Genomic DNA, 72,089 nt, shown 5'->3' with positions numbered 1-72,089 from the left:
AATTCTAACATCTCTGTCATCTCAGTGTTAGTATCTTGATTGTCTTATTTCATTTGTTTTGAGATTTTCCTGGTTCTTTTTATGTATGACATGTAACTTTAAATTGTACCTGGATATTTTGAGTGTTATGTTATGACACTTTGAATCTTATTTAAACCTTCTGTTTTAGCTGGTATCCTCTGACAACACTTTGGCGGAGGAATGGGGTTATTTTCTCTTTATTGTCAGATGGAGGTAGAAGTCCAAGTGCTCCACTTGGCTATTGTTAGCACACACGGGTAAGGGCCCCTCATTACTGCTGGGTTCAAGTCGTAGTTCTGACTCTCTGCTAGTCCTTCACTATACCTCCATGGTTGGGAAGGCTATGAATGCCTCCTTATTGCTTGCCATGTGGCCTCCTACACCATCATGTAGAGACAGAGGCCTCATTAATGCTGGGTCATGATAAAAGTTCTGATTCTTCACTAGGATCACTCTGACATCACTCCAGTGAAAAGTGGAAGGGGTACCTCACTACTGCTGAATGGGTATGGAAGTCCAGGTAGCCTCATGGTCTCCAGTAACTTCACAAGAAAGATTGCTTATTACTACCTATGGGGATTAAAGTCCTGGCTCACTGCTTAGCCTTCTCTGATGCCACCCTAGTGAGGGGTGAGGAGGGTATTGGCTGCCTTCTTATAGCTTCATCAGGATGTAAATCATATTATACATATCATATGATGATAATATCTATTTACCATGTCAAACTAAGTTTGTATTTTTAAGTATTGTAAAGCTTTAATTGATAGAAGAGTGAATACTGTGTATAATGAGCCATGTCAATGGGCATAGATAAGAATGGCCCCACCAAAAACCAGCCCTCTAAAGCTAAAGAACTAGGAACAGAGCAGCCTAATTAGACAAAAACTTACAGACAATAATCACTCTGTTCCAGTCAAACACCACAGGCAAAACAAAAATGCAGCCCCAATCCATGAATAAACAAAAGTAAAAAGGCCAAGTAGAGAGGCTTAACTTTTTGGATGGGAAAGGAGGAAGGGGTCAGATGGAGTGAAAGAGAGGTGAGACAGCCTCACAATGCAGCTATCAAGCCCTTCAAGCCCTTCTCATTGAAGTGTATCTACCACACATCAATGACACTTTCCTAAATTTTCAACTTTGATGAAGGTTTTTTAAATCTATTTTTTTCTGATCATTTACTCCAATGGGTAATGAGACGTGAGAAATATGACTGCTATGTTTATTCTTATATCCCACCTAAAATGTCTGCAGATGTTTATCCAGAGGATTATTTGTCAATTACATAAATATAAATAAAATAGAACATCATTTCTTCATCAAATTTACCTTAATTCAAACTTTTATTTCTTTACAGCTCTCTTTTGAAATTTTTATATATTATAATTAACATCTAACAATGTACTGTCAAATTTTGAGATAGAATCTAGAGAAGAATATACATTTTGTGATTTCATTCTGTCATTATGTATAGGGTTGTACTGAGTGGGACAATTTTCTCCACTTCTTTTTACATTATTCAACTTATATTTTACTACTTCTTAAAAGATGAGTTGTACCTATTGTCCATATTGCATGCCCTGCTCTGCTTCTCTTTCATTCATTGTAAAATCCTGCTAGTATAAAAAGTAATTTAGTATCTTTAAGGTGTCTTGTCCCTGAAACAGGTTAAAAATGAATTAATTTTTGCATATGAATGACCTTATTAAAGAACCCCCTAGTCAACTGCTATCTATTAGTATCTTCTCTGAAGTTAAGAAAAACAGTTAAGAGGAAACATTACACTTAATCAAACCTAATTCTGCTTTAATCACTTGCTTTTCTGATAGTTATTCTAGTGACCTGGAGAATAAAATGGTGAAGGTCATTCTAAATAGACCTTATGCAGTTACTTACTTTCCCTGACTATTAAAACCTTTTATAATCTATGAAAAGTCTAATGTGATAGTTACCAGTGGCAACAACACCTTCATAAAGTGTCTGAAGACCTTTGTTCCTTTTTGAAAATGCAATTTTTATTCATCATAAATAAACTTAGATGAATTGAATAACTAGACCTGGATTTCTATATAGTTTGGTAGTAACCTCCAAAATAGACGTTATGTTTCTACAAAACTGTAGAATCTTCTGGTACTGGAAATAAGCTCTGAGTTTTAGAAATAATGACAGCAAAGTATTTCACAAGGATGTTTTTAGTTGATACAGTTAGGTTTATAGAAACTCTTACAGTATTTTTGTCTCAGTGTTAATATCATATGGGATAGACTTACTTAAGACCAAAGATACGCTCTTATTTTTATTCCTAACATAAAACTGAGAAGAAATTACACATGAAAAAGAGAATTTTAGTGACACTTTAAGTAATATTTATTTGTAAAAAAATTACAATGCAATTTAACTTATCTTTGATTTCTTTGTGATTCACAGTTTTGATGACCATATCTCATTCTTGATGCTGGGAAGATAATCATTGATCAAGGAAAAACAGATGAATATAGAATATAATGGAGAAAAATAACCTTTCCACCCATTTTTATCCTATAATTCACATATCTTAACTTTTACAGAGGTGTTCTGATTTTATTGTTTATAATAATCCGTGTGTATATATAAAGTAGAACAACACGTCTAAAACATTGTCCTATGCTATGATAATTCTAGAGGACAGATGATCAGTGTAAAACAGTCTTTATAGGAAATTCAAATTTGAGAAATACAGGATTTAATCAAATGCAGTAGTTTTTTCAGTGCACCAAATTTCACAGACTAACTTACTAATATGTGTTTTTACTTGATAAGAAATAGAAATGGTTGGAGCATTTTCTAAAATTATTTTACTGTGAAATATGACATCTTATTGGCCCAGTTTTGAGAAATAATTCAGGCTTTCTGAATGTGTTTTTCCTTTTGAAGAGTGGTTATATGCTGAATGGTCTTTCTGAGAATCTTTTGTACTTAATTCTATGCTTGAAGCAAACCATTTTTATTTTTTGTCTAAAGTTTTATATCTCAACTCTTTTTGGTGGTTCTTCAAAACAATGTGTCTGAATATACTGGAGTATGACTAGCAGGACAAAATGCAAATTTGTTTTGTTCAGGTATGTATTTGCCCCCAACAATGCCTGTCATAAATATTAATTTTAGTGAAGGAAATAGTAAGTTTTATTTATTAGTTTTTGAAGAGGGCTTTTATTTTCTTTGTTAACTCCTGGAAAACATTACTTTCTTGGTCTGCTGATGTTATAACTCTGCTGCACTCACCTGAAAGCATGGCATCTTCAACTTCAATACAGTGGAAATTTGTCTCAATGAGATAAATATTCTGCTACTGTATATAATAGACAGCTAGTAAGTATAACTTGTTTTTTCTTTGAGATGGAGTCTTGCTCTGTCACCCAGGCTGGAATGCAGTGGCATAATAATCTCAGCTTACTGCAACCTCTGCCCTCTTGGTTCAACCTATTCTCCTGCCTCAGCCTCCCGAGTAGCTGGGACTACAGTTGGGTACCACCTGGCCAGGCTGATTTTTGTATTTTTAGTAGAGATAGGGTTTCATCATGTTGTCCAGTCTAGTCTTGAACTCCTGACCTCAAGCAATCCGCCCACCTTAGCCTCCCAAAGTGCTGGAAATACAGAAGTGAGCCACCGCGCCTGGCCTAATAAGTATAGACAGTATTTCACTTTTATATTCCTAGAGCCCAGCACAATGCTTGGTAATTTGTAGGAGAAGAAAAATGTTTAACTTAATAGAAATCTAAAATTTTCCTTGGTATCCACCAAGATTGGTTACAAACACACTCACACACACACACACACACACACACACACACGTTTTATCATATTTATATCACTGAGGTACATTTCCACTGTTTTTTAAGTTGGAGATTTTTAACTGAATGCTGTTTTGGCTGCTTTAATAAACACTGTTAGAAATACGCATCTATAAATATTCATAGAAATAAGTAATGTGAATATGTATACGGAATTGGAAATTTTTCAGTGTGGAGGACATTTATTTCTTGGAACGCAGTATTAACAATAGCAACTACTGTGTTGTCTTTACCACTTGTTATCTTGTTAATGGCTTTTTATAAACATTTTATGAACTTCTAGGCAAAATACATCCAAAGAAGCCAAACTTTGTTTGCATTTGATTTTAGTAAAAAAAAAAAAAAAAAATGAAATGCCTTTTTTTAGTGGATATCATACTACAATAAAATAAAGTTAGTGTATGTACATGAATCAATTTTGTTCCCAAATATACATATGTTGAGAATTAGAAATTGAACCAAAACTTAGTGTTACTATTGAAGCAAACAGGGAATTTTTTAAATGAATTAATTGATGAATGCTTGCAGATATTAATTTTATTTGAATTCTTAGAGGATACATAGTCGAACCTTTGTATTTGAAGTCATTCTGTGAGGTCCAAAACTAAATAATGGATAGTACAATAAAAGAGAAACATATTAAGAATTCTACTGTTCAGAGTATCATGAGACACATACTGCTTTTAAAAACCATCTGGTGTCATGAAGTAGAATTCAGGTATTGGAATTTGTACCAGTGGTAGAAAGACATGGCTTTTGTTTAGGGTTGAGTATGGTTGATTTAATCTTTATTTTCAAAATCAATGGCCTAAGAAATTGGTAGTTAAGAAACATCATCTTTTGATGTTTCTTCAATTGATCTTATTTATACTTCATTAACTTTTCATTTCATAACAGCAATAAGGACAATGAAAAGGAACATCTGTGGAATACTTACTATGTGACAGGCACTTGTCTAAACACCTTTAGAAAGTAGAATTCTTATTTTTCATATTTTATAGATAAGGCAATGAAGATTTGAAATATTTGAACAGCTTGTTTCAGCAAATTGAAGTTTGAGTAGAGATCTGAGCCCTAGTCATCCTGACGCCAAAGGTCTTTTTTCTTCAGTTTTGCCCGTTAGTTTGTGCATGTCACACTTGTGAAAAAATATGTCTGATCAATGCACACTGGAAACAGAACATAAGGATGGTTTTCTAAGGGAAAATTAGATGCAATGAATGAAAATATTTGCACTTATTGTAAATGCTCATTCAAAGTCTTTTTTTTTTTTTTTATCGTTCTAACAAGATTTTCAATCTTATTTGCCAGGGCACAGTATACAAATAATATGAAAACTGTGTCTTACAAGTGTGCCAAATACAGGGAAATTGCAAATGGTGTCACAAAATAAAAGTTAAATATTTTTAGGCAAATCAAGGAAAATAATAACATTGTTGGCTGATGTTACTTTAATTAACATTTGATATGCCTGATTATCACTGCATTTCTGCACACAATTTATATTTTCTATTGCAGTAGGAGGTAATGAACTCACAAAAGGAGAAACTTAATTACAAAACAAAATTGTAAAAACAACAAAAAACTTGTTTAAAATGTTTGAAAGCCCAAAATTCTCGTCCATAATTCATCAAAATAACCAATATATAAGACACAGAAAAATGGAAAATGTTAATTTTCAAATAAGTATTTGTATTAAAAAAAAAAGCTATCATGAAGACCACCTTGTTTTCCACCAAATTGCTTTTACCCAAAATTCGTTAGCAAAATTTTGTGTAGCAAATGTATGGGTTACCACTACATGCTGATGATTTACTTATTTCTATATCTCATGTATATTGAGCATTAATTAGTTTCTATCTATTATTATTATTAACTTATTTTAACAATTTAGTAGCTTTATCATTATATTTTACATATGTCATCATAATCAATATAATATAAAAACATAATAATAATATTATCCACCTCACAGGGTGGTGAGTTGACTTTCTATATGAGAAATACTTAGTTCAGTGCATGGTACATGGTGATTTCTCAGGGAATAATACTTCCATTACTGATGAATTCGTTGATAAATATATTTCTTGAAGAATTAGTCAGTATTACATATTGACTCTAATATATCTGGGCAGTTCTGAATAACTTTTCCAGATTACTGGATGGAACAAATGATTGATTATATTCCATGAGTGTTATGAGTGTTCCATGAACCAAATGGACTTATTGGAGTTCTTAACTTAGGTATAAAAATCATTTATATTTACGTTGGTAATATAATGCTGAAAATAAATTTGGACCTCTTTTTAGAAGAAGTGTTTGTTTTGAAAAGTTAAATGTGTACATATATGTATATATATAGTTATATATTGTTATACACAATTATACATATACACATGTATGTATATGTATATGTGTATGTGTGTGTATATATTTATGTACATATAAAATAAAGAGATACCTCTGCAAATATAATAACTCCGTTTTAAAACCTGCTAATTACTCTTCATGAGAAATCTGAAGTGATCAAGTGGCTGACCAGGTTTAGTGGGAATTTTAACGTGTCTCCTGGTGAAAGATTTCCTCCTCCGGGAAGCAAGATTTGACCCGGAAGGTACAATATTGTGGGAACAGAAGTACAAATTATTCAAGTGAGTCACTGGAAATAATGGGGAACAGAGATACTATCATTTTCAATTTAGATCCATGTAGTCTAATTATTGGTGACATAGCACCATGTAATACCAGACGGTTAAGCTGTATACCAAATCCTGACAGCTTCTTAACTTCATAAAATGTCATCTCCACTGGCTTATTTCCTGCACTCCCAAGAGGCTATTTCAATGTTTTATAAGGCTGTCATCTTCAGAGAGATGTAGTGTCTCAGTTTTGGCTGCTGTAGCAGAATACCATAGACTGGGTGACATAGCAGAAATTTATTTCTCAGAGTTCTGGAGGATGGGACAAGTAAACCAGCTGATTCAGTTCCTAGGTGAGGGCTTTCTTCCTGGCTTGCAGTCTTCTCATTGTATCTTCACATTGGGAAAATAGAAAGGTTGTCCTTCTTGTGTCTCTTCTTTTGAGGGCACTAATCTCAACATGAGGGCTCTACCCTCATTACCTAATTACTTCCCAATGGTCCATTTGGAAATATCATCTCACTGAGGATTAGAGCTTCTATGTATGTATTTTTTGGGGGGTGGGCATAAATATTTAGTACATATCATGTGGTATATGGTAAGAAGAGTGGATCCATGATCTTATTGTCAGTTGTCATACTTTCTTAGCCTTGAAATTGGTCCCTTAATCCAAGGTGATTATTTGGAAGCCCATGCTAATAAATCACACATTTTATGATCCCTTGAATAACGATATTAGCTAATGTGCTGTAAGCAGGAAAAGGAAACTATACCCAGAATACCTGATAGTCGTATTCAGAAATAATTTCTGTTCTTTCCAGAGTGGAAGAAGTATAATATAAACTATTTTTCACAAGTGGCTAGTAATTCTGCACAGTAGCAAGAATTTTCAGATAGCTCCTCAAGATGTCTTACCCTAGACCCTAGTCCCCATTATTGCAAATATGACGAGATATCACGCCTGTGATTTTGTTACATTACATGAAGAAAATAATTTTGAAAAGGTAATTAAGTTACTACATCTTAACCACCTTTATGTAGTTAATGTGCATGGGTATCAGTAAACTTTAAGTCAATCATAAGGAAGAGTATCCAGTTAGGCCTAACTAAATCATATAATCCCTTTAAAAGCAGACAGCTTTCTCCTACATATTACAGAATGAGAGTCAGAGACACGTGAAGGACAAGAAGGATTCAACACACCACTTGGCTTTGGAGATGGAAGGGGCAGTGTGCAAGGCTAGAACACCCCTGATCATCAGCCAGTCAAGAAGAGCCTAGAGTCCTACAATCATGTGAAACAGAGTTCTGCAAAAACTTTTGTAAATCTAGATGTGGATTCTTCTCCCACATGTCTAGATAAGACCTAAGCCTGGCTGATACTTTAATTTTCACCTTGTGAGACTCTACAAAGAGAACCTAGCTCAGCCCACCCAGAATTCTCACCTATGTAATTGTGAGTTAATAAATGTGTTTTTTTAAAAAAAAACCACCAAATTTGTGATTTGTTATGCAGCAATAGAATGGTATGTTATTCTTGAGGCATTGTACCACATTGTGAGCTCAGTGTTTTCCTAATCTCCTGACTATTCAGACATTCACAAGGGTCAGTAACTAGATCAGTCTTGGCAAGAGAGAACATGTGCCATTGAGCCCATACGAAGCTTCAATGACCCCTCCTTTCATGAGCTTGTGCAATTACATGAGAGTCAAGACCAGACACCAGTTCATATCTTCTGACTCAGTCAACATTTCCATTTGGTTGTTTGTTGCTTCTTTTGCAGTTATTTTATTGTGGGCATTAGCTGAAGGTTAAGGACAAAATTATTCAGTTCAAGATGTCAAAGGGTAGACAATACTCAAAGGAATTACTGATAAGACATACACTTGGTTAGTGAAACACGTACATTCATTTTCTTCCACAAACTAAGCAGCCAGTGAGCTAATTAGAGTAGAAAGGGCAATATGGGCACTTATTCATTAAAAATGGTTAGTCTGTCATTGCATAAGGCACTCTGACTCCTCCTGCTAGCATGTAATGACCTTTACTAGCAAAATTATTTTCTTATCATCTGAATAAGGAAGTTAGAGTTCATTTACAGTGTTCTAGTCCACAGAAAACCTAATTCAGCACAATCCATGGCGATCACAGAGAGATTTATGCCTAGGTGCTCAATGTTTATTCATGGTATGGCTGATTGAGCTTTTCTGTCAGTTTCTTTTAAAGGGAGATTTAAATTTCCAGCACCTTGATGTATTAGCAGAGATCTCTATCAGTACTTCTTCAGGCCCTCTCTGAAGCACAAACAACAGATTACATTACTTTTTTTCAGGTAAAAGGTTTAAGAAGATGTGTTCTCAACAATAGCAGTTTCAAAACAAGTTTTAAATGAATAAGTTTATGAAATTCGTTAATGACAAGATTTTTACAATTTGACAAGTTGGGGGTAAAATTCTATCAAATCAAATTTAATCTGGGGGCAAGTTAAACATCATTCTTTATAAATTCTTATACACATCATACACATGACAGCAGCCATTGCTCCCTGGTGAACATTAATGTATCAGTGCTTACATGTGTAAGTGTTAAGAATGATGCTTAATTTGCCCGCAGATTAATTCCCACAGTTCTGTCAACATTCCTTTGGCCTAAACCCATTTTTTTCAATTGTATAATCTTGTTTCTTCCAAACTTAGACAAAACTCAACCCATTCACTGATGCCCAGGGGTCCAGTCTTATCCTTACATCAGGCTGCTTTTCTCTATTCACAAAATGGTCAGACCCACTGCTTGAAGTTCTGCCTACTAGTCAATTTCCCCATATTTTTGTCTGTCAGAGTTACCCTTGAGTCGGTCTTCACTGTACCATAACTCTATCTTTGATTTACCCCAACTTTCTGAGCCAACTCCTCTGTGAAAAAGGCCCAGTACTGTTTTCTGCTCTGTTTTTTGTTTGCTTGTTTGTTTGTTTTAGATGGAGTTTTGATCTGTTGCCCAGGCTGGAGTATTGTGACATGATCTTGGCTCACCGCAACCTCTGCCTCCTGGGTTCAAGCCATTCTCCTGCCTCAGCCTCCCCAGTAGCTGGGATTACAAGCATGCACCACCACGCCCAGTTAATTTTTGTATTTTTAATAGAGACAAGGTTTCACCATGTTGGCCAGGTTTGTCTCAAACTCCCGACCTCAGGTGATCCGCCTGCCTTGGCTTCCCAAAGTGCCAGGATTATAGGTGTGAGCCACCGTGCCTGGACTGTTTCCTCCTCTTATAGTTGTTTATAGGGAACTATCCATGAGGTCATGGTTATGAGTTGAGTGAGAGGCATGGGTGACATAGTAATAGGTAAAATGGGAGTTGAGACCACATATTTATGCAGTTTACTCATGTCCTCTGGTCTTCCTGGGGAATATTTCTGAATATATCATTTCCTGTGTTATAATCCATGGGGTCTGCCTAACTCATTGACTTAGTGGCTCTGCCAAAACTGAATTTATGATGGAAGATTTGAATGATCAGTCACTTGGTAATTGTTGCTTAGCATCTCAAAGACCACAGGATTCTCATTTCCCCAGCATATAATTCATTTTTTGGGGGACCATATGTCTCTTTGGGAGGGACTAGAAGAAGATACATATATATATCTAAATTTTTATATAAAATTTTAAAAGTTTGTGTCTGTTAAATATATTTTGTGTTGCATTAAAGGTTCTTCCTCAAAAATAATAAACACTCTCACATAAAGAAAAGGTATGAATACCTCCACAGGGGAGAAAACATATTTTTTCCTCAACCTTCATGAGTTTTTAGTTAGGATGAACCCCTGTAACAAAACACAGATTAGCAAGAGAAAAATAAACAAATTTATTAATGCATATAACTCACATCATCTGGGAGAAGACTTAATAAAAAGCAACTCAAAGTAGTGGCTTAGAACTCTGGCGTTTTCAATAGAAAACAATAAACTTGTGAGGAAATGATAGAACAAAGGGTTTTAGGCTTCCACAGAACAGAACACTGTGGGATGTAACTATATGGAAGGAAACTGATGGAGTAAGGTTTGTCTGTAGATTACTCTGGTACCTTCTCTGGGCTGTTAAGAGTCTAGAGTTGTCTCTAGTCAAGGAAAATGTATATCCTGACTATAGGCAGAAAGGGAGGAGAATATACAGAGCTTTTTCTCCATTTGCTGCTTCTTAATTGCCTTCAGTTAAAACATTATTTTTATGTCAAAGAGGCATATTTTGTGCTGAAATATTCTGGCTTCCTTTATTCCCATCTTATTTAGAAGGCTAGAATAAGACCACATGGTTTATTCTACATTAACAGTTGGCATTGATTACGGGAATGTATGGTTAGCTTAACATATGAAAACTAATTCATCACATTATCTGCACAAATCATATGATTATTTCCATAGATACAGAAAAACTTTGAATAAAATTCAGGACCAACCAGAGATTAAAGAAAATTTCCTTGATCTGATAAACATATCTATATTAAACCAACCATTAACATCACATATAATGGTGACATATTAAACACTTTCTCCACAATATCAGGTAATAAGCAAGGAAGTTATTTCCGAGCAATTCTCTTCGACATTCCACTAGAGATCATAACCATCTCAATAATAAAGAAAAATAAAATGTATAAATGTAAAGACGTGAAACTGTTTTTATCCATAAATAATACAATGTATACCATAGAAAATCCTAAGCAGCCTGTTAAAATAAAAAAGAAATAATAATTAAACTTAGTATACTTACAAGATACAGCAACAATATACAAATCAGTTCTCTTTTTACTTTTTAATAATGGCCTTTCTCACTGGTGTGAAATGGTGTCTCACTGGTTTTGATTTGCATTTCCCTGAAGATTAGTGATGCTGAGCATTTTTTCATACATTTGTTGACTGCGTATGTGTCTACTTTCAAGAAGGGTATGTTCATATCCTTTGCTCACTTTTTAATGAAGCCATTAGTTTTTTGCTTGTTGAATTGTTTAGGATCTTTATATATTCTTCATATTAGACCTCCATGGATGTATATTTTGTGAATACTTTCTCTCATTCCCTAGGTTGTCCATTTACCTGGTGATAGTTTCTTTTGTTGTGCAGAAGCTCTTTGATTTAATTAGATCCCACTTGGCAGTTTTGTTTTTGTTGCAATTGCTTTTGAGGACTTTGCCATAAATTCTTTCCAAGGTCTATGTCCAGAATGGTATTGCCTAGTTTTTTTCTAGGATTTTTATAGTTTTATACCTTACATTTAAATCTGTAATCTATTTTGACTTAATTTTTGTATATGGAAAAAGTAGGGGTCCAGTTTCATTCTTCTGCGTATGGCTAGCTAGTTATCCCAGCACCATTTATTGAATAGGGAGTAATTTGCCCATTGCTTATTTTTGTTGACTTTGTCAAAGATCACATCATTGTAGATGTGTGGCATTATTTCTGGGTTCTCTACTCTCTCTCATTGGTCTATGTGTGTGTTATTGCACTGTCAAAAAGTAATATATACTGGCAAGGCTGCAGAGAAATGGGAATGCTTATACACTCTTGGTGAGAATCCAAGTTAGTTCAATCACTGCAGAAAACAGTTTGGAGGTTTCTCAAAGAACTTAGAACTGCCATTCAACCTAGCATTATCATTCCTGGGTATATAACTAAAGAAAAATAAATCAGTTTACCAAAAAGATATATGCACATGTATGTTCATCACCACATTATTCACCGTAGCAATGATATGGAACCAACCTAGGTGCCCATCAATGGTGGGTTGGATAAAGAAAATGTGGTACATATACACTATGGGATACTACACAGCCATAAAAAAGGAACAAAATCATGTCCTTTGCAGCAACATAATCCTAAGTGAATTAACACAGGAACAAAAAATCAAATACTGCATGTCCTCACTTATAAGTGGGAGCTGAGTCTTGCGTACATATAGATGTAAATATAAGAACAAAATACACGGGGCACTACTGGCGGGGAGAGGGAGAGGAGCAAGGGCTGAAAAACTACCTCATGGGTACTATGCTCACTACTGGTTTACAGTGTCATTTATACCACAAACCTCGGTGTCATGCAATATACCCATGTAACAAACCTGCATATATGACATATGTATAATAAATGTATAGTGTTCTCTATATATTTGTGTTCATATCTATATGTAAAATAGATAAAATGCTAACTTTCTCTAATTCGATCTATAGATACAAGTTAATCCCAATCATGATGACCAGATTGATTTTTCTTAAGAAACTGACAAGGTGTTTTATTACTTTAATGGAAAAGATAAGGACCTAGAATAGCCAAAAGTATCTTGAAATGTTAAAAAAGAAAGTTTTACAAATTTCTCTATGTAACAAAAGATTAATTATAAACCCTCATAAATTGCTGGTGGGGTATAAAATCATATAGCTACTTTGGGCCCTCATTTTCCAGGTTCCTATAAAATTATACACATACAATTTCCTTATGATCCAGCAATATTTCTTTTAGTTATTTAACCAAATACACACTTATGTGCACTTGGTTAAATAACTAAAATATCCTCAAAATGATTTGGCACTCACATGTGTATACCAGCTTTATTATAGTAGTCTCAAACTAGAAACACTTCAAATGTCCATCTACAGATGAACAGAATAACAAATAGTGTGTAGGGAGGGAGTGGTAACAGTTGACATTGATTTACTGGATGTCACAAGGAAACTTTTCCTGAAGGATGGAAATGTTCTACATCTTCATTGGTGTATTGGTTACTTAGGTTTATAATCTTTCAATACTCTTAACCACACAACTTGAGATCTGTGTATGCCACTGTATATAATTGTATATCAGTAAAAATAAAGTAAAATGCAGGTCATGTCTGTGTGTCTGATGGTGCTGTGTGTGTGTGCACACATATAAATTAAACTAATTAAATTAGTTATTTTTAACAACAGAATGATTCATCCTTTAGCAAACACATAATTTTACTTTTTGGACACATAAATGGACACCATGCATTTTTATAATTATGGAAAAATTATTCTGTTTTACAAGTATTGTTTTGACTGTAAGTGGTTTCAACCCTTTAAGTAAATGATGTCTGATAAATTACTCACTGTAAATAGGCAAAAAGGCTTACTCTTCAAGTAACAAAAAATAAAGAAAGAAGTCTTTCTTGAATTAGATATGCAAATTGTATCAATTATTAATATGATCAAAACAAAAATGTTTAAAATGTAAGCATGCTAATTCACTCATTTTCTATTGCATACTATATTTGTATAGCTTTCTATTGCTGCCATAACAAAATACCACACTTAGTGGTTTGAAAAAACACAAATTTGTTATTTTTAGATTGGAAGTCCAACATAGATCTCGGTGGTATAAAAATCAAGCTGTCAGCAAGCTGCATTCCTTTCTGAAGGCTCTAGGAAATAATTTGCTTTTTTGCCTTTTTTAGCTTGTATAGGCCACCCATATTTCTTGGCTCGTGGTCATCTTCCTCCATCTACCAATGAAAGCAGGTTGAGTTCTCCCATTGTATCACTCTCACGCTAAATCTTCTGACTGCCTGTTTCAATTTTAAGGACCCTTGTTACATTGCATCCAATTGAAAAACCCAGTATAATTTCTTTAAGGTCAACTAATTGGTGACTTAATTTCATCAGCAACTTTTATCTCCCTTTAATAGGGGTCATTATTCTACCTATTACAAAGACACACATGATCATGTATAAAATGGAAAATATTTATACCACAATTACTTTTTTTCTAGGTTCATTTTATAGCCTAATAAAATTTCATCTGTGAAATTGTCTTAGCTTTTTTTTTGTTTGACTGTATAGCTTACCTTTTAAATAGATAGTTTTATCCTACATATATATGTATACACATATCTACTGATATACTTGTAAAATAATTTTATCATACTCTACATAATGTTTTATAACATTGTTTTATTATTTTATATTTATACAAATGTTATATAGTTCTAAAGCCTAAATGACTCACTGGAATCATTTGTCCAATATAAATTTCTGTTCTGGAATGTTAGACAAAAAAAACTGTTAGACAAAGAATTAAGGGAATAATTTTAAAATGAAATTTGAATTTTTCTTAGCTAATATTACTCATAATACACAGTATGTACTGCGCATTATGTATGTATTATTAATTGCAGCACTATAATAATTCAAAATACAAGCTTAGCTTGATTTGCTGAATGGATATCATCACTAGATGATATTTATAATATGACATTTAATTACAGATATTGCTTCAAAGCCTGGTAGTTTGAAGCATACCAAAGAAAAATTGAACAAATCTTTGGTTGGTATTTAATGAGAAATAATTTCAATTTTCAGGAATTTACTAGCAATTTAGATTAGTATAATTTATTATTGGGTATGATCATTAAGAAACATATTTTACAGCAAGTTGAATTAAGTGGTAGTATGGATAAAGTTAACTAATGTTATTTTTTTTCCTTCTCTCAGTTCAAGTGATTAGAGTGCTGACATGTAGTTTTCCTTGATGGATGAAAGGAGGCAGTGAAAAAGGAGATGAGCTAATAACAGTAAAGTCAGTATTGAATCAGAAATATATTGAGATTCTCAGAGAAATCAAGATATGTGCTTCAATCATTGAAGTTTGTCACTACTGAGATTTGTTGGTTGATGAGCTGTCAATGAACTTGGAGAAAATGCTTTTATAAGAAGCAACTAGACTTGCAGAAAAAGCAGTTTAATACCCAAAGGACTCTGTATAAATAGAACTTATAAAGTACAAATGGCAATAACGTTTGTAGATCAAGAGAGATAGATTTTAACTGAATTCCAAAAAAGACAGCCTCTATATTTTCTCCTAAGTACCTTAAGTTTTTGATAGTGACATTTAAATATGATGATTTTCAGCTTTTTTCTTCAAATAAGGAGGCAATGTATATGCAGAACATAATAAAATACAACATGTCATTTTACCCAAAGCAGTCCATTTAAGTTTCATTACTATAAATATTTTCTATAGTCAACTTAAATCAACTGTTTATTATCTATGGGTCATGAAAAATTTTAATTCACAGACTTTCCATGATTTTAACTCTATTGAAAGTGTTGAACAAAATATCCAACGAAACTTTCACTAGAGAGACTAAACGTAGTTCTAGTTAGATGCTAAATCTTTTTAACCTGCATGAAAAAAGTGGATTACTACAGGTCATCATACAAAACAGAGAATCTGAATCATCCACATGATGTTGTTTAACTTTCTTTATTACCTGTTTCTCCAAAACTTACTATTATACTCATTGTTTGCTTAAATGAAACTTACAGTAGAGTCTGAGAATTGTGTCTTTGCTTTAAATTTTCCATGTATATCCCATTCTCTAAAAATCCTCAGAAATCGAGAACTGACTTAAGTGATGTGATTTACTTTTTAATCTGTGTATCTATGAGGAAAATGAATTATTGAAGAACAATCTACACTTGAGATTCTTTGATTTGTGGGCTTTCCCTTTAAGGAGATTGTCAGTTCTTCTTTATTGAGTAATTTGTCTTGGATTGTTCATGTTTATCCCCAGGCCAAACTCTTCTCTGAACTCATTCTGCTTGATATTATCTAACACTGCTGTTCAAACTCTCAGAGAGGAAAACACCCTGTTCATTTTGGTTCTAGGCTTTGCTTAAAACCTTCAAGCCCCCATGTCTGGCTTCTTCAGAAGAAATAGTTATTATTTTATAAGAAACAGAGCGGATAGCAACAGGGTTGTGTTAAACCTGCTGTCTTCTCAAAATTGTTGGCTAGTGCAATCTGTATAGAAAAATGAGTGTTTCCACTTATTTCAATACTAGTTATTTAAGCCATAAAGAAGATTCAATGAACTATTTAAAATAGATTTCTTTTATACTTCATTTTCCTCTAGAATCAATAAAACATGTTGATAGCTGACATTTTAAATTTTAGAAGAGTATAGGAAATTAAAAAGATAATCTTTTCATCATCATTTATATGTAAATGAAAGTATAATTAAATTAACTTAACTTTCATTAATTATTAAATCATAGCATTGATAGCTGGGATCACAAGTTTCCCTTATTTAATATACCAAATAAAACTACAGAAAATTATTTTGAATAGAGTTCAGTGAATAAATCAAAATATATGATTCATGTATAGAGTAAATTTTCAAATAAAGACACATGGTTGTGGCAGAGAGATATAGTATAAAGGAAATTGAATCTGATGTTGAACATAATAGAGTTTCATTCACAGTCCCACCACTTGCTATATGTTCAAGGTACTTAAGTTGCTTAAACATATGGGAAGCTCAGAAATGTCTGGAATTAGGCTTTCTGCCCACAAACTAATTTGATCAGGTAAAGTCTACTCTGTGCTGGTTAGGAACGCTGAATCTGATGTTTGATGCTGCCTTACATTTTGTTTGGTTTATTCATTGAGCAACTAGAATGGACTAGTCAATGTACTAAGCGTTTGAGATATATAACAAGGAATGAGAGTAGAGGGTCTCTGTCATTGTAGAATTTATAACCCAGTTGACAAGAATGGCATTTAAAACATATAGTTTTAATCTGAATAATGTTTGATTCCAGACATATTTCATTTCCTCCCATATTTTTTATGTTCAGTGTCTTCTTTATCTATTTTTGATGAATCAAAAATGAATTTTCAGCCTAGAAGTATAAGAACTTGAGCATTAGCTTTGGCATGGTATACATAGCAAGTTGTAATGTAAAAAGTATTTTGAGATGTATTCACTTTTGCAAATGTAAAATGGGTTTGAAATATGTCTTCGGCTATTCCCCTAAAGCTGTTCTTACATAAGTAAGAATTGAAACTCATAAATTAGGTCACTAATATTGATCTCCATTATATTATTTATACAAATTCAAAAATACATGACAGGGATAGATTATAATGGTAAAGTTGCTTAATGAAACTCAACGAGTCAGTTTCTTCATCTGTGGAATGAAGTATAATAACAGATTTTTTGAAGGATGGTTTGTGTTTAACACAAAACAGTCAAGTAAAGTAACTAACAGTACGTGTGACATTTAGTAACTGCTTAATAACTATTACTTTCTTTCGTCTCCTCTTTTTCATCTGTCATTTAGCAACAGCTTATTGAATAACTGCTGCATATGTTGTATCACGTAAGACTCAGAAAGCACCCCAAAGACTATTAAACAATTTGACAGATAGTGTTGGGGCTCAGGAACCAATAACCCAAAATACAGTCCTTTGTACATGCTGGACTAAAAAAAGAACATCAAGGTCTTTCTGACCTTCTGGGCTCTCCACCGTCTCTCCTAGCATAGCATTCTCTGAAGTTCTCTTATCTGCTTGAAGTCCAGACCTACCAAAGAAGAAAACAATTACCTCTGGGTAATTGAATCCCTGAGATTCATTAACTGAATTCATATCACAGGAAAGAAGACTAAAATCTGTCAACTAAAGTCTGTCAACAAGACTGTCAACAAGACAAAAAGTCTGGACAGACAGTTGTCACAAGCCACTGTTCTCTCTATGTACCCAACAGACTGTGCCCTGGACTACTGTATGTTCTTTGAGTCCATTGAATTCTCCGTAGTAATCATTTATTGTTCTTCAACAGAATTGCTCTTCTCATCAGACTGTACATCATTTGCCAGAATCCAAGCCCCTATCTTTTCTGTAATCTCAAAATGGTGTCGAAGCTTTTGCTCTCCACTGGGGGTGGGGGGTGGGTCTTCATTCAGAAGGCTCTACTGTCATGTATGATCAAATAAATTAGAATGTCTTTAATCTGATTAATGTTTCTTTTGTGAGTGAATTTTTCAGAAATCTTCAGAGAGAAAAGGAGAAATTCATTTTGCCCCAACATTAGAAATTAAATTATTAGAAAAGAAAGGTCAAAGGAAACAAAGTATGTAGACTGGTTATAGCAGTCTAAAATTTCTTCCAGAAGCAGAAATCTATAGATAGTCTTTTAAAATGTAAAGCTAAATTCTCAGGTTATTAAACTAGGCCAAAGAAAGTTATCGAAGATGGTTATAAAATTATGCTACAGAAAACACTTCTTGACTTTTACTAGCAGTTTTATGCCTATTCCCTCTCTCAAAGAATTAAGGGGAAAGAATCAAAACCAATAAATAATGGGTAGTATATAATCTCTCTTGCTTGTTTCCTCTTCTCACTCCCAACACAAACATTATATCACATGTAAAATAGGAGGTGCTGGTCAAATTCCGATTCCCTTTAATATTCTTTGGCAGTTACATGGATTTTCATTTCCAATCTCCCCTTGAAGTTCTATGGGGCTACATTTTCAAATTTTAGACTATGATATGTTAATGGAAGTTGACTGTGCCTCTTTCAGATATGAGATATATAAACCTTTTGCTTTTATAATGGTTAATATGGCTGTATAAAAATTACCCACAAAACATAGCAGCTTAAAATAACCGTTTTATTTTTCTCAAAAATTTTTGAGTCAGGATTTTGGGACAAAATCAACTTAGAGCTCTTTAGTAGAGTCTCTATGAAAGTTTGGCTGGGCTGGTTATCTTACACAGACCATTCACATGGGTACTACTCTTGGCTTCTAAGAGTTCAACTTTTATCAAAACCACTTATAATTGAGATCATGCAGGATTTGTCTTTCTGTGCCTGGCTTATTTTACTTAGCAGAACATCTTACAGGTTTATTCACATTGTTGAAAATGGCAAGATTTCATTTTTGCTGAGTAGTATTCTCTCTCTCTCTCTCTTTCTGTGTATGTGTGTGTGTGTGTGTGTGTCTCCATTCATCTTTCGATGGAAACTTAGGTTGATTCCATGTCTTGTCTACTGTGAGTAATGTTGCAATGATTCCGAGAGTGCAGGGGTAGATACCTCTGCAACATTATGATTCATTTTCTTTGGATATATATCCAGAAGTGGGATTACTGGATCATACGTTAGTTCTATTTTTGATTTTTTGAGAATTCTCAATACTGTGTTTCATAATGGCTGTACTAATTTACATTCTCTCTAAGGTTTACAGTGATTCCCTTTAATCTTCATTCTTACTAACAGTTGTCATCTTTCGTCTTTTTAGTAATAGTCATCCTAGCAGATGTGAGGTGATATCTCATGGTTTTGATTTGCATTTTTCTTATTATCAGCGATGTTGAGCATTTTTTCAGGTACATAGCCATTTGCATGTCTTCTTTTGAGAAATTTCTATTCAGATCCTTTACTCATTTTCAAATTGGTTTACTGTTTTCTTCCTATTGAATTGTGTGAGTTCCTTATGTATTCTAGTCATTAACCCATTATCAGATGTATGGTTTGCAAAAGTATTTTTCCATTCTATGTTGATTCTTCATTCGTATTTTTCCCTTTCTTGTTGTGCAGAAACTTTTTAGTTGGATGCACTCCCGTTTGTCTCTTTTTGCTTTTGTAGCCTGTGATTCCGGGGTCATATCCCAAAACATCAGTGCCCAAACAAAAGTAATTAAGCTTTTTACCTATACTTTCTTGTTGTAGCTTTACAGTTTCATGTCTTACATGTGTCTTTTTTCTATTTAGATTTGATTTTTTATATATGGTGTGACATAAGGGTCCAATCTCATTGTTGCACACATGCATATCCACTTTCCTCAACATCATTTATTGAAGATAATGTCCTTTCCTTATTGTTTGTTTGTGGCATCTTTGTGAAGATGAATTGACTGTAAATGCACGGGTCTATTTCCAGCTCTGTATTCTGTTCCACTGGTCTATATGCCCATTTTTATGCTACTATTATGCTGTTTTGATTACTGTAGGTTTACAGTAAATTTTAAATTGAGTCATATGATGGCTTGAGCTTTGTCCTTTTTGCTCATCATTGCTTTGGCTATTTGGGATCTTTGTAATTCCAAAAAAAAAATTGAATTTTATTTTCTATTTCTGTGAAAAATGTTGTTGGAATTTTGATACAGATTACATTGATTTTTTAATTTTTAATTTTTGTGGATACATAGTAGATGTATACACATTGACTATGTAGATTGCTTTGAGTAGTATGAACATTTTAACTATTAATTATTCCAGTCCATGAATATGGGATATTTTTCTATTTACTTGTGTTTTCTTCAATTTCTTTCATCAATATGTTGTAGTTTTTATTGTGCAGATCTTTCACCTTCTTGGCTAAATTTATTTCTAAGTATTTTATCCTTTTTAAATGCTATTATAAATGGAATTGTTTTCTTGATGTTTTTCAGATGATTTTTGTTGGTGTATAAAAATACTACCGATTTCTGTAGGTTGATTTTTTTTTATCCTGCAACTTTACTGAATTTGTTTATTTTTTCTAATGTTGTCAGGATGGAATCTTTTGGCTTTTAGATGTAAGGTAATGTTATCTGCAGTGACAATTTTACTTTCTCTTTTCTAATTTAGATGCCTTTTATTTCCTTTTATTACCTAAATGTTCTGGCTAAGACATCTACTGCTGTGTTAAATAGAAGTGGTAAGAATGAGCAGCCTTATCTTGTTCCTGATCTTAGAAAAAAGTTTTCAACTCTTCACCATTATGATATTAGTCAGAGTTTTTAAATGACATCTGGCTTCCTCTAGAGCTAATATGTGAAGAAGACCAGGCAGAGATAGCATCTTCTTTCTTGAACTAGATTCAGAAGTCATATAGCATAATTTGCACCAGATTGAATTGATGAAGATACAGGTAAATTGAAATTCAGGGAAATTAAATTACTTTCAAAAGCAGTATAAACATTATTACAATATTTTTTCCACATAAGATTGTTGTTCATTTGTGCATTCTAGATCTGCTTTCACTTTATCAGTTGAAACTATACTTCTCTTTTGAGAACTCTCAATAACAAAAACTTCTACTAATCCTACAGCAAAATGATTCCTTCTTTGTAAAATGTTCACATAGTAAGTTTTAGTACTTATCACTTATTACATAGGACGTATTTGTGTGTGTGTATGTGTGCATATTTGTATTTGTATTCATGTGTGCATTCTGTACTAATGTGTAATTTCTCTGAAGTTAGGAGCTATGCTTTATTTCTTATTCTTATTATTTTAGCTATAATTCTTCCTAAGTCATATATGAAATATATTTAGTGATTACAGTAAGTAATCACTAAATATTTATTATTTGAGTTTCTGAAACAAATGCAATTGCTGAAAACAGAGAGATATTGGAGAATATTCATTCTTAAAAGTTCTAAGATAATGGAAGAAACATTAAATTAATGACTTCTCTACATTCGTAGGCAAATTCACTGTAATTTTTTTGGAGTGAGTATTTGCATGAACATTTATAAAGGACTGTAATAAAACCCTAATTTAAAAATGGCTAATTACAGTTATACAATTCTTAATTATTTGCTGTGTAATATTGAGAACACTTTCTTAAGCATTATGGGTAAATGAGAGTGTTTGCAAATAATGGTAACCTCAGGGACTATTCTACTTAGTGGAAAATTCCCACAAGGATATATCAGGGAAGGATGTTCACGGAGCACGTGACATTTGCCAGGGAACTGTGGAAGATGCTGGATTATAAGCAACTTTGCACTGAAAACTGCCAGAAAAGCACAGGCGTCTTAATACCTCCCAGACTCCCCATTCCCACTTTTCTTCCACATTTAATCTCTCATCCCAAAGCACTCATTTACTTGGCTATGCTAGTCATTACTCTACTACAATAAGACTAAGCTGGTCAATCTAATAGCAGACAATATTTTATTTATGGGAAGTGTTTGTTCTTCTAATATAAAGGGGTAATCTTTAAGACTGAAAAATGAGTGTATCTTCTCATTTATCTTGCCTTACATACATCCTTGTGATCCTTCCCTCATTAAATGAAAACAATTTCTGATGCCTTACTTGGCTAAGACAAAGATAATAAATTAACAAAGAGACTATAAGAGATGAATCTCTTGGTTCAAAGACAATTGCGAAAAGACCAGAGTTTTGTAGAAAAAAATACAATTTAACAGTGGAAACAAGTGAATGTGATAAAAGGCAATATAAACCTATATCTTATTTAAAAATAAGGGAATGAATAAGTCATTAAGTGTTTTAAAAATAAAAGTGAAATTAAGTATACTTTCAGCTAATAGAAGGGACGTTTATTTATTGAACAAAACAATATTTACATCAGTGACTTACACATACTATTATATTAAACTGAATCAAAGTGAAATTGCACATATATGTTAGCCAGCATCCTTCTCAAACCGTAAATTTATAGTAAAATATTTATATTTTCTCCTTTACTTTTATTTTTTTTTAACAGAGTTGAAAAAAAAAAACAATTATTCCTCTTGGTGACTGATTCAAGCATAGCTCATAGAAGAAACGGTCCCAGAACAGGTTGTATGTCTAAAAAAATTGTGTTCACATGGTAAACGTTTGTCCACTCATTAAATAATAAGTACATTCAATGGTAAAATTTATCCTAGGAAAAGTATTAAATTGACATAAACTTCTTCATTTGAGGAGTAAATAAGTAATATCAGAACTTTGCTTAATAAATTGGCAGTAAATGAAAGAGTTTATTACACAGCAAATAAAAAAGAAAAGGGCTAAGATAAAGTAGGAGGAAAGTAATAACTTCTAAAGTTACATATGTTACATACAGCAAATATAGCTATGGTGACTCTGTCATTAGGGTTGAAAATGAAACCAGAATTTTCTCTTTTGGTAAGAAAATGAACACGCTATTTGTAAATTGGTGTTTAGTAACTAATGATAAACTTGAAAAACTATAATACATTATAAGCCTTAATCCTAGATAGTATTACAAAATTGAATGTCTTTTACTATCTTTTGAACCTAGATTCACATTGGTTTTTCAACCTATCTTAAGTTATATATTTTCCTCATTTTCTCAGATCTGCTTCTTATTTTGGGGTAATGGGTTGTCTCTATTTTTATTCTTTTTTATTTAGGTACCATTTTAAAAGGGCTGCATTTCTTTGATAAGGCTTCTTATAAATATGGCTGGATGTTTTGCTCTAGCCTTCTAAGAAGGGCAATTTTACTTTTAAGAATCACTTCTAAAGTCATGTGGTTATTAATTTTGGAGACTATTTTGCATATGAGTGCTGATACAAATCAAAACCCAACTAGACCTCACTGCATATCACCCTATAAATGTTGACAATGGAAGAAACACCTTGCACCTTGCCCTTTGCACCTTGCACTTTGCCCTTCTGGGCTGAAAAGCCAGGGAAGAAACTTAATTTTCTTTTTTGTGTAAGTCAGAAAAAACTCACTGCTAGTGTGCCCAGTTTCCCTGTTAATCTCAGCAGATAAAGTTAGCAGATAGTATTAATTCAGATTGAAGAAATTACCTGAATCTTGAAGATTTTGTGTAGATTTACAATCTACATAAAATGTTTACTAAGTCAGATAGTTTTTCCAGTGCCACATGTGCACATAGACCCCTTTCCATATCCATTAGTTGTTGAACTTTGTAAATTGGCATTGAAACATTACAACAAAGTTTTCTAACACTAATTTTATAAACTTATACAGTGTGATTATTATTTTTTTTTTATTTTTGGCAAACCAAAGGTAAATTTTTCAAGGTTCTTTCTGCGTTTTTTTTTTTTTTTTTTTTTTTTTTTTTGAGACAAAGTCTTGCTTTGTTGCCCAGGCTGGAGTGCAGTGGTGCAATTTCGACTCACTGCAACCTCTGCTTCCCAGGTTCCAATGATTCTTTTGCCTCAGCCTCCCAAGTAGCTCATGTCTGTAATCCCAGCACTTTGGGGGACTGAGGCGGGCAGATCACGAGGTCATGAGTTCAAGACCAGCGTGACCAATATGGTGAAACCCCATCTTTACTAAAAATACAAAAATTAGCTGGGCATGATGGCACACACCTGTAGTCTTTCTGCCTTCTTTAACAGCGTTTGATTAAGGAGATTTTGTACATTTGAAATAAATACAAATAAACCAGATTGCAAATACTTTTTAAAAATCTCAAGTCACATACCAAGTTTTTGGTCCAAATTGCATAGAATAAGTTAAACTTAAATTGCATTCTATTAACCAATGAATGTATTTCTCTAAACACAGTTATGCTGAAATGAAGTTTTAACAAGCAAAAAGAAAATGAGTAAAATGAACCATCCCTGAATATTAGCCTCTAATTATAGAATATGAGTTTGGAAATGCTGTTAAAAAGAAATAGACAACTATAAAAGTGAATGATATAAATAATAAAAATGTCAATAATATAAAAACAAATATTTTTAAGAAATATGATACATTCAACCATCTCTTATGCTATAACATTTTCTGTAATGACCACCAAATTGCTGTATTTTTTTACACAAAGCATAGAGTGCCCTTTCTAAGAAGTTAAATAAGTTCTTCCAGAATACACATAACATTGTTTTCCAATATGAAGTGGATTAATTTTGTTGTAAATGTGGAGAGGACGTCAAAACCATGGTATCATCATATAAGGTCAATATGGAAAGGAGAGACATCACATTTTTTTGGAAAGTTTATTTAACCAGCCATGACAAATGTGTGTGAAGTGAGAAATACAAAGTACTACTGGAAAATTTTTTTAGTAAATAACGTAGGTAGAGGATGCATAATTTTGTTATCATCAGCGGTACAATGAAATGACTATTACATGTTTGTTTTACCAGATACCTTAATACAGAGGTGGAAGAAATTACTGGTGACTAGATTGTTAACCAGTTCTTGGCACTGCCAGCAAAGTGCTCAGTTAATTACCTTTGTTCACCATTAAAATTCCATGCTAAATAATATTGATAGCTTTTGAATCATGATGCAGTCTCTCTCTCTCTCTCTCTCTTTCTCTCTCTCTCTCTCTCTCTCTCTGTCTCTTTCTGGACTCTGAATCTGCTTTGATTATATAATGAGGTCTTGAATTCTAGATTGGTAGGGCTGGATCAACATTAGCTGTGTCACGTATTTTGATGCAAATAAATAATTCTCCCCAACAAAGTGATGGTGATGAGCTGAATACTATGTTGAGTAAAGCAGCATATGAACATACATGTTATATCTTGACTGCCCAATTCATATGCAACTGTCACCGTGAATGACTGATAAAGAACCATGATTGGTCATTAGTGGGTTATGTATCCACTCATTGGCACTAAACAAAGAATTATGCTTAAATGTCCACCAAATTACATATAATTTTAGTAGGAAATAAGCAGTATTTTCCAAGAGTTGAGAAAAATGGCATAAGCAAAAGGGCAGACAGGAGCAGTAAATGACTGTTGCAATATATAATAAAGATTATGGATATATATCTGTAAATATAGTTATCTTTTGTTCAAAATTTAGAAAAAAAATCCCTGTGATAGTTTTAAGAATCTGTAAATCAAATGCAATAAAGCAAATATTCTGTCTGATATTGTGTAAAAATTGAAATGATAGGAAAATGTCTTCAATGGATTTCCATAAGACGAGCCAACACTTAAAATGTGGCTTCAGAAAAAATACTTTTGTTAGGTATTTTAGTATAATAAGAATTCTGTGTAAGAATATGTTTAGAAAAGAATTTGTATTCTATTCACTCCCTTCTTCAGAGATTAACAAAGGCGTTCATATGGTTCTGACAAGTAATACAGAAAAACTAGTGATTTAATTTATTTACCTAGAATGTACTAAATGTATGTGACCAAAGTTTCTATTTTCTGGTATTAAAATCCTATATAGAAATGTTATCTGGTATACAGTTCAGGAAAAATTGTTTTAGGCACTCTTTGGCTTTATTCTAATATAAAAAATATGTCTTCCATTTTTCTTAACAGTGAAAATGGAATTTTGAGACTGAAAATATTGTTCAGTACTGCCAACTGAATTTGGCAGCTAGGAGAATATTTTTATCATGACTTTTGAGGCTTAAGAACTAAGATATCTCTGGTAAAATCTTACCTTCTCATAATTTCTTAAAGCTTCAAAAACATGTTTAAAGTCCAATGAATAGCCACAGGGTTTCCAAAATGAATGCTTTCATGTGTGAAATCCCATTGGATTCTGTGAACTTTTACCATATTTTCGATCTCTAGATTTCAGTGCTTATGAGACACCGACGTGTGTGTGTGTGTGTGTGTGTGTCTGTCTGTGTGTGTGTATACATGAGACTGAGACCGTAAAGTTAGTTTTCTTCAATCTATCAGTAATCTCAGCTGTTAAATCTGTTGTATTAATACCATACAATTTTATTTCTAGAGGGCATTTGTTCTGAAGCTGTTCACTAGGATTACAAATTGGACGGATTGATAAAATACATTTTGACCTTAAGATCATATTTAAGTATAATTATTTGTGTATTTTTTGGTCTTTACCTTGGTGGCAGGCTATCAACATGTGGGTATGGGTGTACGTCGGATGGTTACTTATGGATTTTTTTTACAGTTGTTTCTTCCTCTCAGTAAAAGAACTACCTTATTCTGGTGAATGTTTCAGCAAACTTGGACTTGGAATAAGTATAAATCTGTATCAAAAATATTCATTAATTTCCCTGAAAAATGGTATGTAAATGAGACATATCAGGCTCACTTATTACCATCCTATATGGCACATATGTAATCAAGTTAGAAATATGTGCTCTTGAAAAGAATGTACAGGTGTGATTCCTCCACATTCCTCCTGCATTATGCCCTTCTAAAATGTTCTTTGGAGCTGGTTATCTGGGATCAACAGCAAAACACTGCTCCACATTTAAGAGTGATGGCTCTGGTGTTGATGTCCAGGTTGGAATGCTAATTCAGCCTTGTCACTCAGGAAAATATGTTTCATCTCTTTGAGTCTCTGTTTATATATCAATAAAATTGATGTATAATATAGAATACTCCATCATATTGTTTTATGTAAATGGGATGCTATACTTAAAGATTTTAGGGTGCACATTCAAAAAAGATGTGCCCGGTAAGTGGTTACTCTTTATATTACTGTCTAAAATGAAATTTCTCTCTAGCTCCCTTTTCTCCCTTTAAATCCCAAATAAAGTTAAACTTTTACGTGTCTTCCAAACTCGGCTGTGCATCAGAATAATCTTAAAAACTTGTTTTTTAAGGATAGTCTTAAAAACTTGTGTTTTTTTTTTCCTGTAAAAAAGAGAGAAGGTAAACAACGAAAACAAAAACAGATCCTTTAGATCTACCTGTATTCCTCCTAAAGCCAAATATTGAATTGAGGTTTTTTGCCATGTGAATTTACATAAAGCTTTGTTGGTAAATCTCATGCAAGAACTTGAAATTGGAATTGCATTTTATATGTGTTTGACTGCCAAGTTATTCTATTATTTCTAATCCCAGACAAATATCCCAAGTCCACTTCTTCATTATCATATCTCCGGCCAGTAGATTTCCTTTCATAGAGTCCTTTGTTCCTTTGCTTTTGTTTTCAAAACATTTCATAAACATCATAGTTTTAAAAAACATAAAAATACTTTTATACATAGTATTTAAATTCATATATTTCTCTATTTATATTCAACAGATTTTCCTGCTAATCAATGAACATGCAATTTTTTCTATGCTCAATGTCAACTCTTACTGTCTTCTGCTGCAAATTCTTATAATTTACTGTTAAGGATCTCTACTCAGAGGTCTTCTTAAAATTATGTCTCACTCTTCTTAAATATAGACTTTGATTTTCTAGTAAAGCAAATCTTTGCTTTCTCCCAAGCATGGATTATTTTAGCCATTTTTCCAAACTATAAATTTATTCTTACTCTTTTTAATTAGTTCAACACATTACATCTTTTAAAATATGGCTGAAGATTATTCTTATTGAGATATATGACTGTCAGCACAGAGGTTTTATAGAAGCGGAAATTATTTTGAGTACTCTGCTTAAACACGTTGAAGAAACTAATTTATTTAATACTGTTGGTAATTTTACTATCAAAATAAGAGTTGCGATGTCACGTGCTAATGAGGATTATTCTATGTTAATTTTTACTTTATAATTTGTTTAAAAGACATCCAAAGAATAAAGGAAATAGCAGTATTATTACCTGGAGCTAGCTAAGTAAACATGAAGATAGTAATACATTTTTAAAATGAGAAGCAAATAGAAGTTTCTGAGAGAAGGAACCACATGTAGAAATATGGTACAGCATACATATGTTTCAGAAACTGATATTTTTACTGAAATATGGAATATTGATATGTTGTAGAAGAGTGACAGTAGGGAAAACAAAGAGATTGGATAGGTCCTAAATTCTGCTTGTAAAATTGATTAAATAATCCTAAATAATCCTTATTAAATGATCTTAATCTAAGAATTACAGCAGAATATGAAGCACATGTTGCAGAGATTTTTAGGCCCAGTGTAACTGATTTCAGATGAGCCTAAGGGAAATGTAGTCTTTTTAAGAGGCTTGTACTGTTTTCAGCTACTAAATTTGCAGTGATTTGTTATAGCAAGCATAGAAAACAAATGAACTAGATTGATAAAGAAAAAAAGGATAATGAGAATTGACTATATTCTGACAAAATAGGTCACATAATAGTGTGGATGAACGAGAAGCCTAAATAATTGAAGTAATTAGTAAGAGATAATTGAGTTGATGAGGAAGTAAGACAATTTATTAAGAATAAGTTGAGAATAGTGGCCACGGCTGCGGAAGTGAGATCCGGGGAGAACAGACGGGAAGGCATTGGAAGAATGTATGATGTGAAAGAAGAGGTTGAGTGACAGTAACACTTGAGATTTGGAGGAATAAACTTGTTTAGTAATCAATAGTTCTTAGAATTTTAGAATCCACAGTTAGAGACTAGCATGAAGTAATGAAGGGACATTGAGTCCTGCATAGCGAGGATTATCAAGGTGCTGAGAATTGAGTATGCTATTCTCCATTCTTTATCTCTTTTTTTTCCCCAGTTGACATCAGATAACCTTAAATTAGCCAAAAAACAAACAAACAAACAAACAAACAAACAATCAATCAAAACTCAACTTCTAAGACTGGAAGTTGTGCATCTGGTTATATTTATTCAATTAATAATAAATTTTGTTTTAAAGTATTTTGAATGTTATATATATATATATCATATATTTTGCCACACTTAAAAAAACACAACTACATGAAAAAAAGTATTTGAAATTCACAAGTTTATTAACTAAACGTGTTTATAGGAATATGAAAAAATCCAGTTTGTATGTACATAGTTTAAGGTTAACTTATTAATTAAATTCATTGAATGCTCTTTTATTTCCTAAAGCTTAAGTGTTCTTTTTTTGTTGTTCTTTAAAACAATAACGCAAGATGGAAACTGGCATCCATTTCTTCTTAAAATGTGCTCACATATAAAAAGAGGATTGAGAGGAGACTAAGAGGATTTATAAGACTAGCAAGATTTGTAAGAGATCAGCAGGAAGTAAATAGTACTGAAATAAGCTCTTTAATAAGGCCTTCTTATTCTTCCTGGCCTTTTGAATCCAATTCTTTTTTACTCATCCTAGTGATTACTGCAAGAGTAAATTATTGTACCCTAGTACACAGAATTGAATTGTTGTGAGTCAAGAAGTATTTAAAAATATTAAAAGTAATATGCCCTTATGTCATATAAATAAATGCCCTATATCATTAAAGGTAATTATTTCACATATTACAGATTTCTAAGTTTTAGGTGGGAGAATTCTGGTCATGCATATATCCATTATATACCATTTCTCTACAGAATATGGTATTTTACCTGCAGGTATTTTTGGATTATTTACAAAACTTCCAAACACAACAGTAAGATTTAACAGTATAACTCCTCAAAATAATATCAAATTTCCTGATTTTTTTAAATAAATGAGGTTTACCTTTTTCTTTTTTACAAAGAAATAAATAAGCTCCTCTAATGTCACTGACTTAGATAATCTTTTTATAGTTATTTGAAGAATTTTATAAATTAACACATTTTTCAAAAAATTATAGTTAGCTTGGTTATCGTTTACCATAAGTAATGTGAAGCAAGGAAAATGTGTGTTTTAATGATAATGTATTTAATTTTATTACAAAAGTAATATAATCTGTATAAACTAAAAACATAGATATATAAACACTGAAAGTAATAGTCAATAGTCCTCTAAGTTGTAATCCATAATAATCATTTTATAAAGTATCTTCTATCTATTTTCGTATCTGTTATCTATCTATCAACTGGTCTTATTCTACATTGTCTTGCAATATGCTTTCTAAATTCATTTTTTAAATTTAAGAAAAATGTTTACAAATGTATATATTCTCAGTGACTCCTTAATATTACATATGATTTGTTACTCTAATTTTTCAAAAGTTTCTATTGATGGACACTAATTAATTTAGTGCTTTATTAACGCAGACAATGTTTCTAACCTTTTTTTTTTTCCTCTTGCTCATGTTGAATTCCTAGAAGAGAATTTTTCTTGGAAAAGGCAATACAATGTTCTTACATTGTACTCTTGCTTCACTGTACCTTTTGATGTGGAACCTGTATTTTCCATTGAATATTTTATTACTCTAGAAAGGGAATGGTGAATAACATTTGACACTACTAGTATATAAAGAAACACCTTGCACACTAAACTCCAATTTACTCTATTGTTAAATGAAATCAGATTTAAAAGAAAAATTAAAGGACGTGTATGGCCTAATTTTGAAACTTCCTGTTTCTTGACACATTTACATTTTGAAGTATATTCATATGTACCAATCTAAAAGCATATTTTTTGGTTGATCATGACTGAAGTCATATGACTTTAATGATATTCAAAATCTCATTTCTTCTATAGTGTACACTTTACTTTCAAAATACCAGGACACATAAATTTTGGAGTTTCATCTGGCTAAATAGGTTCCCTGTTTTCTAAATATTATGTATTTTAGGATATCTTTCACCTGTTTATAATTTATCTGTTTATAATAAACATACATTTATATATAATTATAAAAGCATTTTAAAAATGTATTCACATATGCAATTATAGTGTCTATAACTTAAGCTTCAGGGGACGTTTCTTTTTTCAATTAACTAAAACTATTTATAAAGTACAAATATAACATAATAATTATTTACATACTTATAAGTCTTCATATGACCCAATATTAAAGAAGAGAACAGTGGAAGAAGCTACAGTATGGCTAGGCTTTGTGTCCCCACCCAAATCTCATCTTGAATTATGACCCTCATAATCCCCATAATCCCCAAGCCTCCAGGGAGAGATAAGGTGGAAGTAATTGAATCATGAGGTAGTTTCCCCCATGCTGTTCTTGTGACAGTAAGTGAGTTCTCACAAGATCTGATAATTTTATAAGAGGCTCCTTCCACTTCACTCAGCACTTCTTTCTGCTGCCTCGTGAAGAACGTGCCTTGCTTCCCCTTTGCCTTCTGCCATGATTGCAAGCTTCCTGAGGCCTCCCCAAACATGCTGAACTGTGAGTCAATTAAACCTCTTTCCTTAACAGATTACTCAGTCTTGGGCAGTTCTTTATAGAAGTATGAAAATGCACTACAATATTTTATTTTTTCTTAAGTGAAGGATAAGCATTTGACATATCTGACGTTGATTGAGATTATAAGCATGTTGATTGATAAGTCCTGCCCTGTTTACATTTGAATTTATAACTTCGATTAAATGCCATATCATTCCTTAGAGAAAAGACAAGCAGAATCATTTTGGTGCATTTCTAATTCAATTTACTCCTTTTTGATTCCCTATGATTTTCTCTTTTTCTGATTGTGTTTCCTTACACTAACTCTAACCCACAGATGCCAAAGGCGTAAGCTGCCTGTTGACATTTCATCAATGTATCATACATCTTGAACTATTGCTTTATGAATGTTTTCTCCTAATATACTTGTTTATGGCTAATAGGTGAACTCCAAATAAAAATGCCAGATTGATGTTTTGAGGATAATGGGAAGGGACAAATCTCAGTAGAAGTCATCAAAACTTTAAGAAAGATTCTAATACATTGTGTATAAGTCTGACATCTTTGTGAAAATCCCATTTTTAAAAATTATAGCTATTATCTACACCATGGGTATTCAATTATTGGCTTCCCTGAGCCACATTGGAAGAATATTTTCTTGGGCCACACATAAAATACACTAACACGAATGACAGCTGATGAGCTAAAAAAAGTTGCAAAAAGATTTCATAATGTTTTAAGAAAGCTTATGAATTTGTGTTGGGTCACATTCGAAGCCATCCTGGGTCTCACGCAGCCCACGGGCTGCAGGCTGGAAAAGTTCGATCTAGGCATTAGACTTGGTGTTACATATTGATAAAAATATCAGTCACATTGGTTTTAAGAACTGGAGAGTTAAGACCTGAAGGAGATTGAGGTAACAATCATTTCATTTTTTTTAGGGAACTCAGACAATTTCTCGATATAACCCTACATGACGGGGCATAGAAAGAGGTCTTCTAGCTTTAGGAGATATACCTAATGCTAAATGACAAGTTAATGGGTGCAGCACACCAGCATGGCACATATATACATATGTAACTAACCTGTACATTGTGCACATGTACCCTAAAACTTAAAGTATAAGAGTAATAAAATAAAATAAAATAAAATAAAATAAAAAAGAAAGAGGTCTTCTAGATGAGAAGAGACATCCTAAAGTTGGGTATCAAAAGGGATACAAAGTTGATAGGTAAAACTGGAGCTTATCTGCAAGCCCCTATTTACCACAACAATGAGCCTATAGTTAGTGATTTTTTACTTGCAATTTTAATTTGTTGATCAAGTCTTTTCCTACTTAGATATTTATTTTAAACAATTTCTCCATCTACATCATCCCTAAAAAGGAGACATTTTATGAAGTTTTTCCTCATACTTTACTGTGTGATATGGTTTGGCCGTGGCGCCATCTGAATCTCATCTTGAATTCCCATGTGTTGTGGGAGGGACCCAGTGGGAGGTAATTGAATCATGGGGCAAGCCTTTCTTGTGTGCTTCTCATCATAGGGAATAAATATCACATCTGACGGTTTTTAAAACAGGAGTTTTTCTGCACAAGTTCTCTCTTTGCCTGCCACCTTCCACGTAAGATGTGACTTGCTCCTCCTTGCCTCCCACCATGATTGTAAGGCCTCCCCAGCCACATGGAGCTGTGAGTCCTCCAGTTAAACCTCTTTCTTTTGTAAATTGCCCAGTTTCAGGTATGTCTTCATTAGCAGCGTGAAAATTGACTAATACAGTGTCCAAACCTTAACCCAGTTCTTCTTCTCTATGTTACTCTGTCATAGTACATTTTTCTTGTGCTTATTTGCCCTTGGCAATGTCCACTAGAAGACAGGCTGTCAGATTTAGATGGTACGGGTACAATTATGGAAGCACAACAAAAATAAAAATGAATAAGGGAAATAAAAGTGTAGTGAGATTCAGAATTATAGTTGCCAAAAATTAATAAAGAAATTAAAATTTTAGTGAAGGTGACTGCATAGCCATTTTAAAATGTATAAAATATATAACAACTAATATTTTTTGATAATTTATTCTGAATATTTGTTTGACCTTAAGTGAAACATTTTCTAAGTCTTAACAACAATGTTATGAAATAAGCACTATACTATTTTGTATTTTACAGGTAAGGGAAAAAAGACACAGAAATTATAAGAAATAGTGCATACTGCAATAGTTAAGAGTACAGAATCTAAACTCAAACTGCTTGAGTTTGAAAATTGGCTCTTTTTTGTACCAGCTTCTTAAATATGGGCAAGTCCCTGAAACCATCTGTGTTAAATTTTCATTAGCTGTAAAATGGAAGTTGGAAGTACAACAATACCTAACACACAGGGATGTTGTGGGGCTACTGAGTTAATATAAATATTTAATACAGGACAGTAAGCACAATAGAAGTGTATGCTATTATGATGTTTGTTGTCTAACATTACAGACTTAGTGTTGGAGCTGAAATAAGAACACAGGCATTCTAAATGTGGAAATCATGGCCAAAATATCCCACCTGCATAACAAAACATTTTCTCTCTTTCTCTCCTCTCCCCCCAACACACACATAAACACACACATAAATACACTCAATTTATATAAAGCAGATCTTATTTACTGTCTCCATTTTGTAGTTTAAGGCACTATGACTTGGAAACGTTAAATGGCTTGTCATGGCTCATGAAATAAAGATAACAAGCTCTTTGGCTTCACAGACTGTGTTTTTCAAGTTATAAATCTCTAGTATCTTTTGTAGTACATGCTGTATATAACCATAAGCTATATTTCTTGAATAACACATTAATTAATTAACGGCCAGAATGGGGTTAGAACAGTAACACAAGAACTTTTATTGCAAACATAGATTGTTTATTTTTGCTAAATTTGTAGTCAGGACAAGACTTTGATACCAAATCTGACTTTATCTAGCTTTGGAATGTTGAATAAATGAATCATTTATATGACAGTGAATCCAAAACTACCATGAAAAATATATTACATTATTCAAGTGTAAAATAGTATCCATGTAGTGCATTGTGGTTTTTGGAATAAATTTCACTATTTGCTATTTTATATGTTCTGCGTGCAGTCGTTCTCAGTATACGCATGAAATTGGTTCCAGGAACTCCGTGACAATGTCCGGCCATACTTGCAAAGTTGGTTCTCCAGATTCACCATCCCACAAATACTGTATTTTCAATCCACTTTTGTTTAAAAAGAATTCACATGTAAGTGGACCAGCACAGTTCAAATTGTGTTGTTCAAGGGTGAATTGTATATGTGTGTGTCTGTATATATGTGTGTGTGTGTTTGTGTGTGTATACACGCACAGTGCATATATATGTATATGTATAGTTATAGATATTTAATTGTGTTTTATATTTGTGCTTGTATGTGTAAAATAAGTCTATAATGGATGAGTCTGGATATATGCATCACGTTTAACCACTGAGATAACAACCAAAGTGAGATAGCAAATATATACCTGAAATGCAAGTACAGATATGTGAATCCTCAAACATTGTCTAAGTCATGGGATTGAAGATGCTAAGGAAGGAGGCAGAAACCGAGGTAACAGTCGACGAATTCATGATATTCCCCAGTCATAATGTGCTTCTCCTCCAGTCTTTTTCATCTTAGTAAATGCCAACAGTAATCATCAAGTTGCTCATGGAATAAACCTGGAAGTCATCCTTGATTCCACCCGCTCCCTCAACCTCACATCCAATTCAGATCTGTCGGCAAATTATATCTCTCACTTTGCAGATATTTTATTTTTTCTATCACCTGAAATACAGACATAGCTTTCTGACTTCTTTTCTTGATTTTATCCCAGCCTCTACCCACCTGCACAGCAGTCGATAATATTTTTAAGAAATATTTTGATTCTGTCACTCAATAGGTTTTTCTTCCCAGCTCTTATTCTATTCCTGGTGGGATTATGCCTGCAGTGCTCAAAAATGGCTTACATGATATGGCTGCAGTCTTCCTTGGAGCCAGCCCCTTCCTTTATCACAAACTCCTTTCCATGTTAGGGTCTTGCTGCATGCTGCTTCTGCCACCGGATATGTCTCTGATATGTCTCATTCTCTCTCTGTGTGTATATATATACATAGATATATTTTTGTAGACTTAGGGAGTACAAGTGCAGATCTCTTGCATGGATGTATTGTCTAGTGGTAAAGTTTGGGCATCTAATGTAGCCATCACATGACTAGTGTCTATTATACCCAATAAGTAACTTCTCATCCCTCACCTCCCTCTCACCCTCCCACCTTTTTGAGTCTCCAATGCCTATTCCTTGTCCATGTGTACCCATTGTTTAGCTCTTACTTATAAGACAGAAAATATGGTATTTGACTTTCTGTTTCTGAGCTATTTCACTTAGGAAAATGGCCCTCATTTTCATCCTTGTTGCTGCAAAGGACATGATTTCATTCTTTTTATGGATGAGTGTTATTTTTGATTTTCATATATCTTATTCATTCTCCTCATCCTTAAAGACTGTTTAAGTGTCAAATCTCCAAAGATCCCTACTATACCTTTTAAAATAAATGTTTTAATTTTATTATTTCTTACTTTGATTGACTTTAATCCATAACACTCATGTAGTGTGTAAGTACATTAACAGTGTGATTGTTAATATCAGGCCTCCCACAACAGGAAATCAGATCTAAGAGAGAAGGCACCGTGTAACATATGCTAAATACTGCATCCCTGATTGGTAGGACAGTATTTACTCCAGAGTAACTAGTCAACAGGTGTTTACTGAATTAATAAAGAAATTGAAGTTTGAAGTTATCTTTGTGAAAGAAAGGCTGATGGAGCTCATATATATTATTAACAGCATAGAGAGTTGTAGACTATTTCAGATGCCTGTTATTTCCATAAGCACTGAATATTCCAAGTAACGGAGAACTGCTGCAGAAGGTCAATCACATTGAATGATCTAAAATTAAATTACATGCCTTAAAATCCTTTTCTGAAAATTCCTACATTGTATATCTTGGCTAAAGGAAATGTTTTGATAGGCTCATTGGGGATGGTGGCAGGGGGCAGTGGAATTTAACAGATAGCTAAACTATTCTGCAGCAGAAATACTAGGGCTAAGAGGAATTGCAGAGAAGAAATAAAGAGCAAGTGAAGAGAAGAAAGGAGGTAGAGCAACATGGCTCAAGCCCAAGTTAGAAGAAAAGGCAGGTGGGTATTTTTAGAATTGGGAAATCTAAACTCAAATGAAAGAGGTTTGTTTTGCTGTAATTTTAACCAATCTTTTCCCTAGACCTACAATAAAGTCAGCCCCACAACCAAAAATAAAATAAAATAAAATAAAATAAAGATTGTAGGTTGTCAAGGAATAATGATGGAGTAAGAGAGCTAGGGAGACAGAGTGAGTGTTGGATTTAGAAATTAGTGATTTCAAAATTAGGAGACTTCCTGTTGTTGGTACATCTCACTAAATATCTATATGAAGGCATGTATAAAATGGAACTTATGTGAATGTCCTTGATGAATGAATAGGGAATATTTGAAAAGTTGGTAGATAACAAAAATGTGTTAAAGTATAGGATAGTTAGACAGATGACATGACTCCCAAATACAGAAATTTTGCAGAGTGTGGAAATATAATATTCTGAAAACAAGAAGTTAAAAAAATTACCCACCTCACCACTATACTTCATGAAACAGGGTATGAGAAAAGTCATAATAATGATGTCATTAATAGCAATTTTATATTTGACACTGCAAAGAAATTAACATCTGAACATCAATACTAATTAACTTGTTATCATCCATATTTGCATATTAGGAACCAGAGGCCTTCCTATGTTGTGTGCCAAAATCAGGCAGCAAATAAGAAGAAAACTTGAGATTTCAGTACAGGAGGTGTAGACAAACTTACGTATTTAACTGTTTTATGTATTACTATCAAGCCCCATTCCCCTTAATTAACAATATTTGAAATAAATATATGTAAAAATGTAACCTTAGCTTATGTAGATTTATGACCAACATTATAGAAATTTAACATTGGTCATTGCTTCTCAGCGTGAGGCTTGAAGATGCTAAGGTGTTAAATGCCCTTCTAGGCTTGCCCAATATCCACCTTAGCAAAATGTTTTCTTGGGGAGATATGTAGCTTCATAGACTATTTTGTTCATATTGAAAACACGTGAATGACATAAATTTTATTAATTTCATTTGCTCACTGAATGAGAAAACAATACAGATACATTTTAGTTTTAACAAATTCAGTAAGAATATAATTTTTTTCAATTTATGTTATCTCCATCATTTAAACTAAACAAGTATTTAAATGAATGTAGATTATATATTTTGCCCTCGCCAACTTGCCTTTTTATTTTCACCTTTTAATTTAACAATTGAAAAAGAGTCACAATGACATTGCAAAAGAAACTGTCCTCTTGGTATTTCTGGTTTGAAACAGAAGTTAAAGTATAGTAAATCTCATGAGAAAGTCTGCTTTTTGACATTTACAGCTCAATTTTACCGATTCAGAAGGTTTGAATAAGCCTTAGATAAGCATCAAAGCTTATCCAGGGTGAACCTGAATTCTGAAACTTCTAAATTTCCGTATTGGTAATCCTACCTTACTTTTGAAGATGCCAGTCATAGCCTCCCAGTGGCAATCCTGGTTTGCCATTGTACCTCACATTCAAGGATGAATAAGGTCACATAGTAGCCACTTTATTAAAAATATCAGATAAGATCAGGTCATGAGGAAAATTCCTTAAGAAGTCAATGATGGAAAGCAGTGAGAAGATCTTAATAACTAGGTAATATAAGGCTGTGCAATTCAGCTAGTACATTTAAAACAATATTAGATAAAACAACAATGACATTGAATAAATGTAATTTTGTCAACAGAATGCATATTTTTATGTTTACAGACTAATAAAGTCAATAGATCATGACTTGGAAGAGTAGATACTATATGTAGAATAAATAAAATAACAGCTACAATAAAGAATGGTTTAATTTTATATGTGCAGATAATTTCAATTAATATTAAATCCATTTAATTAAGCCTCTCTCTAATATAAACATATATATGTAATGTATGTCCTCTGTATTAGGACAAACTTGCAGTACAGTCAAGTTAGAAATAATTAAATATTTATACAAGATTGAGGTTTATAGTTAACTTTCTAATGGTGTTCACAGTTGAACTTATTTAAAACCATTTCAACAAAGAAAAGATGTCTCATATTTAAGTTCTTAGAACTTGGTAAAGCTGAATGGAAAGTAATTTACTTTGGTTTTCTGGCTTTATGTTTATGTAAGAGTAAAGGATAAAAAGAGGGATAAAAAATCATCTGCAATGGTATATTATGTCTTTCATAATTAGATTTTTTCCCATCTACTAATTAGTTTTCTAATTTGCTTAGGCTAATTTCAGAAGCTCAGAAACAAATTTTCCATACCACACTTTTATTAAGCTGAATTTACTGTATACAATTTAAAAAATAGATTTATAAGAATTATCAACCAAAGAAGAATTTAATGTGTACATATTCTTGTCTCTATTTTCCTTTTGAAGGAAACTCTCAGAATCCTGCCATTCTTTCTACTGTAGCCAACTAACATCTGTGCAATTATACAAACCTGCAAATTACTTTTTTCCTTGTAAGTTAACTGCTTAAAAATTATAACGAAAAAAGGTTCCAAAACATAAATGCAGAGCAATGTTAGGCAAAATTAAATGGTAAACATTCTGATTAACACACAAAATTTAATGAGACTGTTTTGATGGAAATATCTTAAAAATAAAATAAGTGGGTAGAGCTGTTGGCAAATATTTAATTCAATTAATGAATTTCTGTAATTGATAGTCATATTTCACATTAAATGATTATTATTTAACCCACAATCATTTTCTTTTGTGCTTTATAAATGAGACTATTCTTAGGAATCTGAGGGAAAATAAAACAGTTAATTATGCTGCTTCTTTCACATGCAAAAGAAAAGAATTAAAATACACAAGTTTAAATAACAGTATTATTACATGTTTTAAATAACAGAATTAAAATACACAAGTTTAAATAAAAGTATTATTTTGAGATATTTGAAGTAGAGAAAATTAGCTAAAAATGTCCATAGCACAAATTTGCAGATAGGACTGCTTAGGGTCTGGCCATGAGCAACAGTCTGGTGCCATTTTCTGCCATTCCCTTCTTTCATTTCAAATTATCAATAATGAACCACTTGCACTTTACCATGCACATCTGTATCTGTGCCCTGCCTTTGGCATACACAGTGCCTATCTGGAAGCTTCTTCATGCCTTTTTGTTGTTGTTGTTCCAGGTATTTCCTACTCATCCATAACGTCTTAATCTAGATATTATTTCCTTCCAAGTGATTTTTCCAAATCTTTAACTCCACTGTGTAAATAATTTATACGTAGCTGAATTTTCCTACATATAAAGTATTAGTTTCCCCATCTTCTGGATATCGGATAGAGTGGCTCTGTAAATTACAACTATTATCATACCTTCAATTATAATTAAACAAAGTGGTAACAAGCTGGAAACCACTTGAATTCTCATGAAGGAACTGTTGAAATAATTGTACAAATATACTTAGGATAGAATGGCATGACACTATTAAACAAAGAGACGTTGACATTTTCTAGATTTTAACAATTTATCTGAAGGAACAGTCGTAATGTTTTATTAAATGAAGAGAGCCAAGTGCAGAGCAATAAGTATAATATAATAGTAATTTTTATAAAACCAACATACATTTGTGTTTGTGTGCATGTATAAGCATAAATAAAGGTTAGAAAAGATATTCACCAGGTAAATAATGCTGAATATCTCAGGGGGAAGGGGATGAATGGCAGAGAGTAAAGTAAGATTATTATTTTTTCTTTCATATTCAGGAAACAAGAAAGCTCTAAACCTGAAAAAAAAAGCTTGCCACATATAAATTATTCAATGACTACAACATATTACAAGATTTTCAGCAAACAATTATAAGAATACAAACAGGCGGGGCACGATGGCTCCCGCCTGTAATCCCAGTGCTTTAGGAGGCTGAGGCAGGTGGATCACCTGAAATCAGGAGTTTAAGACCAGCTTGACCAACATGGAGAAACCCCATCTCTACTAAAAATACAAAATTAGGTGGGCATGCTGGCACACGCCTGTAATGCCAGCTAATCTGGAGGCTGAGGCAGGAGAATCACTTGAACCCGGGAGGTAGAGGTTGCAGTAAGCTTGAGATCGCACCATTGACTTCCAGCCTGGGCAACAAGAGCGAAACTCTGTCTCAAAAAAAAAAAAAAAAAAAAATGCAAACAAAGAAAATCACACCTGGGCACATCAAAGTCAAGTTGCAGAAAACTAAAGATTAAAAATGAAAATTTAAAAGCCACTAAAGAAAAAAGACACATTACATAAAGGACATAAGGATATGGGCCAATTTCTCATAAGAAAACTTGGGTAATGGAAAGCAGTAGAATAACAACTTTCACATAATCAAAGGGAGAAAATTCTGTCATTGAAAAAATTCTATACTCTGCAAAAATTTCTTCTGGAGACTAAGGCAAAATGAAGACCTTTCCTATAAAGAAAAACTTAGATAATTCTTTGCCATCAAATCTTCACACAAGAAATGCTAAATGAAGTGATTCAGACTAAAAGGAAATGACTAGATAAAAACAGATTAAGAAAAAGAAATAAAAACACACTAGAAATGGTAAATATAAAGAGAGATGTACAGCATAGAATTTTTTCCTGTATATTTTTAAAATATAGTACAGCTTTAGGAAACAATTGTACTAGCTGTATTATATTAGTCACTTTGTAATATACGTGGATGTAATGTGTTTGACAGCAATGGCACTATTAACAGGGCATATTAAAACTATGTTTTTGCAAATTTCTAATATTTTACAATAAATAGTACAGTATTGTATTAGTCCATTTTACACTACTGTTAAAGACATACCCAAGACTGGGAAGTAAAAGAGGTTTAATGGACTTACAGTTCCACATGGCTGGGGAGGTCTCACAATCATGGTGGAAGGCAAGAAGTCACATCTTACATGGATGGCAGCAGGCAAAGAGAGAGCTTGTGCAGGGAAACTCCTGTTTTCAAAACCATCAGATCTCATGAGACTCTTTCACTATCACAAGAACAGTGCAGGAAAGACCTACTCCCGTAATTCAATCACCTCCCACTGGGTTCCTCCCAGGAAATGTGGGAATTGTGGGAGTTGCAATTTAAGATGAGATTTGGGTGGGGACACAGCCAAACAATATCAAGTGTTAACATTAAATGTATCATAATAAATTAAAGATGCATATTATGATCCTAACAGCAAAATCTAAAAGTGATTGCCTAAATGTAAAACTAAGAAGCCAATATAGAAATAAAAATGAAATACCACAATTAGACTGAAGTCAGAATATAAATACTTAAATATGTTCATAGGCTCAAATAAGTAATTATTTTATAATATTTATGCTTAGACTCACTAATTTATCTTAAATACCATTCATCGTGATGATGTCTCATTAATAATTCTCTAAATGACTAGGTAAAATTATGGAGAAATTTAAAGTACAAAGTGAAACCTTACAAAAAAATTCAGTGTTTTCAAAGTAAAGATACTATTTTATAATAAAATTTTATTATAAATAAATATTAATCAACTTGTATACAATTAAGTACAAATTTTAGAAAATAATATTATTTTTCAAACTTGCTCCCAGATATTATCACTTTAATAGTTTGTTCAGCATAAGAGTTTCTTTATAGCAGCATGATTTATAGTCCTTTGGGTATATACCCAGTAATGAGATGGCTGGGTCAAATGGAATTTCTAGTTCTAGATCCCTGAGGAATCGCCACACTGACTTCCACAAGGGTTGAACTAGTTTACAGTCCCACCAACAGTGTAAAAGTGTTCCTATTTCTCCACATCCTCTCCAGCACCTGTTGTTTCCTGACTTTTTAATGATCGGCATTCTAACTGGTGTGAGATGGTATCTCATTGTGGTTTTGATTTGCATTTCTCTGATGGCCAGTGATGGTGAGCATTTTTTCATGTGTTTTTTGGCTGCATAAATGTCTTCTTTTGAGAAGTGTCTGTTCATCTCCTTCGCCCACTTTTTGATGGGGTTGTTTGTTTTTTTCTTGTAAATTTGTTGGAGTTCTTTGTAGATTCTGGATATTAGCCCTTTGTCAGATGAGTAGGTTGCGAAAATTTTCTCCCATTTTGTAGGTTGCCTGTTCACTCTGATGGTAGTTTCCTTTGCTGTGCAGAAGCTCTTTAGTTTAATTAGATCCCATTTGTCAATTTTGGCTTTTGTTGCCATTGCTTTTGGTGTTTTAGACATGAAGTCCTTGCCCATGCCTATGTCCTGAATGGTATTGCCTAGGTTTTCTTCTAGAGTTTTTATGGTTTTAGGTCTAACATTTAAGTCTTTAATCCATCTTGACTTAATTTTTGTATAAGGTGTAAGGAAGGGATCCAGTTTCAGCTTTCTACATATGGCTAGCCAGTTTTCCCAGCACCATTTATTAAATAGGGAATCCTTTCCCCATTTCTTGTTTTTGTCAGGTTGGTCAAAGATCAGATAGTTGTAGATATGTGGCATTATTTCTGACAGCTCTGTTCTGTTCCATTGATCTATATCTCTGTTTTGGTACCAGTACCATGCTGTTTTGGTTACTGTAGCCTTGTAGTATAGTTTGAAGTCAGGTAGCGTGATGCCTCCAGCTTTGTTCTTTTGGCTTAGGATTGACTTGGCGATGCAGGCTCTTTTTTGGTTCCATATGAACTTTAAAGTAGTTTTTTCCAATTCTGTGAAGAAAGTCATTGGTAACTTGATGGGGATGGCATTGAATCTGTAAATTACCTTGGGAAGGATGGCCATTTTCATGATATTGATTCTTCCTACCCATGAGCATGGAATGTTCTTCCATTTGTTTGTATCCTCTTTTATTTCCTTGAGCAGTGGTTTGTAGTTCTCCTTGAAGAGGTCCTTCACATCCCTTGTAAGTTGGATTCCTAGGTATTTTATTCTCTTTGAAGCAATTGTGAATGGGAGTTCACTCATGATTTGGCTCTCTGTTTGTCTGTTATTGATGTATAAGAATGCTTGTGATTTTTGTACATTGATTTTGTATCCTGAGACTTTGCTGAAGTTGCTTATCAGCTTAAGGAGATTTTGGGCTGAGACAATGGGGTTTTCTAGATATACTATCATGTCATCTGCAAACAGGGACAATTTGACTTCCTCTTTTCCTATGTTTATTGCGGCATTATTCACAATAGCAAAGACTTGGAACCAACCCAAATGTCCAACAATGATAGACTGGATTAAGAAAATGTGGCACATATACACCATGGAATACTATGCAGCCATAAAAAATGATGAGTTCACGTCCTTTGTAGGGACATGGGTGAAATTGGAAATCATCATTCTCAGTAAACTATCGCAAGAACAAAAAACCAAACACCACATATTCTCACTCATAGGTGGGAATTGAACAATGAGAACACATGGACACAGGAAGGGGAAGATCACACTTCAGGGACTGTTGTGGGGTGGGGGGAGGGGGGAGGGATAGCATTGGGAGATATACCTAATGCTAGATGACGAGTTGGTGGGTGCAGCGCACCAGCATGGCACATGTATACATATGTAACTTACCTGCACGTTGCGCACATGTACCATAGAGCCTAAAGTATAATAATAATAATAATAATAATAATAATACTAAAAAAAAAAAACAATTGAGAGAATGCATGAAGCAAACGGCATCATGTACAGTTTGTAATGTGTGCATAAGTTTTGATAAATTTTAAAGTCTTATAAAAAAAAAAAAAGCGTTTCTTATGCATGCATGAATATACACAGTAGGAGATCCAGAGAAAATGTTGGGATAACAACAACAACAAAAAATACAGGTTTGTTTAAGAACAGAGGAAATGTTGTGGAACAAGAGAAGGGAAAAAAGGGTTGCCATTTAGGGCATGCTGGAAGACCCTGCCACTTAGCCCTTTAAATATCAGCCACTTCGTCCATGAGGAGGTGTGGTGTCTACTAGATTTTAAGACGGTAGTGTGCCAGTCAATAAAGCAAGAGAAGGCTTTCATCATAGACCAATTCTAGGAATCGGTGAAATAACCAAGGTCCTTTTACTTACGCTATTTCTGCCAAACACAATATATGAATTTAAATTTGTTGGAATACAAGGTAAACTCAAAGGAGTTACACAAATTATATGTTCTAGTGGGCTGAAGTAATGTGACTTCACCAACCTTGAGGTTATTTCTCATTACCTCATGGCAAATAGCAGAGATTTAATAAACGATGAAACAGATCAAGTTCAAGTCACTTAAATATGTCCTATCTCTATTTGATTTTTTTTTTTGAGACGGAGTCTTGCTCTGTCACCCAGGCTGGAGTGCAGTGGCTCGATCTCGGCTCACTGCAAGCTCCAGCCCCTGGGTTCAAGCCATTCTCCTGCCTCAGCCTCCTGAGTAGCTGGGACTACAGGCGCCCGCCACAACGCCCAGCTAGTTTTTGTATATTTAGTAGAGACGGGGTTTCACCGTGTTAGCCAGGATGGTCTCGATCTCCTGACCTCATGATCCACCTGCCTCGGCCTCCCAAAGTGCTGGGATTACAGGTGTGAGCCACTGCGCCCGGCCCTCTATTTGATTTTTAAGTGTTCTCTATAATCACAGTGCCTTGGTGCCATTATTACTAAATATAACAGTACTAACCTTAAACATTAACCCCCAGCAGTTATATTTATTTCTCTTTTTACCTTAGCATAATAAAAAAGTAAAATATTCTCTTAATTCAAATCAATAATATATTGATCTGTTTATGTGATTCTATAAAATATATACAAAATATTATTTTAATCCAAGTAGCAACAAAATGAAATAAACTATGATAATAATGGAAAAACTGGCAGCCAGTTCCATATGCCTTCTTATCAGAGATATGAACTAAGTTTCCTTTTGTTTTTTCTTTTGTAAGATGGGAGATAAGAAATTTTAAGAGATAGGTTCTTATTAATTGAGATTGGTTAATGCATGGCACCTGAATCTGCCCATCGTGTGTTCAGGGCAGATATTATTAATTGATATTAGTAATTTTCACTGCTAAATCATAATAGTGACTTGGAATTTCCATACAATACTTTAGTCCATCATTATCAATTATTTAGAGTTTCCAATAAGGACTGAAATTTGTCATTTACGGATGAGATGACTTTAAAATTTCTTTATGGTCTCTTGTTCGAATACATTATCTTTACTTTATAAAATTTATCATCACTGTATAAAAGTAGCCTATAGAGATGTCTTCAATTGTCCAGCATTATGTAGATAAAATAAGTACTACGACAAGCATTCAATTTAGATTAATCTGAATTAAAGTTTATGTTCTGATATATACTACCCATTTTACCATCTTTAATTATTAGAAAGTTTAAAATTTCCAAAGATAAAATTAAAGCTGTAACACTATTTTTTCATTCTTATTGTCTGAATAATTAAAGTATTTATCGTAATCTTTGGATATATTATTTCTTTTAATCTAAACTGACATAGAATTGTATTTCCTTCTTTGGAAGGGTTGCTTCCATTTAAAATTCAAGCCTGTTGCCATCTGTTCACAACTTTCTAACATTTCTTCATCCTTTCCATTTCACCTTGCTATATGCCACTTGAGAGCTTGGGGCAACACATACTAATCCTCCTCTTTATATTCTGCAAGTGTTTATAGGTAATAACACTAATAGCCTCTATGCTTCATTAAGTATTATATTTAATTTTCTCTACAAATTCATCTGCTGTGTGCCATTAGCTGTCTTCTGAGCCTATTATAATTGGAAGTTCAAACCATCAATAATATGACTGATTTTCAAAAAGCTGCACTCATAATTCAGATTTTAAAATCAGGGGAAATGATTATTTTTAATAACTTAGTAATTAACTTTAGTAACAATTAACATTTTTATTAGCTTTCCTACTATGAGTCTTTTCCCCTTAAAGTTTTTTCTAAACCCAACACAGACATAAGTGCCCCAGATTCGCTACTCATCACTGAAGAAATTGATGAACAAAGGCATGAAGTCTTAGTGCTGATTTTTCATTCTCATTTCCCACCTAAGGTGGGTTTTTACTTTAAGGTTCTAGTCAATTTCCCTGGCTTCTGCGTGAATATTTACAGTGAAATGGAATTGTGTATTCCACAAAGCTATTTACTTTTTTTATTATAGAGTTATAATTGATAGATTTTTTTTTGTTGTTAACTAAAGCCCCTCCTTACTTTTGGAAATTATCATTGGTCTTTTCCTTTTTATCAACCTATTTTCCAGTCTAAGAGTCAGTTATGAAAATGTGCTTAGTAGTCTTTTTAATAATACATTTTATATTTAAAGGAATAGATATTTAATTACATCTTTACATTTATTTTTTGCATTATTTATAATTCACAATTTCTTAATATTTTCAGTAATTTATGGTTGATCTTAGTTCAATTTTGGATTAGTGGCCATTTATAATGGCATCTAGGAGATAGATTCCTTTTACTTGCTACACAAGGGTAAAAGTTAAAAGAAAGGGTAGGTAATTCTCAAACCCTATCTCTAACAAACCTCTAAGAAGGTGATGCTGATTGATCTTTAGTTGCATTTTTTTTTGGAACCTGCTGCCTCCTTTTCAATAATAAGCATTTGTGAGTTTTGTTTTTAGTGCAAAACTTCAAGTGTCCTCATAATTCTTCCATATTTTAAATACCAAAAATTAAACTTTAAAGGTAACAAGAAATAGAAAATATTTGTTTTTATATTAGGCATTTTTAGTATGTATGTATATTTAAAAAGTATACTGAAGGAAAATTGATGAACAGTAATTGTTTTTAAATGCATCTAATTTTTAAAAATCAATTAATATAAGACATACATGTACTCATTTACTTTTATAATACTATTCACTATAAGTATATGTCTTTGGACTGTAGCGTCTAAGTATGTTTACACACAAACATTCTAGTGCAGCATGATTAAACACATGAGAAAAGAATTAAAAGAAATCAATTTGACTCTGTATTTAATGTGCATTTGCTATGCTACCTTGAGCAATTTGCCAGACAAGATGAGAAAGTGCCTGGGGAACTAATACATGAGGCAGATTCATTCTACTCTAAATTAATGATTCTCAACTTCAATAGACTCTCAGAAATGTTGGACAGTCTTACCATATTTTCCATTTACTTTAATTCCTGTTTTCCACAGCATCTTTCTCACACTTTATCTAGTAAACCTCTACCACTTTTTTCCCTCATCTCAATAGATGATCAAAACTCCAAATTTACATGAAACTTAAGTCTATAAAAAGACTACTGTATACATGCAATGAGATGAGCAATATTTACCCACCTTGGTACACATCTTAACGTCCTTTCTCCCACCTCTTTGATTGCCTTCTCTCCAATCAAAGCAAATCTTTTAAGAGAAATAACATGCCACATGCCTTCTTTTGGCTTTAAACAATAGTTATAATTTCATCAAAACCAGGAAGAGAATGAGATGTTTTTCCTCTAATATGGCAAAGCATAGGGGTTTAGGGAAGATATGATGCCGTATACTTAGTAGATTAAGGACTCCAGAAAAAATAGGTAATTTTTTGTCAAATCATATCCACAAATGATATGTAGAATAAGAGCAATAAAAGTATGAGATTACATAATGCAAGAAATTCTTAATTTCATGTTCCCCCATTTGCTAATATCTTCTGATAAGTGATATTCAGAACTAAATCCATATCTCCAACTTGGTTCACCAAAGTTTGGACCAGGTCTGTACTTCACATCTGGAACCCCACCATCATTTCAGTAAAGAACCAAGTCTTACTGTTGTATGCTCAAAATCAGGAATACTCCTCTTCATGACACTGCCTGAGAAGGTATATCTTGCATAAAGCTCAGGTTTCTAATGTGTTATGTGAAAGCTCTAAGGCTTCATGATTGTTGTTGTTTTGCCTTTAAACTTTTTTTTCTAGGAGAGAATCATAGTTTTTTGGCCTAGAAGTTGGAATGGTGGTTCTGACAAATGTTAGGCAATGATGTCCCCCAGCTTGTTAGTGAATGGGAGCTTTACAGCAGACAATAATTACCTGAATTTTAAATGAATGGCTGTCCCTAATCTACAATTCACTGAGAATAGAAGCTTCAGTGTTTTGCAATTTGATTAATCTTGTCATAGTAAATCATTAGAAAATGGTACAACTTGCTTTCTTAGTAGAAAAACTTTACTGTGAAGAAAGTTTTGATATGATGATTTTTGTTTGCTTTTATTCTTATCTTTTTGTTAATAGAAATTAATGTAAAAGTTAAAATGATTTATGCTTATCTTACCTAACAATTCATACATATTTAATAAAACTGTGTCAATATAATGTTATTATAATTTCTATTATTCCCCACAAGTGATTTGTTCCTCAATAATAACTCCCTATAGCTTGTGAAAACTGCTAGAAACAAGAATACTTAGGTCATTTTATGGCCAATGTAGTTCTTCACCTCTTCACTTACACAATTAAAAACTTAGGGGAAACTGTGGTGGTATTATATTAGAACTCAGAGTTCCGAAATGGAGGAGCTGTACAGAAAATAGCTCTAAAAGTCTTCCTGGGAACTTCCATGAGTCTCTACTGAGTATAAAGTCTTGAATAAATAGAACGAAACTCCATAAGACAAAGCCCAACCCATCAGGATGTTATGAGCTGAACAATTCCCAGATCTCACACAAGGCAGTTAGATGTGCTGATGAGGGTACAGAGGCCACAATGATTCCCAGGTGTATGCAGTAGTGACTCCACAGGTGCTCTAATTTAGCAATAAGGGTTAATTGTACCTGGAGTAAAGACTGATCTTTAACTACGTTAGTAATCTTAGTACCTGTACTTGAAGTGATTAAATGGATATACGTATATAGTTTGTACAGAGGGACAATTACAGGGGTTACTCCAGATTGCGCAAGACAGAACACAATAAAATAACTTAGAATAAGGAAGCGAACAAACAAACCAACAAAAACAAAAAATCTATCAACTTAGTATATTATATTCAGTTAAAATATACATTAAAACAAAAGGAAACTAAATGTTTTTCAATAAATAAAAACCAAGAGTTTGTCACCAACATATCCGCAATAAGATAAATGTTAAAGAAAAGTTAAAGATAAAATACAATAAATGTTTAAAAATTAAGTATCAGGCAAAAGGAAAATGATAGCAGGTAAAAAATGGAGATATATAGAAAAGAATGAAGAGTGGACCTGTTGAATAAGTAAATAAATGTAAAAGAATTTTAAAAATTATTAACCAACATAAATTAATTGACATTTATATAATACTCCACTGGACAAAAGCTAACATTTTTCCAAGTATTAACGAGGCACTCAACAACATTCAACAAACTAGACCATAGGATGAGCCACAAAATATGTATCAAAAAATTTAAAACGTTTTTTAAAAATCATATAGAGTATGTAGCTGTTTAATAGCTCTTAATTTAAAAATCGCTGGAAAAATTCCAAACATTTGGAAATACATAATTAAACCATCACCACCACCCATCACAGTAATTTTGAAATACAAAATAAAAGGAAAATTAGAAAATATTTTGAAACTGTATGAAAATGCAAACATAGCCTATTCAAATTTGGGGGATATTGCTGAATCATTTTTAGGATAAATTTGTAGCTTCAAATTCCATAAATTACTGTTATTCAAATGCTTTCAAATTAAAAAAATAAATTTATTATGTCCATGGCATAAGTGCTCACCTTAATAAGTCATAAAGAAAGTGCAATTTAAACCTTACATTTAAAAAAGAAATAATACTGATATAGTGGAATCAATGAAACAGAAAACAAGGTCCAAGATGTTCTTTGAACAAAAGTCTATAAAATTGACACACATTTTAAGTAAACTGAGTATTTGAAAGGAAAGAGAGAAACACATATTACCAGTATTAGAAGAGGAAGACTGAATACTAACCTTACAACATTATAAAACAATATAAGTATAGTAAGAAAGTACTGTCAATAATGAAACTTAGGAAATAGTATCGTATTATTTCAGCAGAAGCAAAATGAACCACCATTCAAATTTGCTTCACATACAGAGGTTAATAATGTCACACACAGAGACACGCACAAACGGGATGTGGAAAGACTCACTATTTGGCCGGGCGTGGTGGCTCACACCTATAATCCCAGCACTTTGGGAGGCGGAGACGGGCGGATCACGAGGTCAGGCGATAGAGACCGTCCTGGCTAACTCGGTGAAACCCAATCTCTACTAAAAATACAAAAAAAAAAAAAAAAAAAAAAAAATTAGCCGGGCTTGGTAGCGGGCGCCTATTATCCCAGCTACTTCGGAGGCTGAGGCAGGAGAATGGCGTGAACTCGGGAGGCGGAGCTTGCAGTGAGCCGAAATCGCGCCACTGCACTCCAGCCTGGGCGACAGAGGGAGACTCCGTCTCAAAAAAACAAAACAAAAAAAAAACAAAAAAAAACAGAAATCCTCACTACTTACAGAATAAGTCTTTCTGGGGAGAGCAAGGCAGCTCTCAAGCAGGTTGCAAAACTGATTTGAGAGCATAGAGCATGGAGAATGACCTGGAGTTGTTTTTTGTTTTTTTTGTTTTTTTTTTTATACTTTAAGTTTTAGGGTACATGTGCACAACGTGCAGGTTAGTTACATAGTTACATAGGTATACATGTGCCATGTTGGTGTGCTGCACCCATCAATTCGTCATTTAACATTAGGTATATCTCCTAATGCTATCCCTCCCCCCTCCCCCCACCCCACAACAGGCCCGCTGTGTGATGTTTCCCTTCCTGTGTCCATATGTTCTTATTGTTCAGTTCCCACCTATGAGTGTGAACATGCGGTGTTTGGTTTTTTGTCCTTGCGATAGTTTGCTGAGAATGATGGTTTCCAGCTTCATCCATGTCCCTACAAAGGACATGAACTCATCATTTTTTATGGCTGCATAGTATTCCATGGTGTATATGTGCCACATTTTCTTAATCCAGTTATGACCTGGAGTTTTTAGTGGTGGTTAGGTACTGCACCTGGGTTGAGGATTTCTGTGCATAGGCAGAGATCTGTATGGTTTGAACTTCCTGCCAGTGTGGAAGGAGAAAGCACCTGGGCTTGCTTAACAGTTTGCACAGATATGGGGCAGAAGGCAAAATTTGGAGTATTAAAAGCTATCAGCAAAAATGATGTCAGACTCTTTATTACAAATGGACAGCTTCCTTGAAAGAAGTGGATTAGCCAAAGTGACTTAAGAATAATAAAATACTTGTTTAGCACTATCACACTACATCAATTCCAACTCTTTACTCGTAATGAAAACCCCAGGCCATATAGCTTAACTGGTGAATTCAGTCAAACAGGTAAGGAGAAACATCTATATTATGCAAATTCTTTCAGAAAATTAAAAATGCCATTATTTCCTGTTATTTTAAACACACCAAAAAAAGTAGCAAAAGAAAACCACTGGCCAATATTCCCTCATGAATCTAGATGCAAGAATATCCTTAACAAAATGCTAGTAAATGAAATCTAGCTAATATGTAAAAGGATAATATATCATCACTAACTTGGGTTTATTCCAGGAAATCAAAGTTAGTTAACATGTTAAAATCAAATAATGCATGTTCCCCTATTAATAGATTGACTAGGAAATCATATAATCATCTCAATATATACAGAAATATTGTTTCCCAAATTTTGACATTTCTTGCTGTTAAAAAAAAAAAAAAAACTCTCAGGAAAATAAGAGTTGGAAATTTTCTTAATTTGATAAAGAGTATCTACAAAAAGCCTAAAGCTAGTACTATATTTTAGTAGTAGAAGACTAAATGCTTTTCCCTAATTATTTTTATAATAAAATTAAGATAGAACAACAAGGCTAGAAAGTCCACTCTCTCTACTTCTGTTCTCTACTTCTACAATGTATTGGAGGCTCCAGTCTATAAAATAAAGCAAGAAAATTATTAAATGTGTAATTAAAAGTGTTTTATTATAGTAATTAAACATAAAATTAAAAGTATTAAAGTATTGAATGTACTAAAATTTAAAAAGGAAAAAGTAAATATGTCTACTAATATATTCCTAAAATATCCTAGGAAATTATTTTAAAAACCAGTAAAAACAAGTGAATTTAGAAGGCACAGTCAAAATATAAATATTGTCTTTCTATGTATCCACAATGAACAACAATAAATTAAAAGTTTGGATGCATTTAACAAAATGTGTGCAAGGTGCGTACAGTAACAACATAATACCAAGAGATTACCTTAATACCAAGATTATATATTATCATAATACTAAGAGATCATCTCTTGGCAATATTTGCCAAGAGGAAATAAAAAACTAAAATGAATAAAAAAAACTAAATAAATGAAGAGTTATACCACATTCATGAACTGAGGAAGACTCAATATTGTTAAGACTGCTATTCTCACCAAATTTACTGAGATATTTGATGAAATTGTGTTCAGATTTCCAGGAGACATTTTGTATAAATATAAAAGTTGATTTCAAAACTTGTATAAAATGCAAATGACCTAGTGTAGCCAATGTGATTTTTTAAAAAAGAAGAAATTGAAGGATTTATGTGACCAAATTTTAAAACTTGCTGTAATGCTATATTATTCTAGACAATACTATCTTGTATCTGGTAAAAGTTTAGACATATTCATTGATGAAAAATCAATAAAAAATACAGAAATAGACAAACTAATATCAAGTAAATGTGCCAAGTCAGTTCTACTTGGAAAGAAAAGTCTTGTCCCCAAACTGTTTTGAAATAGTTGAACATCTTTACAGAAAGAAATTAATTTCAACTCTAATCTCATACCATATATAATAATTATCTCAACATGGGTGACTGATATAAATTTAATAATTAAAAGCCTAAACTTATAGAAAATAACATGGGAGAAAGTCTTTATAAACCTAGAGTAGGAAATGATTTCTTAGCTAGGACACAAAAAGCATGAATATTAAAGGAAAAAATAATATATTGGAATATATTAAATTCACGAAAGTTTGCCATTTGAAAGACACTGTTAAGAAATGAAAAGGTGAGTTACAAATTGGGATAATACATTTACAATATATCTGACCAATGATTGGTATCCAGAAAATATAATAAAAACTTTTACATATTCATAGTAAAATGAGAAATGACCCAATAAATCGAGGTAAAATATTTGAATAGTCAAGACATTTCACAAAGTATATACTACCAGCTAAGAAGACATAGTTTAAAAAATAAAATATCACACCACAAACTGGGAAAAATATTTGCAAAAAAAAATCTGACAAAAGACTGTATATTGAATGTATAATTAATTAGAAGACAAGACTGCAACTCAAGAAAAGGCAAAACTTTTAAATATGTATCTCATAGCGTTTGTTCATAACCAAATGCCCTTTGAAAGCCTGTAAAACTATTGTGAATAGCGCTACAATGAACATACACATGCATGTGTGTTTATAATAGAATCATTTATCTTCCTTTGGATATACATCCAATAATGGGATTGCTGGGTTGAATGGTGTTTCTGTCTTTAGGTCTTTGAGGAATCACCACACTGTCTTCCACAATGACTGAACTAATTTTCACTCCCACCAAAAGTGTATAAGCATTTCTTTTTCTCCACAACCTCACCAGCATCTGTCATTTTTTGACTTTTAATAGCAACCATTCTGATTGGTGTTGATGGTATCTCATTGTAGTTTTGATTTGCATTTTTCTAATGATCAGTGATGCCGATAGATGGAATAAAGAGAACATGGTACATATAAATCATGGATTACTATGCAGTCATCAAAAAGAACAAGATCATGTCCTTTGCAGGGACATGGATGCATGGATGGAGCTGGAGGCCATTATCCTTAGCAAACGAACACAGGAATAGAAAACCAAATACTACGTGTTCTCACTTACAAGTAGGAGCTAAATGATGAGAACACATGGGCACATAGAGGGGAACAACACACACCAGGGCTTTTTGTAGGTTGGAGGGTGGGAGGAGGGAGAGGATCAGGAAAAAATAACTAATGGGTACTTGGCTTAATACCTGAGTGATGAAATAATCTGTACAACCAACTCCCATGGCATGTTTACCTATATAACAAACCTGCACTTGTACCCCAAACTTCAAAGTTAAGGAAAGACAAAAATATAAACGAACAAACAAAAAAAGCTTGTAAAACATTGCAAAACTTATCTTGCATATTCTCAGCTAAAGCTTGGTCTTTGCAGTAGGTAGTTCTTGGTGCAAACCTAATTTTTTTTTTTTTTTTAAGACTTTATCTTGCTCTGTCGCCCAGGCTGGAGTGCAATGGCCTGATCTCTACTCACTGCAACCTCCGCCTCCTGGGTTCAAGCGATTCTCCCTGCCTCAGCCTCCCAAGTAGCTGGGATTACAAGCTCCTGCCACCGCGCCCAGCTAATTTTTGTACGTCTTAGTAGAGACGGGGTTTCGCCATGTTTGCCAGGCTGGTCTCGAACTCCTGACCTCAGGTGATCCTCCCACCTCAGCCTCCCAAAGTGTTGGGATTACAGGGATGAGCCACCGCGCCTGGCCCACAAACCTGATTTGACCTATGACAAGATCTTTAATCTTAGGCAAGCCACCTAGTCTTAGCAATGACATTTGTGAAATAGAGATTGTAACAGTGTAAATTCCTATAGGCACTTTAAGGATTACATGAGTCAAATCAAATAAATTTTTGGTAAGACATCTGGTACTTCATATACGCTCATTAAATAATATTAAATGCTATCCTTATTTATCATCACAAACATCTTAATTTAGGTGTTTTCTATTTTAAGTTTCTTTAGCTAACATATTTCCTTGCACACAAATATTGATTAAAATACATAAAAACTAGTCTGTTTAGAGAAAACTGTACTGATTATTGAATTTATGCATGGTTTTGATAATTTAGAATGAATGATTACTCAGACCATTTTTGCTTTGAAATCAATTATTCTTCTGTTATGCTAGATGTGAGTTGTAAGGATTCTTCATTATTTTACCTTCCTAAAAGTTAATTTAACAGCAGTTACAAAAAATATATCCTAATAAGTAATAGTCTTAAGAGAATAACTGATTCTTTACTAGTCTTCTTTATGATTTCAGTTAAGGTTCATCCTAGTCAACAGAGTTAGAATTTGGAGCCCTAAACTTTGGAAAACCTATTTCATAGAAAACGTCTGAACTCACATTCTATCGGTTTACATGAAGATATTTGTTCAAGGCACTTACAAGTACAAGCTCAGTCAGTATGTAAGTATTTTATAACATTAGGTTTGGAAGGTTTTTTTTGTTGTTGTTTTATTTCAATAGCAATGTCAGAAAAAATGAAGTTATCTGTTGGTACAAAAGAATAATACTGAATTTTTATTTGAATGTAAAATATTTTGGAAATAAAATATTAGATAAAACGTATTTTATATGCATAAAAGTGAACACACTTTTTGAAGTAAAGTTTAAGGATTACATATGAATATATGTGACATATATCTAGCAGCGAAATTACCAAAAAAAATGAACTTTAGGTAATCACTAATTAAGCTTGTAAATAAGAATTAATATCAGAGATAGTCATTAAAGTGAAAATATGATAGACCAACTTTCGTATTTTTGTTATTTAGGGGAGTTACTCATTTTAGGAAGAGCTTTACATATTTATGACCTGTTTAATCGATGGTAGGTAATAATTCGCTGAAAACCTTTCAGTGTTCTCTAGAAGGTGTGTGGATATTTGAAAGTGAGCAGATTCTTTTAAGAAAAAGAATAAATAATTCATTGTATAAAAGCCCCCAAATACGTAATGATAAAATAGATTATAAACCGTATTGATAATAGCACTGGGAATAATATTTAGCCTTCAAATATCTGCTGACTTTTGTTCTCCTTCTTCATGCTAGATATGATCTTATGTAGTAATTAAAATTAAAAAAAATTCTTATGTAAAAAAGTTCAAAAAGTTCTTAGAAATAATGATTTGAATGAAAGTTCTGTTTAATTATTGAAGTGTGATATGACAGAAATATTTTTCAACAAATTTATTTCGCAAATATTTATAGAGTCCTGCAACACATCAGTTACTATTCTAGACAGAAAGGATAAGATACAGCAGACAAAATCCCTATTCTGCGATGTTCTTCTTGATATTTGTTTAAAATAAAAATAAGTTTTGACTTAGTCATCTCAATGCAATATAACTGAATGGTATTAGAAATGTCGCAGAGTATACTGAAGGACAATTTACTCTGCATGAGGTTATATTAAATGTAAATAAAATATTTACATACAAAAAAACTCATGCTTTCTTTGGCTTGTTCCAACTCTCTTCTCCATAGTTCCCTCAATATTTTGCATCTCGTGGATGTCTATTATTTGTTTGTTAAACTGTGTTTGTCATACCTTCAAAATATATTCATAAGCTGGCAACTTCTTACCGTGTCCAAAACCCCACACAACCTACCTCCCATTGCCTCCTTGCCAGATTCTATCTCTGCTATCCCTTTTGCTCATTTTGGTCCTTATAATTCTGTTTGAAATAGTATGCTAGCAAGAAATTCAGAAATTGTAAACTATAAGAAACTTTAGGGGTTAATTTGTTCAATACTCTTAAGTTATCAGTGAGGAAATAAGGTCCAATAGCAACTTAACACTTTGCTTAATGTGTTCCAGTACAGCTAGCTGGGTCATCACTTGCCATGATGTTGTAGGAATTTCTGTAGAAGAAAAACATGTTTTTTATATAACATGCAGATTCTCTTTCAAACTTAAAGATTTATGATTCCATGAAAATAAGTCAGGGTGCAGCTCAAAGTGAACACAGGTAAACATGGTGGGATTTAAGAAAAAATGAACAAGAAAACTAAAGGCTTTGAGGCCATAGAAAGGGAAAACATGAAAGTAGAGGTGGAGAAAATACCATACTTAATTAACTTTAAAATTTACTCATCCGTAAGAAAAAATGTTAACAAGTAAACTAGGACAACATGCCTTAAAGATATTATGATGAATTGGTCACATAAGATGCTCATTGCTTTGATATTTTCCCCCTCCAAGCAATTTGCCACTTTTCTCTACCTTTAGATTTGTTAATTTTGTTGAGATAGAAAATTCTTGCATGAAGTTCAATAGCAAAACAGAGTATACACAGTTTCTCATTGTGGGCATCCTCTTAGATCCCATAAAGCACTTAATTGTTGTGTGCAAAGGAAACAACAAAGGCAAAGGTAAATTGTTTGCCTTACTAATGTTAACTTACACCTTATTGCTCTGTTACTATTTACACAGTAATTCTAAATTTTAATGTCCTATAGAGTACAAGCTCTCTGAAGATATTGCAAAGGCAATTAAACTCAATACACTTTATAATACCAATGTACATAACTTAACTGATACTGAAAAGATGAAAGGCTAATACCACATTTTGTCTGTGAAGATCTTCCAGGAATTAGACCATAAGAATTAGAAGGATGGTGCAGTTATCTTTTTAGGGGGAATGTCTATAAGTAGGGAGGGAGTTGGGAGAAACTGAGAGAGCATTCAAACTGCAATACAAGTCTTACTTAAGTGAAGAAGACAAGGAAGGAAATTTAAGAGTCTCCATCCCACTTTTCAGTGCAGTCAAAGGGAAGTACCACACGTCCTGAGGTGAGCATGGCTTCAGTGAAAATGCAGTGATAGATTTTAAAATATAACCACTGGAGCCCTTGTCCAATTAAGCTCCCTGTTCTTGAAGATCTTGAAGATATGGTGGGTATATTTTCATCACCGTCACAAACATTGATGTAAGTCCACTGATAATCGCTACATTGCTACTGATGCCAATGATTGCAAAATGTGCTCTATCCTAAGACCCATCATGATTTTAGAACTATTCAAGTGAGAAGATGTGCGTGTTGGAATCAATGTCACAAGGTAGTTGAGGAAGAAACTATTAATGTACTTTTGGCTACTGCAATGTAGCTAAACAGAGGGAAATTTGAGCAGTGTTTTCAAAAAGAGGAAGGAAAAATAAAATAATGGAAAGGAACTATCACCACCACCACTGCCACCCATAAAAAGGTCCAAAACACTTTATTACTTCTCTAATATGTCAAATATGTACCTAGGCTTTTTATCTCAGGACTTCTGTATTTCTGAAACAGCTTTTTTATGGTTCTAATTTGATCTCAAAAGCAAAAATAAAAAATATTTTTGAAATAATGGATCCACTAAGAGGATGTCCATATTTATTAAAACCTTATTATTATAATTGGCTTTTATATTTTTTAATTTTTTGAATTTTTTGGCATCCCTTCTTTCCCTATTAGAAAAATATTTCTTGAACTTCATTTCAAAAAATGAAAATAATTTTGGTTTTCTGACCCAAAAACAATTGATTTTCATATTTAAAACTTTTAACAGAAAGTTTTGAAGAAGAATGTGACCGTTTTAATTAGCATCTCTCCAACACACAGTTAACACATCAATTATCATTTTTCATGAATATGCCAATATGGACATATAAATACTTATATTTTCAAAAAAATAAAATCAAGTCTTGCCTACTATTTAGTAAATCTCTGTCTTTTATGTATATTTAAAAAACAATATTATTTAAATAATTATTTTTAATAGATACAATTATTCTGTAGTTTTGGATTTAAGCAGAACAATATAGGTGTTTTAATTTAGAGGCTTGCAGCTCTTGAAGTAGGGATTGAAAAAAATACATCTAAATTCTTGCATTTGTTATACATTGAATTATAGCATTTACATAAGAATCAGAAGAAGTTTTCAATTGCCTCTGTATGCATTTTTATGCATTTCAGATCAATACATAAATTTAGAGTTTTAGATCCTGGACTTTCATGTAAATCATCTGAAGAAAATAATATTCCATAATAAAGTATTTTCTAGCTCACAGTTTTTAAAAGATAATTTTAAATACAATGGGAAAGTAATATTCAATACCTCTCTGTTAAACAAAAATTAAATACAAATATATAGTTGTTTTAATAATGTAATTAATAGAACCTGACTATTAATAGTCCTATGCAGTAAAATATATATCATATATTATGGCATAATAAATGTGTGTGATGTCTTCTATTCATTTCTGAAGTTATATTTGACAAAGAAATTCTAAAATTTGCATATTACAAATTAAAAATAACTTAGAACAAGCAGTAATGATCTCTAGATAGCCCTTAAAATCCCTAGCTAATACAAGTTACTAGTAAACAGCAATTGTTTGAAATTTATTACAAAAGTCAACCTTATTTTTATGGAAGGTTAGGAATGCACAGGGAAAGAAAACAATATGAATAACAAGAGTTGAGGTACTAAATGAAAAGGTGGAAATAACAAAAGCATGGCACATGCGAGGGCAGCTGTAAAACAAAGAGGGTTAGATTAGAATAGTCAAATTATGTGGCAGGGTGCAGGGGAGATGGCTAAAATGAGTGGAGGAGCAGATACATGGCTAACTAAGAAAGTAATAGTGGTGAAAGAATTGGATACAGGCTAACTCTTTGTTCTTTTGGGTTAGATGGAAACAAAAACTATTTGATATTCAATCACCTTATAGGTTATTGCTGCATGTCCCATGGTAGAATGTCCTATGGAAGATGAGAGGGTAGTATCTTGTTGAGATGACCATGTTCAAGTGAACATTTGTGTATGGGAGTATGTGGGTGTTTAGGGAATTTAATGATGCAGTGATATAAAAAGAAATAATATCTATTAAACATATTATTCGTATACTACATCATTTAAGGTTTACCAAGACATTTTGCCCAAGTGTAAAATTGCATCTTTTGTTGTTTTATAATTTTATCATTTCTAAGGGATTTGGGATATATGACTCTGTTATGTAATATCCTAAGTATAAGTGACTTTTCCAGTGTGCACGTGACAGAAGCATTCTCTTATCGAGGCTATGAAAGTGAAGACTATTTCCACAGACTTCTATAAAAACTCAAGTGTATCTACAACAAAACTATTCTTATTCTAAATAGGATATTATTTTCCTCTTTGAAAGGTTTGGAAAGGTGTTTTATTGTTTGTTTCTTTCCTTTTTCACAGTTAAATAGATGATCACTTGCTTGGTCCAGATTCTTAGAATTTTGGAAAATTTTGGCTTCTGTTTATTATCACTATCCAAATAGACATCTGTATTCCACACATTAATCAATTCAGAAAAGCAAAGACGGTAATGATTTCACTTAAATAAGTACCCCAAAAAACAATGGGAAAGCAACCATCTACTGATTTCCTGCTTTCAAGTACTATTCAGAATAATTGGCTCTCTAATCCACTAGAACTATATAAATTTGTCAATTGAAACTCGGCCTTCTGTCAAGTATAAAAGAAATTTCTGAGATCAATGTAAATGTTTGGCCTGATTACAAACACTATGATTTGAGTCCACTTACTTTTTTCACCTTTTTTCTTCTTAAAAAAAATTTTCTCAGTAATTGACTTTACTTCAGCTTATTTCTTTGTCAGCCATTATATAGTGAAATATAAGATAGCTACATTGGCTTCTTATATTTCACAGTAACTGAGTTGGATTCTGGGGCTTATTATGTCAAACCTCACCTCTTTTGATAAAGATAATAGAGATAAAAAATAGAAATAGTAGAGTTATTAGTAAATTGAGATATCAGCTTGGGTCTTCGATGACATCACCTCTGCACATTCATATTGAGTTGTTCTTCATTAAATTTACACTCAATAACAAAAAATTAAAATAAAAGTTATCCATAAACTTGGAATATTTGTAGCTACAGTAGGTAAAAGTGGTGTTTATACTTTATTGAATTCTTGATGAACAATCCATAAAGTTTTTCAACGCTACACTCAACTTTAAAAAGTAAAGAAACTGAAAAAATCAGAGGGTAAGAAATTGATATGCCATATGTTAACAATGGATCTGGCAGAAGTTTTTCTATATTCTGTTGACCAGGAAGTTACATTCAGTTTTGTGAATCAGAAATAGACAGATAAACAAGTTGTCATTGGATAATTTTGTCCAAGATTCATAGTATGTCCTTGCTAACCATGAATCTCACAAGAGCTTTAACACATCTGCAGCAATATCCTAGCAAAAATGTGAAGTTAAAAAAAAAAAAAAACACTAAATTCAGTTCCACAAAATTTGTTTCAGAAGTCAAAGAAGGATAATTTTAAAATGTTCCCCTTGACTGTTTAAATTTAAGAAATGGCACCTAAGTGGTTAAAATTTACTTTTGAAACAGTTAAGTTTTCTTATGGACTCCAGGCCCTGACAAAATTGGAAAAAAAATAAAAGGCATTAGTGAATAACAGTATTTATAATTTATATATGATATATACCCTGGGCAAAGTAGGTTCCAGAAATGGAAAGGCAGAACTGAGAGTGGGAAAGGTCAGGAATGTTTTTCTCAAATGGCACGTCCTATAGAAATGGATATGAAGCCCCTGTCTAGGAGAAATGGTATTTTGGTGATTTTTCTTTTTGATGTTGAATAGGGCACCCTGGGACACAGAAGGACACAAGGACTAATCTGCTGCTCATTGTGCTCCTCTTGTTTGCAGTTTGACAAATTATCGGCTTCAGTGGAAATGGCTGGAAGTCTCTACTTTTAATGAAAGCACTCATTATTTCTCTAGAGTTTCATTTTATTAACTTTCAGACATAGATAAATGTAAAGAATTAATATATGCAATGTGTCATGGTTAGCACATACTTTTGATTTTAACAGCTTTTCAGGGAGTATAAAATGTTTTAAGAAACATAGACTATAAGCAATGATTATAAAAATTTATCTTATATCATTTGTTACTTGGTATTTAATGTAATATTTTATATCAAATTGTGCATATCTTCAAATGACAATCAAAAAGCTACTGACCATGTAATATGTTAATATATTAAATAATGTTGAAACTGGCACAAGGTGCATTGGCTCACACCTGTAATCTCAGGACTTTGGGAAGCTCAGGAGGGAGGATCCTTTGAGCCCTGTAGGTCGAGGTTTCAATGAGCTACGGCTGCCCTGCTGCACTCCAGCCTAGGTGATAGAATAGGACTCTGTCTCAAAGAAAAAAAAAAAAAAAGACATTGAAACTAATACCTGAGCCTAGATTTTGTTTTTACATCAATTAAAATTTCCATGAGCAGACTTATAAATTATACAACTTTGATTTGTATAATTCATGAGATTTTACTGGGGCTAGATCAGCAGTTAGACCAACCCTGATTTAATAACCATATTGACAAGAAAGCTAAATTATTTTACAAAACTATTGAAGCTGGAAGTAGAGATGCCTACGCTAGAACTTTTAACTCAGTGTGTGATCAAAATTTAAAATGTAGCAGAACCATTTGAGGGAGCAGTTTAAACATTGCACCAGGCAACCATACCTAATTAGTGTATTATTAAATTGTATGTTCAAATTTGACCAGAAACAATTTTCTAAGTGCTCCCTTCAAAAATACAATTTATTTTCTTTATTCTGTGTAAAAACTATTTTGGGAGTACATGTTTATGAGTACTGGTTATAACTGCTCTTTAGAAATAGTTGTGTTTGGTTTTGCTAGGAAGTTTACTATGCTGAGGTGTATATCTGAATTGCTGTTATACTGTCAAGATACTTGAAAGTGCATGTCCCAAAGTTTAACGGAACATATTAAAGGATAGTTTTTTCTTCCCCCCCAAAAAAATATTTCTCATTGATTTGCTAAAAGTTTTTAATATCGATGTGATGATTAAAATATAAAGCACAATTATTTGGGAGTAAGTACAATGCTTCAAATTATTAAATCATGTACAGACAACATTCTGGAAACAAATGTTGCATATTATTTTTTATTTATGAACAAATAGGTATTAGTTTCAACTTAAGCAACTGTCAACCCAGAGTTAGAATTATATCTGCTGTGATTCAAGACTTTTGGACACCAATGGATATCCAGAGATCGATATTGCAGTTCATGGGCTTAGGACACATGAGCAGAAAAGAAAAAATACCACAACCGAACACAAACACGAGCACAAACAGGCCCCAGTAAACTCTGACCCAGAGTTTCCTAGTACCCAGACAAAGCAGACTCATAATACTAAAAACTCATTGTGATTATGACATGTTATTTGATTAAACATAAGTCTGCATTAGTCTTTATGTATGTCTAAACTGATACAGATTTGTGTGAATCCAGAGCCATTTAATGGATTTTAGTGCACTTTCCCATAGCTTAAATATTAATAATAATCTAAAGATTTAGTTTTGTACTTATCATGTGAATGTACAGATATTTATTTTTATTTTCCTTACCCAAAATAAGCATCTTGAACTCCCCTATTTAATTCTTTTGTAGATCCAGTTACTTAGTAAATTATTTGGCACATATAGTATTTAGTGATTAGGTGGGGATGTCAAATAACAAATAGACTCCATTATAAAAATACAAGATAGTATAACATAATCATATATATTTTATGCAAGTTATTACTTTAGCTAGTTGGTTTTAAATTTACCAGCTAAATTGATGGTAATGGAATTAAGAGCATCCAATAACAGAACAGACATATGATTCCTGTAAATACTTAAATAATAATGGTTTATTCCTGATATGTGCACTGTACCATGCATTTCCTATTTTATATTATATTAAGACTTTTCTCTCTATATATATTTTTTGGGTTTCTTCTCTCATTTTTCAATAAACTATTTCAATAGAGAGCAGTCTTCTCTCAACTAAATAAATACAATATTCTTTAAACTGTAATATTATCTTCTTTTCTTTATATGTGTTTTTATCCATCTTCAATCTCATGAATTATTTGTGTTGTGTTCTTTTTTGTGTACAAACGGTTTTTTATTTAATTGGAAGATTAGAACATCATCTATCCTTTTGTAGCGTAAGAGGAAAGAAGTGACAAAAGAATTCTGTTAAACACAAGCAATTGCTATAAAACGTTAAAGCAATATTAGAGAATGCGAATATTAGAATGCTTTTTAGGTATCTATAGAAAAATAATTATGTAGATAAACATTCAATATGATTGCCTTAAATATGCTTCCTGCTGCTTAAGAAACACAAAGCTGCTTTTCCAGGGATATATTTTATTTATGGGCTATATCTATCTGACCTAATATGAAGGATTTAGAAATTTTGTCTAAATTATAAAAAGAAAATGAAATTTATACACATTGCTTTTTGTTTGTTTTTGTTTTGCTAATCCTACTTAATTATAAAAGCATCTATAAATAAATCTTGCCTTATGAATAAGTTAATATTCCATGTGTGGTAGAAAAAATTGTTTATCTTTTGTTAGAAGATATTTTTCTTATTTTTGTATTTTCTCAATTTTATTTTATTTTTAATTGCCATGAAATGATTGTATATATTTATGGAGTATAGTGTGATGTTTTGATACATTCATACACTGTGGAATCATTAAATCAGTCTAATTAATGTCAGCTAAAAAAGTCAAGCTTTTAAAGAATTAAAATTAGTTTTATTCAGAAGTTTTACTGAGGATTATATCTTGAGGACTACAGCCCAAGCCTGGGAGAAATCTTTCAGAGATTTTCTGTCAGACTGTTCCAAAAAGATGATTTAGCTCACAGTTTATATAAAGGTAGTGGGGGGTTCGGTATGTGTAAAATCACATCAAAATTTGGGCGCAATGATAACATATGATTATAGATTAATGAGGCACAGTTATTAACCCTGTCAGATGTTATTTTATGTGCAGGAAAAAGCAAGGACTCTAGGGTCATTTATATTTTAAAGAATGTAATGACTCAGGCAAGAGGGTCATGTGTTGCAGCCCGTTTTATCTTCAAAGAGCCTCTCCAGAGACCTGCATGTTCTCAAAGAGTTAGAAGCTATGTGAAATTATACTGGTAAGCAGAAATGAGCAAACATGGATTGTATGTGTCCTACTTTGTCTTACATTAACGTATTTATTACCTCATATACTGACAATTTCTTTATGGTGAGAGTATTTAAAATTCACTATTTAGCAGTTTTGAAATATGATACCATATATTTTTGTCAACTATAATCAACACAGTGTGCCATAGATCAATGTGTCTCCTGTCTAACTCAAACCTTGTGCCCTTTGGCTAACATCTCCCCTTTCTCCATTCACCCCTCTTCCCTCCCCCAGCCTTTGGTAACCACCATTCTACTCTCAACTTCTGTGATTTCTACGTTTTTAGATTCCACATAAAATTGAGATCACATAGTATTTGTCTTTCTCCCTCTGGCTTATTTCACTTAGCATAGCGTAATGTCCTATAGATTCATCCATGTTGTTGCAAATGACAGAATTTCTTTCTTTTTTTATGGAGGAATAATATTCCATTGTATACATAATGCACTTAGGTTGTTTTCATACATTGGCTATTGTGAATAATGCTGAAATGAACAAGGGAAGTGCAGAAGTCTTTTCATCATACTGATTTCAATTCCTTTGAATAAATACTCAAAGGTGCAATGGCTGGATTATGATAGTTCTATTTTTAGTTTCTTAAGGAAATTCCACACTGTTTTTCAAAATGACTGTTCTAATTTGTATTCCCAATAACAATGTGCAAGGTTTCCCTTTTTTCCATATCCTCACCTAAGGCACTTATCTTTCATCTTTTTGAAAATAGCCATTCTAACAGGTACGAAGTGATATCTCATTGCGGTTTTAATTTGTATTTCCCTGACGAATAGAGACATCTGTAATCCCATGCTCACTGCGGCATTATGTATAGTAGCCAAGATATGGAAACGACCTAAATGCCCATCGCTGGATGAATAGATTAAAAACATACCTTTATTTTAATGGAGATTAGAGATCTTGGGAACCATGATCCCAAGATGGAAAGATGTCAGTGCTGATTTCAGTCTGGATAGCAGAGTACTTTGGTGAAACAGAGCCTACTGGCAACCTAAAGTATTCACTCTGAGCATGATTAATCACAAAATAAACCATAAAAAATGAGTCATTTAATTTGGACTTATTATACAATCTAGGCTTTTCCCTAACTACAAAAATTTGGATCATTTTTAGCTATTAAACACTATTGCTGAAATAAGCTGGTTTGGAGTGTATGCGGAAACAGTGGCATTGCAATGACGGACATATTCTGATTGGCCTCTATATTTTACTTAGAAAGACCCACTATGATACATGGGCCCAAAGCATCTTCTTTTGGTTTCATATATTGATATAAATATAATGACCTGTATTAAGGATTTTTTTTTTTTTTTTGAGACAGAATCTCGCTCTATTGCCCAGGCTGGAGTGCAGAGGCACAACCTTGGCTCACTGAAAACTCCGCCTCCTGGGTCCCAGCGATTCTCCTGAATCAGACTCCCAAGTAGCTGGGATTTCAGGTGCCTGCCACCACACCCAGCTAATTTTTGTATTTTTAGTAGAAACGGGGGTTCACATGTTGGTCAGGCTGGTCTCAAACTCCTGACCTCAGATGATCCACCCGTCTCAGCCTCCCAAAGTACTGGGATTATAGGCATGAGCCACCACACCCGGCCTAAGGATATGTTGTATTTTGAATAACTAAGCTAAATTTTTTGGAATATACACTTTTAGCTAGTATATTTCAAATATTCTAGTACTATGTACCTTCTTTGTTAAGTATGTCAAATATTCTAGTACCATGTAGCCTTCTATGTTAAAGGGAAACCCAAAAGAAGTACAGAAAGAAACCTTTTGCCATTCTTACACAATATGATTCCTTCCCAAATTGAAAGTATCAGATTCAGAAGCATTTGCAGATGATTCTTTCGGTGCAGCTTCACCAGCTGGAAATTCCCATGGCCAGCAGTACCTCTGCACGGACTTTGCTGGAGCCTGCTAGTTTCGCTCCTCCCACTCAACCTGGCAGCCTGCTGTTGGCTGGCGCTATGGGCCCAGATCTGGCACCCACTGTGGCTCTGCATTTAGCCTGCGGCTAGTCCAAGCATGCAGGGACCGGATTCTGCCTTGAGTCACTGTCTGGACAAAGAGGACATGGCAGCCACCAGAAAACTTGGAAACACCAGCAATCAAGAAGCCACAAGTGGTGTTGCTTCTGTTTCAGGAGGCCTGAAGTCTGAGCCACCAGGGAATGTCACAGTTCTCTCTCTCATTCCCACTGCTCACAGCTTGGCAAATGGGGACTTGTTATAGCCTGTTCGTTCCCACCACCCACGGATTTGCAAACAGGGGCATGTTACAGCTCTCGGTTTGGGAGTCTTGAGGTCTGGGCCCATAGAAGGCTCTTCACTCCTGTAGTCAGGTGACCGGGGAGCATGTCACAGCTCTTTTCATTCATGCTGCCTACAGCAAGGCAACCAGCCAGAGCGTGTTACAGCCCTTTTTCGCTCCCACCTTTCAGCAGGTTCTGGGGTCTTGTCCCACATCCAAGAAGAATGAGGCACGATGACACCAGAGAGTGAGCAAGGCAGAGAAGAATTTTATTGAGCTATAGAAAAGCTCTAGACAATGAGAGGGGACCCAAAGTGGGTAGCCCTCTGTGTGAGAGAGGGCCTGAAAACAGGTAGTCATCTGTGTGCCTGAGTCCAGGGTTTTTATAAGTTTGGAGTGAGGAGGTGCAGGCTGTGGGTAGCCCTGGAAAAGTATTGTTTAGAAAGAACCAATCAGGAAAAAGTGGGCAATGAATAGAAGTTCCCTCTGGTCATGGACTCTATGAAGAACCAGCAACTCAGTTTTCAGGCTTTAAATTGTCTTCTGTCGGGTTTCACCAGGCACTTGCTCCTGTCTGCCTAGGAATTTGTCTCCTGCCACTATCTCATTTAGGATGTACATACTTTTGATGCTTATAATTAGGCTAAAATTTGTATTTTCCCCTAAAACAACTACTGGAATGACATGTCTTTTATGTGAGCAAAAACACTTTCATTTTTGTCTAATTTTGATTTCATGTGTTGTTATTAGATTTAAGTTCTAGTTTAATAAGTTATTTAGTTAATGTTGCATTTGTTTGTTGAATATTGCCATAAAAAGGGAGATGCAAATTATTGGCTCCATATTTTCTAAAAAGAAAATTAGCTAATGGCATATTAGACATTAATTCTTTTGTTCAAAATGAATGAAAAACACATTTTTATCATTTTTTACAATTAAAACTTGGAAGTGCTTTGCATATTTTCTGTATACAAGATATTTATTGTCCTGAAAGAGAAATACTTCATAAATGAGTTCTGAAAACGTTACCTTAGCTTGACTGGCAGCTGTAAGCTTTTGATGGCAGGAGTGAGTCAGCATGTGATTAGTGGGATGATACATCAGAAAATATTGAAAATAACTTGAGATAGAGATATTATAAGTGAAAAGACGTTCTATTCAAAGGTAGCAATCAATTGTGTCTTCATTTGAAAAAAGAAGAATAAACTTGAAATAATATTTCACAGTCAAATGAAGCTAAACCCCAATTAAAATTATTGTTCAATATTTAATTTTTTATAGGCCTCTTAAGGATTCCAATTTAGTTCTTTCATCATCTACTGTGTACTGCCTTTTATTTTAATGTATTTTCTTACCACTTTTAGTCACTTTAATAGTGTACTTAAAAATTTAGAACTTATGGCAATATGTTGTGACCTCTCATAAAACTTGCTATTTTATTTTATGCTAATTTTATAGAGGAGGTAACAAAGTGGTATTGAAAATGGAGAATTTGTCCATCATGGTACAAATTATTAAGGTACTAAATTTACTAAGATCCTATCTGCAATATATTTAAGGTGTAACAAACCAAAAAAAAAATCTGTCTACCCTTTAAACCTAATTGTTCTTGATTTGTCTTATAATGTTAACTAAATAAAAATCATCTTTTGAAATTAATATAAATTTTCAGAATCAAATGCAAAGTCAGCATCCAAATGTCAGAACAATTCTAATATTTGAATATATTTTTGATCATATTATGTTAGGAATACAATTTTTCTTTCATCTAATTATATAATCAATGCTGTTAATACAAAAATATATTGAAATTACCTCTCAAAAGTCCTGGGATATTCACCTTTTTAACTAGCTGACTGTTTACATAGTGTGAATTACCTTTATTTTTTCTACCTATTTTTCTTCATGTTGAAAATAACATTTACTCTATCATACCTATTATTCAGAAATTTATTTGTGTGAGTTTTTTTCTCACTTGAATATTTTACTATTTCTCTTGACCTCTATTTATGATCTTCACTTTCTACTCCCAAAGTCCTTTCAGTTAACCTCTCTTTAACATTTTTGAGCTCCATTAGCTATGTATCTGGCCCAGATATAACCTGATGTCAAAATTCTTTTACTCTAACTTTGCACAAACTTTTCAAATGCCACATTTGAAAAATATAATTTATCTTTCCAACTCTAAAACCCCTTTCATATTTCCTATCTTCATGAATTATTTAAGATGACATGAAGTTATTATGATGCATATAAATATCCAGAGATTGTTGTCATAATTAAAAAATGTTTTACATTTTTATTATCCTTAGCAGTTGTTTTCATAATTGAAAAATGTTTTACATTTTTATCATCCTTAGCAGCATCCCATCTAAAGAAATATATATTTCTTTACTGCTGGGAAAAGTCAACAAAGCTTGAATATTATGTGTAGTGATGAATTTATAATAGATTAAAAATCATGTTCTGTTATGGCAACAATACTTGTATATAACAAACCTGTGGTATTTCTCTTTTAAATTTTACTTCTGAGCTACAATGAACATGTATGAATGCGTGCCCATTCATGCCTAATCTTTGCGTTTCCAGGAGTGACTATAAGGATATTTTTAAAATAAAATCCCTCTAAGATCTTTCATGTGGTGAACATGAGCTAGAGCAACTTATTATGGTGAGAGAAATGATAATGCCACACTCTAGTCTCAGTAAGTCCATACTATGCTAAAGCACTAATACAAGGGATGGGTGTCAATTAATAAATAACAAACTCTACTGTGGAAGTGGAAGTGGTATTGAAGTATGTTAGATAATATAATATGGAGATTAATCCTGATTTCCAAATCAAAAATGTTTTCATGAGAATTAGAGTAACTGCTCAGCCAAGCCAGAGGAGGAATGAAGAACCCACTTGTGGACAATCAATGCATTGTATTCAATTCAAGAATGTGAGCATTTGAAGGTAAGTCAGAATAAAGATAAAAACAGAAAGCCATACAGTTTTTAATCAAAAATAGGATTATGAGCTCACATTGAACTAGAAATAATCTACCGTAAACACGCTAGCTGCTCACCTTTTAGAGCTCCTGAGAATAGAGGAGTTTTATTCATAAACTCTTGACCTCTTGAAAGATAATAGCTATCTTTCATTGGCACATATTTCTAAAAAGTACAACTAAGTCAATCATAACTTCTTTCCATTGTCTTCCTATAGATAATTAAATTTTTAGGGGATGCTAATGATAGCATTCATTCTTTGAAATAAGCCATTGTATCTTCTGGATAGTGGCAAAATCAGTAAAGCACTTGGGTAGTTTTATACATCACTAGAAACTCATCAGTCAAGAGACGGTAATCCTGCTAAGCAAATGACTGACATTAAAGAGGTTTATTACTTGTGAAAATGCCAACTCCTTGGAACAGCTAACTGAATGTCCCTGCCACTAGAAAGGTCAGTGTGTAAGATGTGACTAATACTGTAGTCAGACTGCTCAGATATTTCAATGCTACCTTTTATTGCACCTTTTGTTTGGCACATGTTGGGTGAAAGCAGTATAATTTTTCATCCACTTAAAAAAGTAGGTAATGAATACAACTCATTTATAATCACAATGCTTGATAAAAAGCATTCCTCATTAAATGAATAAAACCTGTTGGCTTTATTTCTGTATATTTCTTTTGAAGTGTTTAGTGTTTTACTATGAGTGATCAAAATATGCCTCTCAAAAATGATATTATGCCAAAACTCTTGACATATTTAACAATGATTTCTCTGATAAGTTGTGTCGTAGTCTGTTCAAGATGCTGTAACAAAATACTATAAATACTACTAATAGCTTATAAAAAATAGAAATTTATTTCTTATAGTTCTC

Source organism: Pongo abelii, chromosome 3 (genome assembly GCF_028885655.2).
Source record: "Pongo abelii isolate AG06213 chromosome 3, NHGRI_mPonAbe1-v2.0_pri, whole genome shotgun sequence".
Taxonomy (NCBI): domain Eukaryota; kingdom Metazoa; phylum Chordata; class Mammalia; order Primates; family Hominidae; genus Pongo; species Pongo abelii.
Note: the sequence above shows the minus strand (reverse complement) of the source record.